Source organism: Aedes albopictus, chromosome 3 (genome assembly GCF_035046485.1).
Source record: "Aedes albopictus strain Foshan chromosome 3, AalbF5, whole genome shotgun sequence".
In the NCBI taxonomy this organism is placed as follows: Eukaryota; Metazoa; Arthropoda; class Insecta; order Diptera; family Culicidae; genus Aedes; species Aedes albopictus.
In genome coordinates this window covers 305,381,452-305,437,510 of record NC_085138.1, presented here as the reverse complement: position 1 = coordinate 305,437,510, position 56,059 = coordinate 305,381,452, and the positions used below count along the sequence as shown (strand labels likewise).

General features: G+C 39.1%; 3 protein-coding genes across 3 annotated transcripts; 2 read left to right on the top strand and 1 right to left on the bottom strand.

The window, feature by feature from the left end:
- Positions 1-10,476: 10,476 nt before the first annotated feature.
- Positions 10,477-32,177, top strand: LOC109413077 (cyclic nucleotide-gated cation channel beta-3). The gene is made up of 7 exons (XM_062842368.1): positions 10,477-10,599; positions 10,707-11,554; positions 18,750-18,922; positions 18,988-19,370; positions 19,433-19,582; positions 19,687-19,771; positions 30,615-32,177. The coding sequence occupies exons 2-7, from the start codon at positions 10,764-10,766 to the stop codon at positions 31,862-31,864; spliced, it is 2,832 nt and encodes a 943-aa protein (XP_062698352.1). The 5' UTR covers positions 10,477-10,599; positions 10,707-10,763; the 3' UTR covers positions 31,865-32,177.
- Positions 32,178-53,376: 21,199 nt separating this feature from the next.
- Positions 53,377-54,154, top strand: LOC109418506 (waprin-like protein). The gene is made up of 4 exons (XM_062842364.1): positions 53,377-53,494; positions 53,581-53,640; positions 53,720-53,896; positions 53,981-54,154. Exons 1-4 carry the CDS (start codon positions 53,491-53,493, stop codon positions 54,085-54,087), a joined length of 348 nt encoding a protein of 115 aa, XP_062698348.1. The 5' UTR covers positions 53,377-53,490; the 3' UTR covers positions 54,088-54,154.
- On the bottom strand, positions 54,075-55,544 carry LOC109413078 (uncharacterized). The gene has a single exon (XM_019686746.3). The coding sequence runs from the start codon at positions 55,126-55,128 to the stop codon at positions 54,595-54,597; it is 534 nt and encodes a 177-aa protein (XP_019542291.2). The 5' UTR covers positions 55,129-55,544; the 3' UTR covers positions 54,075-54,594.
- Between the last annotated feature and the right edge of the window lie 515 nt (positions 55,545-56,059).

Here is a 56,059-nt window from a genome sequence, read left to right as displayed (position 1 = left end):
TAAAATTATGCAAACACGCGAACTATGATGTTCGATGGTGGAAACCGATGCCATATTCAGGGGTAGATAATTGTTTGCTATAGTGAAGCTTTCCCAGTTAGGCTGAACAGAGTCTTCGAAGTGATATACTATTTTTTTTTGCTACGGGCGAAAGAAAAGTACCCATATCGTTTTTCACCATAGCAATTGATTAACAAATAAATAAAGGAAGTTGGCAAACATTTTATCTGGTCACAGGACAATGGGCCCCTAAGGAAACATCTGTATAGGCATTGGTGAAATTCAGCATGAATATGCTGAAAGTGATTGGATCGATTCCCGCTCTGTCCAGGAACTTTTCTTACCATTTAACGCCCAAGGTGTCTCACAATTTAAATCTTTGAATAAATTTGCTATCAAATTAAGAATTCAAATGAAAGAAGCATTATTTGACGGAAAAAAAGTGGAAGTCTATGGCACAGACAAATCTATGGTGTAGTTCCAAAAAAAAATCATCAATGTAGGTCCTCAATATCTGATCATTTTCTCAAGTTCTATCTCAGCACAACTTCTACGCTATCGTTATATTGTATTCCGTATAGATACAATACGCTCTAAACAAGTGGGAGACATGATAATGATAACCACTCAAAAGAATAGAAAAAGGACTTGTCAATAAGGGCACAAATCAAACCCGATAAACGCCTAAAAGTACGCATGGCTTTGTAATTTCATGTAGTTTCAACTGCAGATTTCAACATTTCTCAAAATTATATTTCAAAAACAAATCGAATAAAGAGTGCTCACTATGCTGCCGTTGGACGCATAAATGTCACATATTACTTTTCGACATGTTTGCGTTTTTTGTCAAAAGTCATATTTTGATAAGTATTTTTTAACTATTTTGTCAACATATGAATTTATTCATGTTTCGATAGTTGAATTGCGTTGAAGTCAATCAAATGCGACAATAGTAAAAGTTGATTTTGAAACTTCAACTGTGTTTTTCTCGGGTTTTTCTATTGAAACATCCCTGATAAAAAAGATCATAGAGATACAACAGAATGTATTGTTACAACACGCTGAAATGAATGGTAGTTACCATGATTTCAATTGTTTAAAACGATAGAGTAACAACAGACCCTATGGTTTTCCACCATAGCATGTATTGTAAATGTCACTTTTACAATAGAAAATGGGGGTTGTTATGTATCTTTACCATAAAAAAATCCAAATTTTCTGGAGCAAATTCAAGTCAACTACCATTCAATTTATGGTGTTTTTATTATTGAAATCTCTAGTGCCATTCATTTTATTGTGCACATATTGTAGTTCCAATACATAATTTTCAGCAGGAAAATACGTACACAATATGATTTGTTGTTGAACAATCAACTTTATCATTATTCAATGGAAGTTTATGGCGATTTTATTGTATATTTTTATCAGGGATGTGACATTCATGCGTCCGAGGGCAGTATGGGAGTAGGTCGGCTCCAGTCATCAAAGTCATTAATAACCCAAGGAACATTCACTCATTTAACCAACATTGCAATGACATTTTAATTCCACATTTGATTGAATTGGCTTCTTTAGCGGTGTTGAAATAATTCCATATTCTGAACCTACATGCGAAACTGAGCCGAAATCCAAATTTTCATTAATTTTGGTGCCCGGGAACCTATTTAAAAATCAATTTGAAGTTTGTATGGAGGCGTTTTTTCGAATCACCCCTCGTCGCATTTTGTACTGGGTGGAGCTGTCAAACAGTTACCCAGCTGTCAAAAGGTGATTTCAAAAAATCTCTTTGAAATTGATTTAAGGTACCAAAACAAAGTTCTAAAAATCTGAAAAAAATCATAGTGGCTCAGAAAAAGGTGCTCTTTCGTATAAAATCATACATTTTTCAAATCGATACATTTTTCTTGATTTAAAAACCCAATCACAGTTTAACATAATTTCATCACAGCTTGTAATCAGGCGTTGTTCAAACAAAAGTGGAGAAGTTATTCAGCAATCTTTTCTGCAAGCGCGATACAAGCTTTACAGTCGGAAGTAATCTGTGTGCCTCATATTAAACTTGTATTCAGCTATAATAACCTGCTGCGGAAACAATAACAAATTGAAGTGCGAGGTGCAATTATAGTCCAATCATATTTATTTGTCGCATCTCAACGCATTTATAACACACAAGCTCTTCTAAAAATTTCTCAACTTGGGATTTGAACTCATGATCCCCCAATCACCCTTCGCATGCCTTGCCGACTACGCCATCCTGGAATTGGTAAGTTGCTCGCTGAGAGTGTAACATCTTCGCAATGCTGTAAAAGATCAATATTCAGAATTATGGAAGGTTGTAAATATTTATTTAAAAAAAGTTGTGAAGATGACTACAACTTTGAAGTTGCTACGAAAATTAGAAAATTTTTCGAATATTTTGCATTGGTGTGCAACAAACATCAATACATATTTAATAATGAGGAACGTTTCAGTACTGCTCTATTATAACCACTTTGACCTGTTGTTCAATCGAAAAGTGATAATCTAACAAATAAATCATAACCCCGTTTATATAGCTTACTATTAAACCATAATTGAACGTTCCCACAATAGCTGAAGCATTATACCTCGAAAGCATTTGTTCAACTTATGTAGACCACAATATGAAGCGCGCTGTAGGCTTATCAATATTCAAACACTGAAACAGCGTCGTGAAACTGCAATGGTTTTATTTGTTAACGACATCGTTTCGCAGCGAATTGATTCAACTGAAATCTTATCAAAATTAAACTTTTACATACCCTCACGGCAATTGCGAAATCGACACTTGTTTAAAACTACCCATAGTCGCACAAACTATGCCAAAAATGAACCTTTGAATCAAATCATGAACATTTATAATCAACACTGTGAAACTATTGACTTAACTATGTCGCGGCATAATTTAAAGAAATATTTTAACACTATAAGAAATAACATCAGTAGTAGTACTTAAAATATTTAAAAAGCACAAATTATACACACATCCACCAGCATACACTATTTATATATTTTCTTATATGTATTTTACACACGAACAAACAAAAATTGATGACGTTTGCTAAGCTTATAATTAAATTGCTGTTCACATACGTGCCAAATGTTGCATTTTAGCTTATTTACAATGTAAATAGCATCATTTCAGCTTATTATTCAGCATTTGGTTTTGTTCAGTTGCGGATGTTACAAACCAGCAATAGTTCGACATGCATGCTTATTAATGACTTTGAATTGTTTCTTGGGAGCACCAAAAGCCTATTTCTCCCTGTTTCTCTATTTTTCTTTTAAGGGCTGTTTGCAGTTCTGAAGGAATTTCTCGGCCTATCTTGATGCATGGGAAATTCCTTGCCTTGATCGGCCAAGAAACCGTTTTTCTTACATCGTAGTACGCAGTTGCGAAGAAATGACAATTCAAATGGCAGTCGCCGTAGAAAGTTTCTGCCAGGAATCGCTAAAGAAGTTTCTTGAGCGATTCCTTTTGAACTCGAAACTGCGCTTTACACTCCAACTCTCATTAGCTGTAATTCACGCTCGGAAGGAATACCTCAAAGTCACAAAAGAAATTACGTACAGAATCCTCGATAGAATTTTTAAAGAAATCGCAGAAGGAATCCCGGCTGGAAGCTCGGCAGGACTCTCTGAAAGAATAATTGATGAAATCCCGGGTATGGTTTTTGGCCTTTGCAGTCGAAAGACCAGCTAAAACGTTATTTTTCACTCTGATCCGACGTTTCGCGCCTCTATTGGTCCTTTTTCTGAGTATTAAAATAGGCTGTTGATTTTGAATTTTGAAGTGTCGGAAATTACCCAAGAGTTCCTCCAGGTGTTCCTCTTAAATTCCTTCAGCAGTCCCTCAGAAATTCCACAATTCCAAGGGAGTTTCCCGAGGATTCTTCGGTAGTCACGTAAGGATTTCTCCAGGAATTCTTTAAAAAATAACTCGTCCAGGTAATTTTCCAAAGATTATTGATTTCAGTGGATTGGCTCTTTTCGGCGACGTAATAAAAACAGCATAATCCGCGTTACGCGTTTCGGCTTACTTCTCTTCAGCCCTCTTCAGACACCTAGAACATTTATTACAACGATTACAATTTACTTAGTCAAGATTACATATAAAAAATACAATACACTTACAACGTGCTGAATGTGACCATAAGCTTGGTCTAGGCGTCTGAAGAGGGCTGAAGAGAAGTAAGCCGAAACGCGTACCGTAAACCGGGGTCAAATTGATCAGCGGGGTGAAATTGATCATTCGGGCACTACATTGTTATTCCATACTAGGAACTCTTAAGCGTCGTAATGATCTTAAACTTTTTACGTCATCTGATTCGTAGATGTCCAGAGATGAGTATAGACTTTTATTTTTTTAGAAAAAAGTTAGTTTTGGCTTATTTTTTAAGAAATTTGCAATGTACTTCTCATTTAACTTAAATCATTAAACAATCGATTGCCAATAGGACTTCCCGTAAATTCTCTGTTTTAACATTTTAGTGGAGCCTTGGTTGGTAAGTCATGTAGCTAATCAGAACATGAAATAGTTATAAAAAAGTTCATTTTATGATAAAATAGTCCATTATTGTGATAGAAATAACTTATTTCAAATGAAATTGCCTACCTTTAGGCGTTTAAGGGGAAATTTCAAAATTTATTTTTGCATTTAAAGTATTAAATTCACTAGTTGTAACATTTTAAACGCGTTAAGCGGAGAAGGAAATGTTCCTTTCCAACCGATGCTTAATTGTATACTGATCAATTTCGCCCCAAAGTGGCATTTACATTTTTTGGATGTTTGAACTTGAAGTTTAAATTTGTGGAACAAAATTCTATAACACGGTTACATGGAGATCCACTGGGTATTGGTTTTACAGAAATTCTTTTGGCAATATTTGAATCGGCACTGATGTTATCCGCAAAAGTTGTTTTAATGTGATCAATTTGACCCCGGATTACGGTAACGCTAATTATGCTGTTTTTATTACGTCACCGAAAAGAGCCAATCCACTGAAATCAATAAGATTCCGCGATGATTAATCCTAATCAGTAATTTTCCAAAGAGTTCCTCCAGAAATTTCTCCTGGGATTCTTCCAGGAAAATCCTTCAGGAATTTTCCATGAATTTATCCAGGAATTCCTCCAACGATTCCTCTAGAAATTCTTTCAGGGATTCCTCTATAGACTCATCCAGGAATTCCTCCAGAGTTCCTTCAGGAATTCATCTAGGATTTCCCCCAAGAACTAATCAAGGGGTTTTTTCAGGAAATCCTTCAGGAATTCTTCCACAAATTCTTCCAAGGATTCCTTCAGAAATTCTTCCAGGGATTACTGCAAGAAGTTTCTCCGGGTAATTTCCCCTGGTAAATTATGCAGAAATTCCTCCAGGAATACCTCCAGGATTTTTTTCCAGGAATAACTGCTACTTCAACTAGGAATTCAGCAAGCGATTCCTCTACGGTGTCCTCCAGAAATTGTTCCAGGGGTTCCTCCAGGAATTCCTCTACAAAGTCATCCCACCTCCAGCGATTTCAACAAGGGCACTTACAGGAATTCCTTACAGGGATACCTCCTGAAATTCCTCTAGAAATTCCATTAGTCATTCATCAAGGAATTCCTGCAGAATATATTCCATAAATTCCTTCAGCAAATACTCTAGAAAATCCTTCAGGAATTACTCCAGGAATTCCTCCTGAAAAATCCCTGGAGGTATACCTAGAGGGATTTATAAAGAAATCCCTGGCCAAATTCTTTTTTTTTTACTTATTCGTTTATTTGGAAGGCTCGGGCGCCTCATGGTGGCCAAATTCTTGGAGGTAGGAATTTCGGATAAATTCTTATTAGAGTTCCTTGCAGGAATCCTTGGCAGAAGCTTTGGAGGAAAATCTGGAGAAATTCTCAGAGAAATTTCTGGAGAAATTTTTGAAGAAATTTTTGAAGGATTCCTTGGAGGAATTCCTTGAGAAATCAACGTGAATAAATTTCTTGAACAAAGTGAACACAAACGATGGTAGATGTTGCAGGTCTTAAGAAAATAACTAGAACACCTAATTCATGTAAAATGAATTTTCTAGTGGTGTTTTGGGCTTTTTGAGTATCGTAGACGATGTTCTGTAACACTAGTTTACAAAATAAAACGAAAGTCGTGAACTTCTGTCAACGACCAAAATTTTTGAAGCATAATTTAGCGCTGATTTCGAAACCGTGCTTCAAAAAATTTAAAGTAGAACAGTTTTTGAGTTTTAGCTCAATATCGAGTTTTACAACTTTTTAAAATATGGAATTTAATAAAATTCAAATATCTTGCGTTTTGTTCAACCAATTTTAAATCTTTTTCCATAAATTAAAAGCTGAATATAATACCATTCGATCATCTGAATACAGGTTTTGCGTCAGATTGCTGAAATTCAAGATATTGACGTGTTTTCGGGACGATCTCCTTAAATTTTAGCAAAATTTCCAAAATTATATGAAGAAATGTATTTTTTTCAATAAGAAAATAGTTATTTATGTAACGAGTTGCAAAAAGTTGATTTTTTCAGCACGAGTCGTACATTTATCCAACGAGGCTTGCCGAGTTGGATAAATACGAAGAGTGCTGAAAAAATCGAGTTTTGCAACGAGTTCCATACAAAATTTTATGCAATGATTTTTTCATAATGCAACCCATATGAGTTGCATAATGTTCATAATGCAACTCAAATGAGTTGCATTATGAACATTATACAACTATTTTTCATTATACAACTCATTTCAGTTGCATAATGAACCAGTGCGGAAAAATTGGCCATTATGTTACCAAAATAAGTTATATAAAATATAAATTATGATACTGAATTGCATAAAAATAATTTAAAAATCCTTTCTCAACGTTTATTTGACATATCATAGTGGGATTAGGGGCATAATGGACACCCGGGGCGAAATGGACACCCCTGTTTTTGCCGAAACCGTTGACTTTTATGTAAATCTTTGAATGCATAAGCGTAAAGGAACAAGTCATGGTCCTATTTTTCAAAAGTACCATTTATATTGCTCCAAAATAACCAAAATATCATTGAAATTGAAATATGTTTTGCATATGGTGAAATTCTTATAATTTCGAAGCAGTAGCAAATAAGGTATTGTGAGAGTTGGAGTGTGTCCGCCATAAAAACAAGTGATTTGTTACCTTATCTACATGTATGTGTAGATTTAGCAATGGATGAAGTATTTTATTTTTGATCAGAATTTACTAAAAATAGCAATTTTAATGTTTGTAGTAATCAATCCGATTATTTTTGCCTAAAATTTATTTTATTAACTTTGATGTTGTGTAAACTCGTCTAAGATGGAGTATTATATCTGTGGCATTGATCTCCGTAGGCAAATTACTTAACTGATCGATGCAATCAAATAAATAGCATAAAATATGTAGGGGTGTCCATTATGCCCCGATGGGTGTCCATTTCGCCCCGTACCTTTCCTGCCAGCCCTAAAAAACACACGATTTTAAATTCGATATTTCTTCACAATAAAGACACTTTATCTACTGTAAATGATTGAAATACGTAGGAAACAAGCTAAAGTTGTAAGCCAACTGATAATATGTTAAGTTTTTCATCGTTATGCAAGTCTAACGTACTCACTTGCTTAGGGTGTCCATTATGCCCCTAATCCCCCTATGTAGGCGAGTTACAGTAAAAAATTCAGCTCAATCGGAGCATTGATTACGGAGAATGAGATGTGTGAAGTGAGCGACTTTGCTTAAAAATAGAACAAAAATCGATTTCAAATCATCAACCTTGTATGGAAAGTCGAAAAAATTTCCGCTCTACTGTAATTTTTTTCCTTCGCATTTTCGAACTCAGGGCATGATTCTACACCAAAAACAATCATCAGCTTACCGAGTTCAAAAATGCTGTAAACTAGTGTAATCATTCATCGTGTTAAAATTTGGTTTAGAATGTTAGATTTGTGACACAAACTTCGGAGTACTTCTACTTAGAATATAGCTCTGGGATCAAAACATCAATATACTGTGAGAGGTAGTAATAGATTGCATGTCAAGGATCAGTGAAAACTATTGGTGATTAGCAAAACGATGAAATTTGAGCAAAAACATGTAGAATTTATAATAATTACAAAAAAAATCCACGTATAATCGGTTACCAGGAAGAGGGGAAAGGGTGCACAGGGGGAAGAACCATGCATTTCTTAGCACAACTATTTCCCTTGACTATAAAAAAAACTCCAGGGTAAAATGTTTAGAAACACAGAAGATATTGTATTTCTGGCAAAAAAAGATTGTCGCGGGTGTTTGACATCTACATAATCCCACCTTCATTCAGCCTCAAGATTGAGAATAAAGAAGGGCAGCTGATTGTCTCGTCGAAACATAAGGTCCACCGCGCTCTTGCTCCGGTTAGCACAGTAAGGGCAAAATACTGTGGAGGGTGCCCTAGTACTCCACAGGAACCGTTTGCGATTAGGTTCTTATTAGACCCCCCTAACCAATCATTCCTAGGCACGGTAAGCATTAAGCCGCATAACACCATGAATTAGGAGTCACCTCATTAATGGACTGCTACCACTGGAACAGGTGATGCGTAGTGCTATTCTTAGCCAGTCGAAATAACCGCTACCGACACAACACAGCTATCTAGGTTGATCGGAAAGAGAAGTTAATATTGATGATCAACTTCATACGGGCCCGAAAAGCCGGCGAGTGGGAACACTTACGTGACTTTCAATTACCATTCCACGATGTAGGAAAAATTGAGTATGAGCACCCTTCTTAGCCTTTGCCCCTATGGTCATCCTAATCCAAACACATACTTTTTAAGCACCAATTATTTCCTATCTTTTTGTTGCATGAGGGATGAAAATGGGAGCCCGATACTGCAGATGGGTCCCGTTCCCCCTATAACAATTTCAATAGCCCTCTTATCACTGTCACAGTTTTTGATCCGCAGGGTTCGTCGCCTGATGCGTTGCGGGTCTCTATGACTGTGCGCACTAGTAAACGGGGTATACCTAATGGAGGCGCATGGTTCTGGATATGAATATTGTAGAAAAGGTACTTTTTTCTGACATCACGTTGGTACCAGGTGCACTGGTTGGTAACCGAATTACACAGTAACACGTGCCCAGGTCCTGATCCTGGCCCTTGAAGCGTAGTTTTGTAGTGCGTTTAGCGACTGACCTATGTGACTCCAGTGCCATGTCGTTCTATTCTAATTTAATCCATTTCTAATAAAGCTTCCCTTCCATAAACAAGACTCAATCATTTTTTACCCGTTTGAAATATCCATGGTACTACTAGATGCATTACTCCACCAATAGTAGATGTTTGCTTTGCAAAGGATAAATTCTCCTATCTACTGCGGTATACCATGCCTATTAGTGTGGGTCATCGGAACCGTTTTCTCAGATCAAAGCTTTTTTGGTTCCGTTTCGGGTCCTGAGTATCTGTGCAAAATTTGAGCACGATCGGTTGCGTCTACACTTTGCGCATTGCAATTGAAATTTGTATGGGATTTTGTATGGGAAAACATACTTTTTTGCATTTTTGTCATAAGTTGAAAAAGTTTGTCTGAAACTTTTTAATCGATACTATAAAACGATAGCCTAGGATGTTCTGAAAAACTTTGTTGAAGACCGCAAAGCGATCCGATGCTTGTAAAAATAGTTATAACCAACGAACCGCATGCATGTGTTTATGTTTTAACATGTAAAGGAATAACAATAGCAACAAAATCATGATGTTTCGCCAAGCAATGCCAACGCTATAACTTTTTTCATAAGCATCAGATCACTTCGCGGTCTTCGACAAAGTTTTTCAGGACACTCTAGGCTATGTTTTCACTTCATCGGTTACATGGTTTTAGAAAAATTCGAGCTTGTTATGACAGAAATGCAAAAAAGTGTGTTTTCCCATGTAAAACCCCATACAAACTTCAAACGCGATGCGCAAAACCTAGGCATAACCGATCATGCCCAAATTTTGCACACTTATTTGGGTCCTGAAATGGGATCAAAAAAGCTTTGATCTGATGGGATACCATTGAATTTTTCATTTTTCCATATAAACGATGACCCACTCTAATGCCTATACTTAGTTCCAACAGAGTACCACGCCACCGCCACCACAACCAGTCAGTCAGTCAGTCAGCGGTCTGTCCGGCTGCGTGCAGTAATATTACAACCATAATTTATGGCCAAACACGCGATTAGTATTCAGCGTGGTGCTTCTCGTCGTGTCAAACCGATGAGGCAATGCAAACAAAATGTTATCTAGTTTTGTTTCTCCTCAACCACTTTTACCATGCATCGTTATAGCTATACGTAAAAAGTTTCACAGTGTCGACTACAGTTTTACACTTTTTGGACACTTCTCTTGACTAAAAAAAACATAAAAATGTTAGCTCAATAATGGAAGAATTTAATTAGATAAAGTTAAAAAATATGAATTATATTTTTTTGAAACAGTTTCGATAACATCATAGTCATCACATCTTATCGGGCATAGTGTACCCGTCCAAGTCCAAGTCCACGCCGCACACGACCAACAACATTGACGGTGCGGTGGATACCTACTAATCATGATAGGTACGACGATGATACTTGGTGTATCCAAATAGCGCTAAAGCATGTTTGAACTGCACATCGATTGCTGGTATTAACTCTTCAATTCTCGTTCTTTTCTATTTCTCCAGTTGCGAGTAGACTGTTGACTATTGCGCGTCGTCGTCATCGCGTGTGACCGCGTGAGAATGTCCTCGACAAGGTTATCGAGTGCCTGGGAGGACAACAAGTCCCGCTCGGAGACGGTACTGTACCCGGACAGGTACTCCAGTGTCTCACCGAAAAATCGTTTTTCGGCATACTCCGGTGGGATATCCCGAAATGGGAGCCGCGACGAGAGTAAGCTCCATAAAAGTTTGGAGGAAATTACCAAGGACATTAAAGAGCTAGAAGACTTCATATCCGTCACGGAGGAAATTTTGAAACGCGAGCGGGAATTCGACGAACAACTCTACAGAAGAGAACGCCAGCGGAAGGCTTTCGAGAAGAAAATGCAACAAATCAAGAACAAATGCAGCCCGACGAAAATTTGCTATGGAAAATCCGATAGTGCCAAAGTGAAGTCACCGACCTTCAAAGTGAACATCACACAGAAAAGACGCATAAAGTCTTTCAGTCCGAAAAGCTACAAGTCCAAATTGTATTTTCGAAATGGGAAAATCGGCTGTTTGGAAGCGGAAGAGGCAGTATCCAATCTGAAAAGCACGCACGAAATCGTCAAACGAATAATCAATGATGAGAACAATATGCTGGTAAAGCTAGAACACCAACATTTCACGATGGGTCCCAAGGAGGAGTCACCTACCTCGGTTGGGACTCCACTGGAGAGCCTGCAGATGTGCGTGACTGAGTCGGCCACGTCCCTGTGTGATGAACCGTTCAAAGAGACGATAAGTGATGACCCGGGAGATAATGCATCCGAACAAAAAATTGATCGCAGTGAGAGTAGTGAGAGGATAATCGAAGATATGGAAGTCACGTGAGTATCGAGCGGTGGGTCTGATAATCTGGGGAATGAAACTTGTGTATTTTGTTTTATTTTGGATTATACAGACAGAGGATAGACAAAATAACCGGGGAAGGTAAAATTTTTGCTTTGCAAAAATGGTCAAAAAGCTGTAACTTCTTGAAAAGTGCATCCAAAAATCTTATTTTTTTTCCTGTAAGTTTATCAACTAGTTATGTAGCAGTGGTCCACATTTGGAAAATATCGGGCTATTCTATACGAAATTAGAAAAATCCTAGAAAAAAAAATATACGATAGCCAAGTTTGAGCTGTTATATCTTCGGATTCAATTAACAGAATGCAATTAAATTTTGAGCATTTATGACTTGTACAGGGGATAGACAAAATGATCGGGACAGGCAAAATTTTCCCTTTTCAAAAAAATTTCAAATGGCTGTAACTTTTCGAAAAGTGCATCAAATATTCTCAAATTTTTACTGTAAGTTGATCAACTAGTTGTGTATCAGTGGACAAAATTTGGAGAAGATCGGGAACTTCTGCACGAAGCTATAAAGATTCTAGAAAAAGGTATAATTATCCGATAGCCAACTTTGAGCTGTTATATCTCCGGATTCAATGAACCGAATGCAATGAAATTTTGACCATTCATGACTTATATAATGAGCTTTGAAAAACTTTTAACTTACCTTAAAATTCTTAACACGGAAGAAAATTATAACGATAAGATTATTTTTTTAAATCAAACATCAAATTTTCTGAAATTTCAACAATGTTTCAAAATTCAAGATGCTTACTATAGTTCATTAAAATCCCTTCTAACTGTATTGAATATAAATGCGTTTTGAAGGAAAGTAACAACATAGTCGGCAATTATTTGAAAAAGTAATGGGATACATTTTAAAATTTGACCAATTTACTAAAAAATCTTAAAATAAATGAAATCGCTATAACTCTTTCTGTTGTTAATAATTTCAAGTTCAGTCAAACGTTTTTCAAAGCTCATTATAGAAGTCTTAAATGATCAAAATTTCATTACATTCGGTTCAATGAATCCGGAGATATAACAGCTCAAAGTTGGCTATCGGATAATTATACCTTTTTCTAGAATCTTTATAGCATCATGCAGAATAGCCCGATCTTTTCCAAATTCTGTCCACTGATACACAACTAGTTGATCAACTTACAGTGAAAATTTGAGAATATTTGATGCACTTTTCGAAAAGTTACAGGTAATTGAACATTTTTTGAAAAGAGAAAATTTTGCCTGTCCCGATCATTTTGTCTATCCCCTGTAGATACTCTATCTATCCATTTGAAGCCGGATTTTTTCCAAACGTTATCATAGAGTTGTTTCTACGAATTACTGTGGTTTTGCTGCTCAACAGTATAAAAAGGGTAGAATATGATGCAGAATATTTTTTTGGATATGCTAGGTCATCCAAATTGTGCTTGAGTTTAGATCTTAAAGTCTACGCGTGTAACGATAACTTCTTTCATTATACAAAACTATGATTTGAAATATATCATGTCCAGTAAGTCTTCTGAAAGCTCAATAGACAGTATCGAATCAGTCTGGATATCATAGGTCATCCAAACTGCTCTTGAGTTCAGATCCTGAAGTTTACGGGTGTAACGATATCTTCTTTTATTATACAAAGCTATGATTTGTATTATATCATGTTCAGTAAGTCTTCTGAATATACAAATTACAGTCGGGATATCATAGGTCATCCAAACAGTTCTTGAGTTTAGATCCTAAAGTCTACGCGTGTAACGATGACTTCTTTCATTATACAAAGCTACGATTTGTAATCAATCATGTCCAGTAAGTCTTCTGAAAGTTCAATAGACAGTATCAAATCAGTCTGGATATCTTAGGTCATCCAAACTATTCTTGAGTGCAGATCCAGAAGTCTACAGGTGTAACGGTACCGTAAAACGGGGTCAACTTGATCAGCGGGGTGAAATTGATCATTTGGGTACTACATTCATTCATTTATTTAGTTAACATCAAATTCATGATAATAAGTACTGCATCAACAATTTGCCGCCGTAATACTCGATTTGCAGCTGCAGCTCTCCAACGTCGGTCACGCCCAACACTCACCTGATCACGCTCCACCTGGTCCGCCCATCGTGCTCTCTGCGCTCCACGCCTTCTTGTACCAACCGGATGGTTAGCAAACACCAACTTTGCAGGGTTGTTGTCCGGCATTCTTGCAACATTCCCTGCCCACCGTATTCTTCTGGCTTTGGCCACTTTCTGGATGCTGGGTTCGCCGTAAAGTGCAGCGAGCTCCTGGTTCATCCTTCTCCGCCACACACCGTTCTCCTGCACGCCGCCGAAGATCGTCCTTAGCACCCGTCGCTCGAAAACTCCGAGTCTTTTTAGGTCTATTAGCGCCACGATAGGTCCTGACGTCGATAATGTTGGAGAAGTGCCGTCCATCAATCAGAACGTGGTCGATTTGCGATTCCGTTTGTTGTGGTGATCTCCAGGTATAACGATACGGGAGGCTGTGCTGGAAGAAGGTGCTACGAATGGTCATGTTCTTGGAGGCGGCGAAATCGATGAGGCGTAGGCCATTTCGGGTACTACATTGTAATTTACTTTTTAAGTTCTCTGGTTCGTAGATGTTTAGAGATGAGTGCAGACCTTAATTTTTTTATGAAAAAAGTCGGGTTTGCCTTATTTTTTTTAGGAATTTGCATTGTATTTCTCATTTAGCTGAAATCATGGCTACTAAACAATAGATTGCCAATAGGACTTCCCGAAAATGCTCTGTTTTAACATTTTTGAGGAGTGGAGCGGACCTGGTGTGATGGTTAGAACACTTGACTATCACGCCGAGGACCTGGGATCAAATCCCACTCCCGACAAACTCGCAAAAATGTGAGTTCTTCCTTCGGAAGGGAAGTAAAGCGTGGGTCCCGAGATGAACTAGCCTAGGGCTAAAAATCTCGTTAATACAGATAAAAAAAAAAAAAAAAAATTTTTGAGGAGCCTTGGTTGGAAAGTTATGTAGCTAATCAGAACATTAAATAGTTAAAAAAAAGTTCATTTTATGATGAAATAGTTATTTATTGTGATAGAAATCACTTATTTCAAATGAAATTGCCTACCTTTAGGCGTTTAAATTCACTAGTTGTAAGATTTTAAACGCGATATTCGGTTTAAGAAGAGCAAAATTAAGCGGAGAAGGAAATTTTCCTTTCCAACCGATGCTTAATTGTATACTGATCAATTTCACCCCAAAGTGGCATTTCCAATTTTTTGATATTTGGAGTTATTTAACTTAAAGTTTAAATTTGTGGAACGAATTTTTGTCACATGGTTCCATGGAGATCCACCAAGTACTGGTTTTACAGAAATTCGTTTGGCAATATTTGAATTGTCACTGCTAAAGTTGTTTGAAAGTGGTCAATTTGACCCCGGATTACGGTAACTGCTTTAATTATACAAAGCTACGATTTGTGATCTATCATGTTCAGTAAGTCTTCTGAAAGTTCAATGGACAGTATGAGAACAAACGGGATATCCTTGGTCATCCAAACTGTTCTTGAGTTTAGATCCTAAAATCTACGCGTAATGGTAACTTCTTCCATTATACAAAGCTACGATGTCCAGTAAGTCTTCTCAATGTTCAATGGACAATGTCCAACGTTACTATCTAATACTTATGATATGACATACATGCGATACAAGAATCACTGTACAATTGCCCTTGAAATGAGTTCCACAGTGATAATTCTCTTCGTTTAAGATAGGCTTGTTAGTATTTTCTTGACACTGTGTACCGTTGTACAGGAATCACACTCATATCACATGTCTGTCTGGGGTATAAAACGAAACCACTTCATGTTACAGTGGTTGTTTTTTTTATTAACTTAGTGCCATAACAATAACGATGGCCCATAATATCCCAAAAATATATAACAACGCCTATTGTCCCTCGAAATACTTTGGTAAATATAGTGGATGTAACACTACTTAACGTACTGGAAAAAACTATAATCACAAGTTTAGACCTGAAGTAGTTTAGTTGATCTGGAATACATATTTCAAAACTATCTTGGAATGACGCATGCAATGCCAGGGGGATTACACATTACAGTTTTAAATGTAATGTTACTGTTCATTTTGAGAATTACTACTGTTACTGTTAAGAACTAAACTTCAGTACAGTTTGGACGACCCTAAATGTTCCAAAGGTTCATAATAATATATAGTAGGCTTCAGGTTGATGGGGGTGGAAGCTCAGGTAAAATATTATCTCCTGGGCGCCCATTAAAAACACCACCCCCGGCGAAGACTGGCGCTCGAGCCTAGCTATTTAGCACTGTAGTTGGAGGAAATGCCAATGCAGAACCCGTAGCTTCCGGGAAGGTAAGCCCAGCTCCCTGGGTTAGTGGGTTGGTGTCAGGCCCTGCGAGCCAGCCGTAAAAAAGACTAGCACCGGAAAATCAACAAGAGAAGAATGCGAACCGATACCAATGGCGACGACCACAGCGACGAAAAGGGACTTGCGATTGGAAGCTCGGTACGTGGAACTGCAGATCTCTCAACTTCATCGGGAGCACCCGCTTCAGGTTGATGCAGTAACCACGATTGATTATGCAACGTTACTTATTATATCAGATATGGCTGCTGTTACGAGTGTAGACCTGAAGTTCTGAACTCCAAGATAGTTTGGCTGACCTGGAATATTCCTATAATGTCTCTAAATGATATTTGAGATTTCAAGAGCTTCTCGGATCTCAGCAGATTATGCAATGCTTTTTATGGTAAAAACACATCAAGTTATTCTTGCAGACTTGAAGGACCTCATTACAGGACAGTTCGGACGACCCTGAATGTCTCAAAGGTTCATAATAATATCAAGTAGACTTCATATTCAATACCCTCGGTTAAATATGCAACGTTACTCAGTATAGCAGATTTGGCTGCTGTTACGAATGTAGACCTGAAGTTCTTAACTCCAGGGTATTTGGCTGACCTGGAATGTACCTATAGTATCTCTAAATGACATTTGATATTTCAAGAGCTTTACGGATCTCAGTAGATTATGTTCAATTCAGCTTTTAGAATAGCTGGCATGTTAATTAGTTTGTTTCTCCAAACTTTATGATGTTCAGGCCGGATTCATCCGGATGTTCTAGGTTTTCCGTGAAATCTCAAATACAAAAATACCTACTTTCCTTAATAGAGGACTAAATTTGCAACAACTTTGCTGAAGACAGTACTCTGTTTTATTGAATGTGTGCATTTATACAGCCGTTTCTATGTTGGGGTCATATATGATCCCTCTATCTCCAAAGGGCTATAGAATTATAGAAATTGCGGGGCCCAGATGCAAAGGGGAGTAAGTGACCATTTTGTCGATTTTTAAGCTGAACATATAAAAAAAACTTCAGATTTCAAGCTTCCAGGAACTTTTAGGATTATTTTTACGATTATTAGAAAAATAACCAAAAATCGGAGAAAATTGAGTCAATTTTGAAACTTCATACATTTTGTATGAGATGAAAAATTCGATCGATCAAAACGATCAAATCTGACTATACACATCCCAGGTAACCACTAAGCATTTGAATAAGCCGTGTATCAGCCCGTATTACGCATTTAAACTGCTTGCTGCCCTACATAAGCAGTTCGAATGCATAGCTGCCTTGAGTTAGCATAAGCTGTGCTGCTCAAAAGCTTTCGGCTGTTAATTGGCATTTCAACTGCTTGAAGTGGTTTCACTTGGGAGCATACAGAATGCTTTTCAACTGCTCTTTAAATGCTAGAAGCAAAAAGGTTGGGAGATATGTTACGCATTTGGCAACATATTTTGTCTCTCTCTTACAGAGCCTATGCTTCTGTTTACAAATTTGTGCATCTTATTTGTTTCTTCATTTTCCCCTACTCATCCAAACGCACCAAAGAAAACATTACTGCAACTGGATTGCATTGGGAACTTATCCATAAAAAAATCACCAATTATTTATCATTTCGTCGGAAAATATGTGCCGAATAGGTGGATGCTTTGGTGGATCATAGGATTGTTTGAAAGAGGGAAGAAACAATCTTATTCCACAGATATTTAAAAGAAGGGATCGTAATGCTCTACCACAATGAAATATCTCTATGAAAACAGGTTTTGGATGTTGAATCTGAAGCTGTTATCGAATCATTCTTTATATTGGCGATTAAATCAACGCACGCCACCAGGACAGCTTTAGCATCGTGGATCAGGAGCAACAGAATCCGAAGCAGATATGATTAATCAATCTCCGGATCGTAAGTTCAAACCTACATCACTACAAAAATCAGCAAAAAAGTACCACCTAGCACCGGCTGGAATATGGAAGGACGATGAAGCGGGGAAGCAGGCTTAAGAGAACGAGAAGCAGACGTCAATCTATTTTTGTTTTTTTTTGCTCGACGAGGCGTTACGCTTCTTTGACATTTCGTCACGACGTTCCTGAAGGGATAGCACTAAGACAGCCCGTTATTTTGCCAAAACCTGCTGTGAGGTAGCACTATAGGTGCATATACGGCTAATTAGCATTTAACGCCTTGTCGTAAAGGCTACTATAATGCTGAAGGAATGCTATTTTAAATGCTTACTGGTTACTTGGGATGTCAATGGTTGCTCCTCTGTGATTGATTTGAGCTTGTACTAATTGCCCTGAGATTCAAATGATTAAGGGCTGGGGTACTTATTCTCAAAGTGAAATATTAAGCAGTTCATACATTTTTGACCAATAACGGCGCCGGCCAAATTCTTATAAGTCAGTAAGGAAGGGAAAGGAATGTTAAAGTGTGATGGTTGTTGCTACTAGAGACCGAGAGCACTCTGCGTCCCCACAACTAGCACGGATGGGGTATTGTTAGACGGAAAGGATGGGAGATCTGGGAGTCAGCGTTGGGTCGGTGATGCGATCCATAAACAGGGGATATTGAAAGTGTTCGTAGGGTAAAAGATTGTGTGGTGATAACTATGAAGGTCAAGCGGCACAGTTCGCTTTGGTTGTATAACTTGAAGGCGTTATTTTAACATATACATATACAACCTCCTTGGGAAATCCAAATAATAATTCGTATACACTGTTTAGGTTCCTGTGTTTAACAATATTCAGTCCGCAATCATCATTTCCTGTTAATTCTATAGGTTTGTCTTTCATAATGTTTTTTACTTATTGTTTATTATATACTTTTCAGGAGTCCTCCACCGGAAACCAATGATTTCGTAACTGGAAGGCTGAGGCATCTCGCCAACCGATTCTCCGAACGAACGAAGCGCATGAGAAGTAAACTGGAAATTCCACCCACACCTTCCAGCAGTGCCAGCGCCCCATCGACTGCACCTTCCACTCAGAAGCATAATGCAGAATGTAAGCTCTTTTTCTTATGGAGCTTCAATTGTACAATTGATTTAATCGATGTTTTTCCTTTTCAGTACGAGCCATACAAAATTCGGCTCTCACCTTACAATCTGCAACCGGTGCACGAACGTGCGATCATCAGTATTTCTGTCCCATCTTTTGCTCCGGAGCAACGAATGCCGTTCTCGATCCGCAGGGCAAATTTTACATTTCGTGGCTGTTCATCGTGTCATTGTCTTTCCTGTACAATGCGTGGGTGATTCCCCTGCGATCCTCGTTCCCGTACCAGACACCAGAAAACACCAAATACTGGATAGCCGTGGACATTTGCGCTGATGTTATCTACCTAATTGACATTCTGTTTGTGAAGCACAGAATCATGTACTTGTTCGAAGGCTTCTGGGTCAAGGACACGGACCTGACTCGAAAGAACTACATGAGGAAGCTGCAGTTTAAGGTGAGATAGTTGCATTGAGCACTAAATGACAACGAATGACATATTGAAAATATTACACACAGATGGATCTATTAGCATTGATGCCGCTGGATCTGCTTTATCTTAAATTCGGCACCGAGCACGTGGTGTTTCGCGCTCCTCGTCTTCTGAAGATTCAAAGCTTCTGGGAGTTTTTCAAATTGATCGATCGGGTAATATCATCACCGCATATGGTAGGTATCAAGCGACGCGACACGCGACCGATTGGCGACATTGACACGATCAGGTCAGATCAATTGTACATCCACCTTACGTGTTTCATTTGCATTCTCTGTAGATACGAGTCGTCAAGACGCTCACCTATATGCTGTATATGATTCACCTGACCGCTTGCTCGTACTATGCATACAGTGCCTATCAAGGTAAGTCAGTTAGTGAGTTTGTACTGTGGTTTTTGCGCCAGGAAGAGATTTATTACATTTTCAAAACTATATCCATATTATTTGTTTATTTGTATATAAACATCAACAGGCCATTTTTGCCCCAATGATGTATCTTAAAACTAAATACAAAGCAATCATACATATTTCGAACAACTGCAACTGCTGCCAAACATAAGACACACCAAAATAACAGTAATAAATATTTATCTACATCTTCTTATTTTTCTACTAGACATTTCAAATCACAAAAAAAACTAATTAAAACGAAATAGAGACACATCTTGCAAAAACTTTCTGACATTGGTTTACGAATTACATATACTTTTACGTTTTGCATCTTGGTGTCCACACGTCAGTACGGTTTTCAAACTCGCGGTATTTTGGTCCTACAGGCCATGCTAAATCCCTTAGTTTCGCATCGATCACAACTTTAAAAGAAATAAAATCTTACATATCAGCTTGTCTCCCCTTAGGCACTAACTTCCTAATCCTCACTGATTTCCGATCCATGATATTGTACGTGCATTTGAAACCTGGAATTTTCGACTAGCGAAGTTGAATTTTTCTCCAAATCCGTGCGTCGGACCTAACTTCGGAAGTGGTGCGCTGTATAGCGGACCAGGTTTGCTATACAGCGCACCACTTCCGAAGTTAGGTCCGACGCACGGATTTGGAGAAAAATCCAACTTCGCTAGTCGAAAACTCCGATTTTTAACTAAATTGAGAATATCGAGGCGGTCACACACTAGTCTTTTCACATCGTCCTCAGTAGCACGGCAATGAATGTTGGTGAGGAACAGAGAAAACGTATCATCATTATGTTTATACATATCAAGAAAAATACTGTCATCTAAAAGAAACTACCAAAATTGCACAAATTGGAATTCCAACAAACTATCGTTCAACAATTGTAACAATGTCAAAATTGTTTTATACTTAAAACACTTTTCAAAATACTACTAGAAGGTCACTCCGGACTATAGCGCTACTACGGGTTATAAAGGTTTTCGGATAATAATCTTGAAAGGCTTCTTATCTGCTTCATGCACTAGACTCGACTGAGCCTGTATTGTACATATTGCATACTTATTGAATTCTCAAACTGAGAGCTTGGTCCATTAGCTTAACTTAACTGTTATACAACAGAAATCTGCATATGTTATGATGATTTGATACATAGAATATGATCATGACCAACTTGTTTGGAGAGCATTAAGCAGTCGTTGCCAGTCTAATTTTATTTGCGGACCAAAACTGAGTTTTAAAAGTGGACCGTAAGTAATTCAAGAATTTATTTTGAACAGTTTGCTAGATTCGACGCAAAATCCATTTGATTGATATTTTTTTGAAATTTGTAAAAGATTAAAAAGTTAAAATAGGATTCAACTTCAGGTTTTCACTTGTAATTACCATTATCAGGAGATTTGATTTCACATAAAAACTCTGCAAACCTAAAAAATGCCTGTTTCAATCTAGGAACTGTTTTTATTCTGACAATCATGTTCATGTTATCCCTGGAGCCAATTTCGAAAAACTTCCGAAAGGATTTCCTACCGTAGCTATGAAGTTCATCGAAGGTTTTATTTTAAAAAACATAATATTGAAATTCTTTCGGGAGTTTTTTTTTGCGACTTGTGGTGGATGTTTCTGACAAGAGAAGGTTACGATGGTGTCCCCCGGGGATTTCAATCGGTCTATTTTTGTTAGATTCTACATGTTTGGATATGATTAAATCCAAAACTGTTCGGGTGATGGGCCAGTGGTGTAGCCAAGAGGAGTCCTCCTTTGTAAGGAGGCACAAATGTCATAACGCTGGAGGGGGTGGATGGGTGTCCTTTATGGTGTTACAGCCCGAAAAAATATTTTTTCCCCATATAAATCGTGTTACGAAGGGGCGGGTGAGTGTCAGCAAAGGCCAATTTTTGCGTTATGAAATTTGTGAATTAACCCTCTCGTGTTTATCAAGGAGAATGAGTGAGAAAAATTAGACGAAGGTGGGTACGCCAATGATGAAATGATTTATAATTTGAATAAATTGAAGATTTTTTAAAACTCTTTGAGTGACTCTGAAATTGACTAGGGTAACTCATCGCCAATTGTTGAATGGTTAGTACTGAAATTTTTGTTTTCATTTGTTTTACCGTGCGTAGTTCCTAGATCCGGTCATTACCCATACTTTGAATTGAATTCCTTTTTTTAATTAAGAAAGAACATTTGTGTCGGAAATCTGGAACCCAAATGTTGACTGATTTTCGCCATTCGTTGGACGGTTCATACCGGTAGTTGAAATTTTTGAAAATTTATCAGATTTCCAGTTAAGTTTCATGGAGTTTCAAAAGGGTTACGAAGGGGTTCACAATGTTCCTTAGAACACCAAGGGGGGTGGTTCAGGAATGTTTCAGAGAAGTTTCAAGGTATAATGAGGTTTTTCAGGGGCTTTAAGGAGGGTTCCGGAAGGATTCATGGGGGATCTCAAGCAAGTTCCAGAAGGATGTTCATAGGGGTTATAAGACGTTTCAAGATGTTTTCTCGTTTCAGTTGATATCAGGAATATATCCCCTCGAACACGGGAGCACCACCTCTGAAATCCTTTGGGATCTCCGGGAACACCACTGGAACGCTTCTGAAACCCTCTGAAGCCCCATGGAACGCTCATGAAACTCTGGGAACATCCCTGGAACGCCTCTGGGACCACTTGAAACTCCATTAAACACCCCTGAAACCCTTTGAGACCTTCTGGAACATGTATGGAACGCCTCTAGGACCCTCTGAAATCCCACAAAGCACCATGGTACGCTCCTTAAACGCCCCTGGAATTACTAGAAACCCCTTGAACACCCCTTAAACCCTTTGAGACCCTTTAGAGCATCCATAAAAAACCCCTGGAACCTCCTAAAAGTCCCTGAAGCTCCTTGAACAAACTCAGAACCCCCTGAAGCCCCTGGTACTGCTTGAATGCACCTGAACTGCTCCTGAAATCCTCTGGAACCCCTTCAAACGCTGCTGAAACCCCTTGAAACACCCCTGGAACGCCTTGAAAACTTCTGGAACGCTCCAGAAGCCCTCTGGTACACCCTTGATGCCCTAGAACATAAAAATGATCATCTGCTCACCGAATAGGACATATTGGTGAAGTACTAGATTTGTAGTAATGAGCTGAGTTTTAGTATGGTGAGAAGGTCAATTATCCGTTTCTGCAATGAAATGGTGCAAAAAGCGTGGGTATTATGATCCCTTGCCTAATTTGATGCTGTTTGAGCAAAACTTTGGACAACAGTGTTGTTGTTTTCTCCATTTCTTGCAATTTAAACAACATAGTTATCCAAAGTTTTGATCATACAGCATCAAATTAGGCAAGGAATCATAATACCCACGCTTTTTGCACCATTTCATTGCAGAAACGGATAATTGACCTTCTCACCATACTAAAATTCAACTCATTACTACGAATCTTGTACTACACCAAACGTGCCCCATTCAACAGTGCTGTTAAACAGGGCACTATACTGTTTTGATTTTGTATGGCATTTTTACGTTGGGACTGATTCATTATGCAACCTCGATGAGTTGTATATTGGAAAAATAAATCATTGCAAAACTCGAATTTATCAGCACTCTTCGTATTTGTTTCTCGGCAAGTCTCGTTGCATAAATGTACGACTTGTGCAGTAAAAATGATCATTTTGCAATTGGTAACATAAATAACTATTATAACAATCAATTTTTTGGGGTCTCAAGTTAGCGTAGTGGTTAAGGCTATGGATCGCCAAGTTCGATTCCCCCCAACTCCATCTCCAATTTTGGGCCGCCATCTTGTATTTTGGGCCACCATCTCTGATTCTGAGCCGCCATCTTGCATATTTTGATCGTCGTTTTTGGATCTCGGACATTTTCTCTATGCCAAATATTCTAATATTGCATGGTTTTAGAGCCCTAAACTCCTTAAAACAGCCGCCTCTTCTTGTAGTGGGTCGCCATCTTGGATTTTAGGTCATCATCTTGAATTTTTGGCCAATATCATGGTTTTGTGGTTTCCATTGTCGATTTTCGCATAAAATTCGGCAACCATGCTAAAGTTTACAAAGTTTGGCGCTATTTGATGTATCGCATGATTGAATTTGGTCATATATGTATGACCAGTTCATCGGTGCTGGTCAGGATCACTAAAATGGCCATTACTCCGGAACGCCTTGTCCGATCCGCACCATTTTCAAAAGAAAACTGCGGTAAAATTCCTATACGATTTGAGCTATAATTGACCAATGGGAAGTGCCTTAAAAGTGAGTGAACTTTTTTTGCGCACAAACATACATATACACATACACCCACATACATATACATATACAGATATCATGTCTTTTCGTCGAACTGAGCTGACTCGACTATCCAAGTCTTCTATCGAAAATTCGTATTTTGAGTGAACATATAGCCTTTCAGTACACTTTGGTGTATGAGAAAGGCAAAAAAGTTTTTATTTTACAAACGGGAAATCACTTTTTTCATGCAAAATCATAACACTGATTTTTTTTTTGTAAAATATAGATCGTTTAAGGACACGACACAAAAATGGCGAACATTCAAAAAAATTGATTGATTTGTCTTTATTAAAGAGACTTTCAGCCCTTGGCTGGTTCGTCTCTACTCAAAGAAAAGATTTGGTTCAAATCGGTTGAGAAGTGTTCCCGCCATCATAGCCACCGCATCGACGTGTTTGAAAAAAAAAATAAACATGATTCCGAGATAATCGAGTTTAACTATTCAAGTATATATAAACTACATGCCCGTAAGAGCGCGTGGCGCAGAACGCTTCTCTACTGCTTGGATATCTATGGAAATTTGATACAGCATTTTTAATAACCCTAATACTTTAAGATAAAACAATAAAAAAATAGAATTTTTGCCCAACCTCAACATAACCTCCTAATTAGGAATGGAATTGCTCATAGAACACTCAACTAAGAAGCAGGCTTTGCCCCAGTGAGGATATCACACCAAGAAGAGGAGAGAGAAGCTTCCCAAACATCGCAAAACGACATTTACCGCTTAGGCTTGTAATGAGAAACCTATGGCGCTATAAACTACGTAGGCTCAATTTTGGCAATCTCAGACCTCCCTTCTCCTCCGTAGGCCTTCATTCCTTTAAAAAAAATAAAATAAAATTTGTATGGACCATAGACTTTGGCCAGATCCTCCCTCTTCCGAGTTCTACGTAGCTTTTTGACAGGCCTTATCGAAGTATGTAGAGCAGCAACGGAAAGTTATAGAGGCACATGCTACACAGCCAAAAAAAATCTTGTGATAATTTTTCGTCTGATACCAATTATTCTCGGGCTTTACTGTCTCAATGTTTGATTTAATTTTTTTAAATTATGGCGTATTACATTAGGCTCCTATAATGGTTTATTACTCTCAGAGATCTGTTGTGTTCTAGACGTCCCATTCTTCATGAGTTTTAATCCATATTCCAGTAGACGTTTCTTAAATCTCACTGGATATGTATATCATATTATTTTAAAATCTATCAATTTTAATTATTTAGGTTTTTTTTCAAAAATATTAATAAATAGGATATTAATATGCATAGTGTTCCTGTGGTACTCTGTAAGTGTGACAAATGTTATACGTGTACGTTGGCTATCGGTAAATGTTAACACCATGTGTGTAGTTTAGATTTACAGTGTTGTTTTGGTTGTTGGAGTAAAGTGAGCCAACAGTGGAAGTCGGATTGACTAGTGTAGTACGAGTAGGTGACGCACCCAGATACTTACGAGGTAGTCAGGAAGTGTGGGATAATTCCGGGATCGGAAATAGTGATTCATATTAGGGAGGATACCACAATGGCGACAAAGATGGGACGCATTTATGAGCGGAGACTCTTTGGTTGTTTTTCTGTAAACAAAGGTCGATGGAAAAAAATGATGAAAATTTCGCGTTTTCGAAATTTGCAAACAAAAAAAAAGTGATGGAATGGTGTTTGTTGGGTAGTTGTTGTTTGGATCTACGTAAGTATGTCTAGGAGGTGCTCCAGGAGAGCGAAAAACGAAAGTGGATGTTGGTCCCTGAGACCGTAACCATATGAAGCGGCAGGTGCATGGCACAGCGCAGCTCCCGGAGAGCGTAAAGAGATGGTGGTCCCGGAGACTGTAACCAAGTAAAGCGGCCAGTGCACAGCATGGCGCAGCTCCCGGAGAGCGAGGAAAGAGGTCCCGGAGACTGATATAAAACTAAATGGATGCAGCAAAGCATACCTATTCGGGAGGAATGTAGAAAAGATAGTATAACAGAGGTCCCGGAGACTGTAATTGAACTAGATTGAGTTTTGCTTGGAAAGTTAACCTTAATTTTCCACCCGTGGGAGAAAAGAACGGCAACGAATGGCAATTAAAACAAATCTCTGGAAACTGTCAAATTTCGTGAGAGTGGGAAGAGGACGGAATGAAGGAGAATGAACCGAATGTCGTGACGTCATTCGAAACCTAGTTCGAAACGTAACGAATGGTGCATGAAAGGAGGAAATGGAGGAAGAGGAATATGCAAGAGGAATCGAATAATATTAAAAGGGTGTCTTGCTCGGCACAGTTTAAGCGAGATTACCGGAACGATTAGTCCTGGTCCTGGACACTGACAATTTGCAAAGCACTGATGATGCGATGAACTGTGAGGTTGAGAGAGTTGGAATGGCGAAGAACTGGGTACTCGATTAGACTAGTAAATAAGAGTTTGGTATCGCTAATCTATAAACTACTGCTTTTCTTGCTGGTTTACGCCGTTAAAGGGTGAAAAACAACGATGGCGAGTGAATGGTACTATAATCATAATTGGAACACTTACCCTAGTAGAGAAATTCTACGCATTTAGCAAAAAAAAAAAAAGAAGAAATCCGGATTGAAGTGTAATTTGATAAATCTGGTGGATAGTTACTGTCTAGAGAGTTAGAAGTCTCTGATGGAAAAATAAGTGTTTAAATAAATAATGTTATTTATACAACAAATTACTTATATAAATACTTTAGGAAAGTTAAAGGAGAGTGAGTGGGGATGAGCTGGCAACCGCAGTTGTGCTATGTCATTGCAGTCGAATGTTTCATTAAGATGGGATTTAACGTGTAAGCCGTGCAAAGGGAAAATGGAAAGTAACTGAAGATAATGAAAAACTAATGGGGAAACAACTGAAGGCATTGCTCGGAAAAAAAATATATAGAAAAAAATAAATAGAAAAAAAATAATGATAGTTGAAAGGGAGAGTTTTATAAATTAATAAATGATTGAGAATAGACTAGAACCATAGGAAAGGTCTTCGCCTATCGCAATTTTTGAGAGGCTTGGGCGAGGGATCTTCTTCGAATGGAGCAAATACTAATTCGCCACAGTCGTACAGAGCTATACGGAAATGAGACGCCGTTCCGAAGACTGGTATTTTTATCGGTCAAAAGAGGAAACGTACATTAAGCTTCTCGAAAAAGTTTTCAATACGATACTTGGCTCTATGGAATACACAAATGTTCAATAGTATGTATGCATCGACACAACATCTTCCAGAAAAGGAAAGGCACATGTATATAACAGATAAAAACAGTAGTGAATATAAGTAAAACACGAGAAGGGAAATTGTAAGTGACGAATCGACATTTATTAATGTCTCAGTCTGAATAGTCTGAAGCATAATATAAAACTAAACCTTTTCTGAAATAAACAAGATTGAAGCTGATAAATTTGTTTTGACCACACGATAGTTACATCAATCGTTTGGAGCAATACCAAGAGCAAGACACTGTGCAAACGGGATTTGCATTGAATGTATTTGTTTTCCTTCAGCACATGTAACATATTCAGATTTGAAACTGATTCCAGGTTACTCTTAGGTGCAAACGGAAGAAAACCTGAGGAATTGTGAGGAATTCTAAGCATCACTTTGAACGCAGATTTTCTCTTGTTATCTCTGTCTTGCCTCTAGATTAATCGTAAAAATATACTAGCACACAAATCGACTCATAGCTAGACTCTTAGTATATTTTACGAAACGACGAGTCAAAGTTTCATTCATGGAATGACCGTTCAGCTGATTCAAAACGTTTTGTAAAATGGATTATTCGACCAATCTGCAAATCTAGGGTAAACTGTCTGTAGTTGACAGTAGACTTTCCATTTCGTAGAAAAAGGAAGATGTGGTACTCTGTAAGTGTGACAAATGTTATACGTGTACGTTGGCTATCGGTAAATGTTAACACCATGTGTGTAGTTTAGATTTACAGTGTTGTTTTGGTTGTTGGAGTAAAGTGAGCCAACAGTGGAAGTCGGATTGACTAGTGTAGTACGAGTAGGTGACGCACCCAGATACTTACGAGGTAGTCAGGAAGTGTGGGATAATTCCGGGATCGGAAATAGTGATTCATATTAGGGAGGATACCACAGTTCCTAATTTGATCCTACTGAAAACAAAGGATTCAAGCGTTGTTTGTTTCGTTTGTTACTGTAGTTTTTTTTAGTGAGCACGCATAAAAAAATAAACAAATCAATCAGTGCCGTAAATCGAATAGGATGGATTTGGGAGCAACACTATTGCCACTCAAACCCTATCTCACATTGTACATGCATGCTTCAGAGATTGTACTTACTTGATACTTGATGGACTACAACTCAAAGCTGCGAGTCTACGCCGAATGAAGCATTCGCCTCCACTGGTCTCGGTCCTGGGGCAATCGCTTCCAGTCTCCCTGAACGTTTAGAGCCCTTAGGTTGCAAAAAGTCACCGTGTGCGCGATCTACCACGAAGCTGACGACCACTTCCTGGTTATGAATATGGTTTTAGCTTGTCGTTCCTCCAGCATACGAGCTACGTGCCCAGCCCACCGCAGCCTGCCGTGTTTTATTCGCTTCACTATATCAATCTCTTTATATACTTGGTACAATTCGTGGTTCATGCGACGCCGCCAGATGCCGTCCTCCAGTTTACCGCCGAGTGTTGTTCACAACACTTTACGTCCGAGGACTCCAAAGGCTCTCCGATCAGCTTCTCTCAACGTCCACGATTCATAGCCGTATAAAACGACCGGAAGAATCGGAGTCTTGCACAACGCGAGATTTGTCTTCGTTTGCAGCCTACGAAGCTTCAGCTGGTTTCGCAGACCGAAAAAGGCGCACGTTACTAGAGTACCAAGATAAACAAATTCGTCCACAACATCAAACTTTTCACCACCTAGCACCACTTCGTCACCACTACCACGGCCGGACCGACGTTGACCACCAGCAATCATGTACTTGGTCTTTGTGGTGTTAATCGTTAGTCCAATCCTCGCAGTCTCTCTTTTAAAAGTTATGAACGCCTCTTCCACGGCCCGACGGTCGATCCCGATGATGTCGATATCATCCGCGAAGCCCAGGAGCATATGGGACCTCGTGACAATGGTTCCGCTCCTTTGCACAACAGCTCTCCTTATTGCTCCTTCCAGCGCTATGTTGAACAGTAAGTTCGAAAGAGCATCGTCCTTTTTCAGCCCGTCTAAGGTTACGAACGATGATGAAATTTCATCCGCAACCCGTACACTTAATTTTGAACCGTCAAGCGTCGCACGAACCAGTCTAATCAGCTTGTATAGAGGGCAAATAAGACCATCCAACCCACTAGCAGGCAGTTCTTCCTCTTTTCAATATAATACGGTGTAAAAGTTAATACAGCTGCTCACTACCGAGCTCAACCGGGAGTTCGTCCTTCCAAGCAGCCTTATTGTTCTTCAGCCTTCTAATGGCTGTCTTGACCTCGTCTAGCGTTGGAGGTTCCACAGCTTGTTCAGAGATTGTACAAGGAATTAATGTAGTAATTTCTTCAAATTTTCAGCCTAAAACTTTTCGTAGATATAGTTGTAGATAGTTTTCCAAAAAAAAAAAATATCGGATATAATTTGAGGAAATCTTATAATTTTCATGGGATTTTTTGAAGGTACTATGCTAAAAATCCGTTTGAGATTTACAAGAAATAAATCAACCTTTTGTTTCTTTGGGAACTACACCAATTTTTTTTAATAAATGCATGAAATCTTGATGAACAAAACTGGTCCAAAGCCAAAGTTCATTCCGTACAAATATGGGATCTCATATTGCAACACATACTGAATATTGCAGCACTTTAATAGTTTGGAATCATCCTTCAAAGTGATTATTTCAGGAATACTTAATAATGCTTTTTAAAAATGGAACTCGTAGACACAACTTAAATAATTAATTCGGAGTTCACTCCATTTTTTCTCCCTAATTTGGATGATGATGAACTTTTGGGTGCTGCAAATACTGTGTATTGCAACGGTTTCACATTATTGGCGGGTAAAATATAATATTCTATCTTCTTCGTAAATTAATATGCCCCAATTTAAATACGTTTTGGAACTTTGATTCCAAACTCTGATAGGAAAACGATTAGAAGTTGTTTTTATCAACAATTTTATATTATAAAAGAGGTTACAAAAGCCCATATAGCCGAGGCGATAAACGCAAGGGTATTCAGCATGACCATGCTGAGGGTGACGGGTTCGATTCCCGGTCGGTCCAGGATCTTTTCGTAAAGGAAATTTCCTCGACTTCCTTGGGCATAGAGTATCTTCGTGCCTGCCACACGATATACGCATGCAAAATGGTCATTGGCAGAGGAAGCTCTCAGTTAATAATTGTGGAAGTGATCATAGAACACTAAGCTGAGAAGCAGGCTTTGTCCCAATGAGTACTTTACGCCACGAAGAGAGAGAGAGAGTTACAAAATATTCTGAATTTTCATCCGCATCTACCATTTCTCTCAGAATAATTACTTTAATCGTTTTTTCTACTTCCCTCAGGTCTCGGTTCCAACCGTTGGGTGTTCAACAACAAGGGCCATGCGTACGTCCGGTGTTTTGCTTTTGCCACCAAAACGGCAACCTCAATCGGAAAGAACCCCAAGCCAGAAAAGGAAGGCGAACTGCTCTTCATGACGGCAGCCTGGTTGATGGGAGTGTTCGTGTTTGCCTTGCTGATCGGTCAAATTAGGGACATCATCGCCACTGCAACGCGGTCTAAGTCCGAGTACAAACAACTGGTGGACGAAACGTTGGAGTACATGCGGCAGTTGAACCTTCCGACGGATCTGCAGCGTAGGGTCAAAATGTGGTTCACGTTCACCTGGGAGCAGCAACGCAGTCTGGACGAAACGCACATCATGGACGCCTTGCCGGCAAACTTGAAGACCGATATTGCGATTTCGGTGCATATTCAAACCTTGTCCAAGGTGCAGCTGTTTGCTGATTGCGAGGAGGCCCTGCTTCGGGAGTTGGTACTGAAGCTAAGGTCGGTTACATTCCTTCCTGGGGACTACGTTTGCCGTAAGGGGGAGGTGGGAAAAGAGATGTATATTGTGAAGACTGGTCAGGTGCAGGTCATGGGAGGTCCTAGAAATGATGTCGTGCTGGCAACGTTGTATGAGGGATCGGTCTTTGGCGAGATAAGTTTGTTGGCGATCAACGGAGCAGAAGGGAATCGCAGAACGGCTGACGTGCGATCCAAGGGCTTCTCAAATTTGTTTGTTTTGTCGAAGTCCGATTTGAACGAGGCGATTGTATACTATCCGAATGCGCAAGCTATCCTAAAGAAACGTGCCAAGAGTTTGATGCGCAAGAACGCAGCACGTGAGAAAGCTGAATCCCAGCAGAGTATTGATGCAAATGATGGTGATACCGATGTAGTGATTAGCAATCCTGATCATAACAAGTCTCCTAAACTGTTGAAAACAGTGATTCAAGCGTTACCAAGGGAGTCGGCTGCTGTGCAGCTGTTGACTCAAGGATTCAAGGGTGACCATGGGACGGTGGATGCCGATGAGCCTTCCAAAGCGAATGATGATACTGCTTCTATGCGTAGCGTAGAAATGCACACCACACAAGTGCAGATTGAGAACGAAAAGAACGTGGAGCTACCCTGTGATCTGGTTTACAGCATTAAAAAAGAATTGATGGATAATAACAGTTACATCAATCTGACCGATGCGGAAAAGTATAAGCTGTTGAATGAACTATCCAAAGATGAATATGAACATCAGAAGTCTCCAGTCTAAGCCAGCTTGTATCTATTTTTATCGCTACTATCTCAATCTTATTGACTGTTAATCGGTGTGAGTCGATTCTACTAATTGTCGTTTGAGATTCTAATTCTTCTCAGATTATCTCAGCAACGCGTGTCAGCGTTCGTGTTGTATTCTATCAACTGTATGTTAGACTATGTGATGTGATAAATGTATACTGGAACAGTGCATTAGCATCCAAATAGAGTGGCCTCATAAAAACGGACTACGAGTCATTGATTATATACTTAATTGATGCAAAGATGATTATTAAATGGCTAATAAATTATTCTAATGCTAGGTGTAACCCAGTTTTCTTCTTATGAACGGTTTTGAAGATACCTTATCTTGAATTTGCACTCCTATATATTCATTAGATTTCGTTTTGAGGTTCATTCCTTGCGACGGCGAGGTGCTGAAAGATCATACCGGAACAGTATTGATTAGACAAACATAATTTTAGTTGGGATCGATAATAACCAGCGCTAATGAGGTGAACTTTACCTATCTTTATCTTTTTGGTCGAACAGTACAGTACAGTATTTCGCAAATTTTGTTATTGGTACATCATGTCAGCGAAATATATACACAGCGAAAAAAAAGTGATACAACCACATCATTTAGGCTACACATCAGTTGCATCATAAAAGTGGTGAACTAATTGCATCTACGGGGTTAACCGGTAAACAGGGATGGGAACACTCACTTGGAAAGAGTTACACTCACTTGCTGTTTTCTCATCTCAGAAGCATGTTATCAAAAAACAATGTATGGGGCACTTTTACCTTGTGGTTTTATCTCAAATTTTCCCGAATAAAGTAAGGGTCGCACACGCATTCCAAAGTCGTGACAGAGCGTTGAAGGCAACTCTCCACGAGGTGAGTGTAATTTACATTCACCTCGTGGAGACTCGCTTTCATAGCCCTTTCACGACTTTGGTATGCGTGTGCGATCCTTAATGTATTCGGTAAAGTTTTAGATAAAACCACAAGGTAAAAGTGCTCCATACACTGTTTTTTGATAGCATGCTTCTGAGCTGAGAAAATACCAAGTGAATGTAACTCTTTCCAAGTGAGTGTTCCCATCCCTGCCGGTAAACACCCGGGACGATCTACTTTAGGTAGAAATGCAATATCTGCAATGTTTTAAAACAACATTTTACCCCGGATTTTTTTTTAGTCAAGGGGAATAGTTGTGCTAAGAAATGCATGGTACCTCCCCCCTTTGCACCCTCCCCCTTTTGCGGGGAGGCGAAAATACGTGGCTTTTTTTGTATTTTTTATAAATTCTACATGTTTTGCTGAAATTTCATAATTTTGCTAATCATCAATAGTTTTCACTGATCCTAGACATGCAATGTATTACTACCCATCATAGTCTGTTGAAGTTTTGATCCCAGAGCTATTCTAAGGCCTCAAAAGTACTCCGAACTTTGTGACACAAATCTAACATTCTCAATCAAATTTTATGCACGATGAATGATTACAGAACATTGTCTACGTTACTCAAAAAGCCTCAAAACACCCCTCGAAAATTCATGGTCCATGAATTGGGTGATCTAGGTCATCCAAACTACTCTGGAATTCATTTTCTAAAGATCTAAAAAATATACCATCGTTTGTGTTCACTCTGTCCAAGAAATTTAGACACGTTAATGTCCATTACACCTCACAATGCTATGAGCAACTTGATATTGTGGTAGTTGGACATTTAGTGAAAAACAAATGGCCTCCAATACACTTTGATGTTTGACTTACGATATCTACATACTGTCTCATGCTTTAGTTGTGAAAAATTTTCGTGGAATGTAATCTATAGTGCTGATGGAACCTCAGTGCACATCTATAATGCTTTTGGTACATTTATGGGATATTCCAGGCTTTCCGAACTATTATGGATTTGGGAACTTCAAGGTCTACATGCTCTACTCTTGTTTTTCTTCACTCTATCGGCATAATTCTTCCACGATTGTGTCTGAAGCACCTTATTATATTACAAGTATCTGTATTTGTTGCTAAATATTTGGGTGTCCACTGGCATACGAATGAACCCAATGTATTTTGAAGTATGGGTCGCAATATCTGTAAATCTTAGGATATTTTTATTGTAGCGAATGCTCGCTGAATATAATCTACGCTACTCTTAGAGCCTCAGGGTGAAATTCTGATAACTCCACGATTACCTCTGTTGTATCTCGTAATGTTTTGAATATTTCTTTGTGTTGCTTGTGCATCCACTGACATACAAATGATCTTTATGGTATTTGAAAGTGTCGGAAATTACCCAAGCATTCCTCTAGGCGTTCATCGGAAATTCCTCCAGGAGTCCCTCAGAAATTCATCGTGATGTTCTCCGAGAACTTCTACGAGTTCCTAGGGAATGCCTCAGGACTCAGGAGCTATGCTGGAATTCCTTCAGAAGTTCCTCAGGAATTACTTCAAGAACTTTTCGAAAAATCCTGCAGGAGTTCCTCGGGAATTCCTTCAGAAATTCCCCGAGGATTCCACGGGAGTCCTCCAAAGATTTCTCCAGGCATTCCCTCAAAACTCCCCAAGGAAATTTTCTCAAGAGTTCATCCAGAAATTTCTCCTGGGATTCCTCCAAGAAGTTTTCCAGGGATTCCTCCAGGAATTTTCTTAGGAATTTCTCCAGGGATTCCTCCAGCGATTTCTCTACAAATTCTTCCAGGGATTCCTTAAGAGATTCCTTCAGGGATTCCTTCAGGAATACCCCCAGGGATTCCTTCGTGAATTCCTCCATGAACTCATCAAGGAATTCAGTCAGATATTCCTCCAGGAATTCCTCTAGAGTTCCTTCAGCAATTCATCCAAGATTCTTCCAGGAATTTCTTCATGAATAACTGCTAATTTATGTATGAATTCATCAAGGGATTCCTTCAGAAATTCCTCCACGGTGTCCTCCAGAAATTCTTCCAGGAGTTCCTCCAGGAATACTTCCAGCAATTCCAACAGGGGTTCTTCCCGGAATTTCTCACAGGGATTCCTCCTTTAATTATTTCAGGGATTCCATCAGTCATTCCTCCAGGGATTCCTCCAGGAGTTCTTCCTGGATATACTCCAGGATATATTCCAGAAATTCCTTCAGCAAATTTTCCAGGAGTTCTTTCAGAAATTACTCCAGGAATTTCTCCAGGAATGACTCTACGAACTCCTTCTGAAATTACTTGTTCCGGGAAACACCCCAGAAATTCCTTCAAGAAATATTCTAGGAATTCCTCCAGGAATAATTACAGGAATTTCAACAGGGATTGCTGTAGGAATTACTACAGGAATTTCTCCAGAAATTCCTTAAATTCCAGTTCTTGTGGGAAATACCTCACGTGAATTCGGAATAACTTGCATGAATTACTCCATGAATTCTTACAGGAGATAATTCATGAAATCCTCCAGAAATTCCTCCAGAAAAAAAATTGAAAAAAATAAATTCTAAATTTCCACGCAGTTCAAGGAAATCCTTAAGGAATTCCTCTTCACAAATTACTACATGAATTCTTGCAGAAAATACTCCAGGAATTCCTCCAGGGTATTCTCCAGAAATTTCTTCAAGAAATTCTTGAAGAAATTCATGGAAGGCTTCTTGTAGGAATTCTTGGAGGAATTCCTGGAGAAATTTCTAGAGAGATTCTTGGAGGATTACCTGAAGGAATTCTTGGAGGGATTTATAAAGGAATTTTGACATAAATATTGGAGCAGGTCTAGGAGAGATTCTTATTAGAATTCATGTTGGACTTCTTGAAAGAATTTCTGAAAAAAAATCCTTGAAGGAATTTTCGGTGGAATCCCTGGAGTTGTTCCGGGAGTATTTTCTTGAGGAATTTCTGGGGGTTTCCTGAAGAATCTAGGAGGTATTCATAAAGGAATTTCTAGAGGTTTTTTTAAATGAATTTCTAAAGGAATTTCTTGAAAAATCCCTGGAGGAATTTCTAGCGAAATTCCTGAAGGGATTATTGGCAGATATCTTAGAGGGTTCTCTGGTAAGTTTCTTGGGAAAGGTACAGTAGGAATTTTTGGAATTCCTGGAGGGATTCTTGGAAGAATTCTAGACAGATGTCTTGGAGGAATTTTCGGATGAATTCTGAAAGAATTTCCAGATCAATTTCTGGGGAAATTGCTGGAGGAAACTCTGGAGAAACCGCTGGCGAAATTTCTGGAAGAATCCCTCGAATCCTGAAGAAATCCCTGGGTTAGTTGCTGGAGGAAATCTTGGAAGAACTTCTGAGGGAGCTCTGGAGGAATTCCTGGAAAAATACATGAGTGAACTCCAGGATGAATCCATGGAGGAATCCATGCAGGAATCCCTGGGGGTATTCCTGAGGGAATCCCTGGAAGAACTTCTAGAGAAACCGCTGGAGGAATCCCTGGAGAAATTCTTAGGAAAAATATTGGAGGAATCCCTGGAAAATTTCCTGGAGGAATTCCTGGAGGAACTCTTGGGGAAACTTCCTTGATGAGTTTTTAAGGAATGCATGAAGAAATCCTTGGGGCCTCCCGTGGAATCCTCGGGGAATTTCTGAAGGAATTCCTGAAAAACTCCTGCAGGATTTTTCGAAAAGTTTTTGAAGTAATTCCTGAGGAACTCCTGAAGGAATTCCAGCATAGCTCCTGAATAAATTTTCGAGAAACTGCTGGGAAACTCTTGAAGAATTTCACGGGAAGTCTTGAGACATTCCCTAGGAACTCGTAGAGATGTTCTTGGAGAATATAACGATGAATTTCTGAAGGACTCCTGGAGGAATTTCCGAGGAACGCCTAGAGGAATGCTTGGGTACTTTCCGACACTTCCAAATACCATTTACAGAACATTTGTATGTCAGTGGATGCATAAGTAACAAAAATACTCAACAAATTATGAGATACAACAGAGGTAAACGTGGAAGAAGTACATCAATAAAATAAAGATATACAAGAGTAGAGCTTGTAGAGTTTGAAGGTCTTAATTTCCCACTGCGCAGTGGGGTAAACTGAACCCGACACACGACTAAATTCATTTTCTCAGCTGAGTTTCTGCCAACGGCTGAGACCATTTTCGCTTGGAAAAAGTTTGCTGAATCGATTGGTGGGGGTCTCATTGGCCGGAGGCCTCACCCTGGCCAGCTAGAGGGCCGGAATCAACCCGAGTTCCTTACGGAAAGCAAAATCTGTGTCATCCAAGAATACTTTCGCACCCGATATTTATTCTGAAGCCGCAAATCAGAAGTCAACCGCACTCCGGATAATATCAGTTGCATATTATGGTCCAATTGTGGTTCCGGAACAATCCGGGACAACTCGGAACATTAGGGTGGGGCTAATTTAAAAAAAATCTCGCAGTACAAAAATGAGCGATTTTGGTTGATCTTTAGGGGTTGCGGAAAGGGTTTGAGTGAAATTTTTGCTAGAGCAAACTTTAAAAAACATTTCAAATTAAATTTTCAAACATAATTTTTCCAGACTAAGTCGGTGATTCTAGAACCCAGTTGAGCCAAATTTGTGTTCAAAATTGTTATATTGGTTTCCGAGATGTTTGAAAAAAAAAAAAATGTCATATTTTGGTATATAACCTAAAATACGACATTTTTTTTTCAAATATCTCAGAAACCAGTAGAGATATCGCAATTTTGAGCACAAATTTGGCCCAATTGGGTTCTAGAATCTAGCCTGCTGTTCAGTCTGGCGCCATCCGGCAATCATCTGCCGGAAATCAAATCCTGTCAAGTCGTTTGTTTAGCCATTATGCACCCTCGGACTCTGATCCTGTGTATTTGTTGGTGGTTTCCTCTGCGGTGTCTGATGAGTCTGCCGGCCGTCTTCCTGGCAGATTATGGAGGATCACAGCATAATTTCATAGAGTCCAGGAAATTGGCTTTCTCAGTCTTCCCCTAAGCTAACGATTCTGGATAAAACAAAAAGGAAAATCGTCAAAATTGGCACAGTTGATTTTATGTCATCCGCATAGTTTCAATCGAGCAGGAGACTTGTCAAAACGACAAGGTTTTGTCACTTTGGTATACTCAAAACACTTTACCTCAGGCAAAATGAAGCGAAACAAAGAAAATCCAATATTGATGTTATTTGTTAACATGCACAGACGTCACACACGCAGATGTCGAATCACTTGCGGTCTTTTAACAGATAAATAACTACTGGAATACCAAAGATGGTATTAATTGAAAGCTCTCAGCGCCACCTAGCGACAAAAGTCTAAAACTTTCCTTTTTTGGATACGTTTGGCCAAGCTTTGCCATACTAATTCCAAGCTCGTTGAGCGCTCCTTTTACTTAATTGATTTTTACCATAATCTCTGGGAATCTCAAAACAGCCAAATGAGGAAGAAAAGATTTGAATTTTGAACTTTTTTTTTATATGAGTGTGGGTCACTGTACTGGTACAGTCTTGTGCCACGCACCGTTGACAGTTGCATAAGGCCTCCGCATATCATTCCAATCCACGCCTTCTTGCGCTTTAGCAATCACACTATCTTCGTGCTGCTATTTCTTGTTGTGATGGGTTCGTTTCTCTTCTGCTCGTGCCACCCTGAACCATTTTCCGTACAGGATGGGTACCGGCCATTCGACTGCTTGCCGGAATCAACTGCTGGTGTCACTCTTTTTGTTCATCACTTGTCAATGGATCAAGACGCCATCGTTATTGCCCAGTCCGACCGTTAGCTTCATCGAAGCATAAGGTTTCCACTTTCTGTCAGGACTCCAGAGCTATGTTGAACGCTTCTTTCAGGTTGTCGATCGACATACGCCTTTGCATCCCATTAGATACGAAATGCATTTATTTGAAACTGTTTAGGAAATACGATTGAGAACCACTTTAACACGTGTAAGCAATATGGCCTATGTACAAGCGAGAATTTATCAAACTTGAATTGAAAAGGATAATAATAGCCCTATCAGCACGCTTTATTGAACAGTGAAGTTACCCTTCCGATCCGACCATGCCACCACTTGCAGCTTTGCGGGGAAACGACAGTCACTGTATACACCTACCAGCACAGTAGATTCGATTTTGTTGATGCGTTGATTGATCTAGGAAGGTAGGTCAGAATCGACTTGCCGGAATACGGTGAAGCACGTGGAGCAAGTAGATTAGTCGGAAGCGATGTGCTCTGGGAAGTTTATTGTTTTTCATCAAAACCTAGTAGCGTGCTATTTTCCCATCTCTACCGCACTTTCATAGTGTGCAAAAGTTCGTTCTCTTGCCCAACTTAATCGCTAGAGAGCAATTTGCTGCTTTCTTTTGACGAACTGAGGTAATTCAGGCTTTCTGCGGAACGATTTGCCGCACAAGAATATACCTACTATTGCACGGAACTTGTGTTTCACTGGATAACAATCATGAAATCGATTCTCGAAGTTTAACCAATATTTTCATGCTTTCACCTTCAGCAACCCTTAGTTTATTGTTAATTCAGATGGTTTAATATCGGCTGGTCGTGTATATACCCAGGTAACCACTAAGCATTTGAATAAGCCGTGTATCAGCCCGTATTACGCATTTAAACTGCTTGCTGCCCTACATAAGCAGTTCGAATGCATAGCTGCCTTGAGTTAGCATAAGCTGTGCTGCTCAAAAGCTTTCGGCTGTTAATTGGCATTTCAACTGCTTGAAGTGGTTTCACTTGGGAGCATACAGAATGCTTTTCAACTGCTCTTTAAATGCTAGAAGCAAAAAGGTTGGGAGATATGTTACGCATTTGGCAACATATTTTGTCTCTCTCTTACAGAGCCTATGCTTCTGTTTACAAATTTGTGCATCTTATTTGTTTCTTCATTTTCCCCTACTCATCCAAACGCACCAAAGAAAACATTACTGCAACTGGATTGCATTGGGAACTTATCCATAAAAAAATCACCAATTATTTATCATTTCGTCGGAAAATATGTGCCGAATAGGTGGATGCTTTGGTGGATCATAGGATTGTTTGAAAGAGGGAAGAAACAATCTTATTCCACAGATATTTAAAAGAAGGGATCGTAATGCTCTACCACAATGAAATATCTCTATGAAAACAGGTTTTGGATGTTGAATCTGAAGCTGTTATCGAATCATTCTTTATATTGGCGATTAAATCAACGCACGCCACCAGGACAGCTTTAGCATCGTGGATCAGGAGCAACAGAATCCGAAGCAGATATGATTAATCAATCTCCGGATCGTAAGTTCAAACCTACATCACTACAAAAATCAGCAAAAAAGTACCACCTAGCACCGGCTGGAATATGGAAGGACGATGAAGCGGGGAAGCAGGCTTAAGAGAACGAGAAGCAGACGTCAATCTATTTTTGTTTTTTTTGCTCGACGAGAAGTTACGCTTCTTTGACATTTCGTCACGACGTTCCTGAAGGGATAGCACTAAGACAGCCCGTTATTTTGCCAAAACCTGCTGTGAGGTAGCACTATAGGTGCATATACGGCTAATTAGCATTTAACGCCTTGTCGTAAAGGCTACTATAATGCTGAAGGAATGCTATTTTAAATGCTTACTGGTTACTTGGGGAGCAGCGTTAGCGTGTTGTATTTTGTACAACACGTTGAATAAATCTCGCTTATTGTACTCAGCATTAACGTGGTGCTGCCGCAGGTAGTCAACCGCGCGAGTTACGGAAGGATAACAAAGCCAACGGAAACCTTATGAGTAAGCAAAAAAAAAAAGCCGGAAGATGTCAATTAACATCGAGAAATCAAAAGAAATTCCATGAGTTCGGCAGGTTTGGCAGGCTTCTAGAAATTCTCATACAAACAAGTAGGGAGATTATTCTATCTGTTCGGCAGTATGCTCCATATATCATGCCACTCAAAACGAACGAGTGAAGCTCTTTTTCTTTGTTTCTCATTTTTGTATTTTTTCTAAGAAAAGAGTGAGTAGTCTGGAACCATTTGGGCAGGTGGGCCTATTTTGGGCACTTGCTGCTATAACTCAGTCAATGTAAAACCGATTGACTTGAATTTTTGAGCATGGCTAGATACCGTACGTATCTGATCCTGTCCTAAAATCAAGTCAATCGGTTCAAAACTGATAAAGTTATATCGGCAGCAAGTGCCTACACCACAATCGGTGCTTTTCAAACGATGTCCTATACCTACACACAGCTAATACAGTCGGATCTCCTATTTTTTTTTGTATTAACGAGATTTTTAACCCTAGGCTAGTTCATCTCGGGACCCACGTTTTACTTCCCTTCACATTTTGTGAGTATGTCGGGAGTGGGATTCGATCCCAGGTCCTCGGGCGTGATAGTCAAGTGTTCTAACCACCACACCAGGTCCGCTCCGGATCTCCTATTAGACGCTGCCACCCACTTTACCCCCACCGCGTTTTCCAGGCTGTTTTCTAACCAATTTAGTTCATTTTTGTATGTGATGAGTCTATAATAAGCACTAACAGCTGGATTGGATGCAAGACAGCTGAGAAATTGTGGTGGGCGTGAAGTAGGTGTCAGCGTCTAATAGGAGACCCGGCTGTGCGAAACGATAATGAAACGATAATAAATGTTTACATTCAAATGCATTGTTTGAGTTTGCTGTGCAAACAAGTTTGAGCTCTTAATCTACATTGTGCCAACTTTGGCGAGATAGCTTTTCGTTCTACATTGGTCTTAAAGTTCAGTCAAGCTTGCTGTTGAAGGCATTTTTTTTGTTGGACTTGAATCAACAGACAGACAAATATTCGACATTCTGGAACCAGACCCAATGCAAATATTTTTTTATTAACTGATAGACCACAGTGGTGGAGAACAAACGTTTTGTATTTGAAGATGGCTGAATGAAGTAGAGCGAAACGTTATGCCAAAACGATTTGGAAAGTCTTTTTTCACCGAAAAAAATCAACAAGTTTCGAAACGTAAACCTTATGCAAATAGTTTGTAAACTTGGCAAACCATGATCTGAGTTCTTTAGAAGACTATATCGACAAGCAAAAAAATGGACAATAGTATTGAGTGATCACACTAGTTTACAGCATTTTTGAAATCGGTAAGCTGATGATCATGTTTGGTGTAGAATCATGCCCTAAGCTCGAAAACGCGAATGAAAAAAAAAAAAATACAATAGAGCGGAAATTTTGTCGACTTTCCATACAAGCTTGATGTTTGAAAACGATTTTTGTTCTATGTATTTTTAAGCAAAGTCGCTCACTTCGTTCATCTCATTTTCCGTAAGCAATGATTCGATTGAGCTGAATTTTTTACTGTAACTCGGCTACATATAATGTATCAAATGAACATTGAGAAAAAAATTTTCAATTGTTTTTTTCTTATTAAAAATTCATTTCTTCATATATTTTTGGAAATTTTGCTAAAATTTAAGGAGATCGTTCCTTGAACTAGTCAATATATTGAATTTCATCAATCTGACGCATTTAGAAGCGAAAGGTATTATATTCAGCTTTTAATTTATGGAAAAAGATTTAAACTTAGGGTAAGTAATCATGAGTTGAACCAAATTGCAGCTTTCGGAAGCATTGGGAATTTTGACTGATGTTTTCACCCTCATGGAAACAATTTAATACGGTAAAGTCTCAGATATATGAAAGCCACGGGTATTAGCTTTTCGTGAAGTGGTAAAAAGTTTATATTTGCACCAATTCCATCGAAAAATTTAATTATTTGTCAATAATGATTTTAATCTTAATTAGAACCATCGTAATCATGATTTGAACCAATTTTAAGGACAATCGTCTTGACATCCCGCTTTAACAGTGCATCAAAACTTCAAACACACAAATCTCAAGAAGCAAGTTTAACACAACAATGCACAATGTGAAAAAATAGGTATAAAACGCGAATAAATTCAATACCTCTGCTCGGAGTGGATGGATTCGAATGAATTTTTGATACAAACTGCAGAAATCCCTACAGTTTCAGATAAGGAGGTTGTCATTCGCAGCACGTTGCTGGAAATCTATATTTCGGGCCCGTTTTACCCCATTTTCTCTCTTTTTTACCTCTTTAGGAAAATCCTGGAGTGCAAAATAAATAGTTTATTTAATTTGTGTTTGTGTAAAAACTTCCGTAGTAACGAATGGAGCTGGTTTAGTTCACCGCATGACCTTGAAAATTGTAATATTTTCAAATTACCCCGACATCCCCTTTTCTTTATAATTTCAAATGCATCTTCACCCGAAGTGGAATGCAAACCATAAAAGCAGGACCAATCCTATGTCAAATTTCCGATACTGTGGAAGTTTTTACACAAATACGAGTTAAACAAGGCATTAATTTTGAACGCCAGGTGGGAATAGATGAGGATTTCCTCAAAAATGTGTGAGAAAGAGAGAGAGAGGTAAAACGAGCTCAATACACTGATTTCCAGCATCGTGCGGTGAACAACACCCTCCTTATCTGAAACTATAGAGATTTTTACAGTTTGTGTCAACAATTCATTCGAATCCATCCACTCCGAGCTGAGAAACTGAATTTATTCGCGTTTCATATATATTTTTTCCCACTGTGCAATGGGTTGATGGGTGAAATCGCAGTGATTTTTCAATTACTTTTTTTCAATTATCAAAACGCTTCATCCAATGCTTTTGAAGTCAATGCTACCAGATGATATTACGGAAAGCCATTTACCAACATTTTGGGGCAATATTTGTCCAAAAAGTGTGTCAGTTTAATGAATTTCGAAATGGTTTAAGTTAAGATTATAATTTGACTTGTTCAAAGCTAGATTTCTTACCCTAGTTGAACGAAACACAAGATATTTGAATTTAAGTAAATTTCATGTTTTAAAAAAATTGGACAGATCGGTGAAGTACTAGATTTGTAGTAATGAGCTGAATTTTAGTATGGTGAGAAGGTCAATTCTCCATTTCTGCAATGAAATGGTCCAAGAAGCGTGGGTATTATGATTCCTTGCCCAAATTGATGCTGTTTGAGCAAAAATTTGGATAACTATGTTGTTTATGTTGCAAGGAATGGAAAAAACAGCAGTCGGTCATGGCTATGTGCTCAGCTTCCCGAAAAAACAGGGTGCTGAAGCCTTATTGCATGCAGATATTCGGTGTATTTAGAGCAATCATTACTTTACGCAAATTAAGGTTGATACCAGTATAATCTTAATTTGATTCTATAATTGCCTATTTCTACTTTAAAACAACTTTCAGTTTGCATGTAATGTAATGTTTGCTCTAAATACACTGTATATCTGCATGCAATAAGGCTTCAGCACCGTGGTTACTTGGTCTGTACTACTGAATGTTACGTTATCTTGCTTTCTTGCATTTCATCCGACCATTCTTCCTCTGGCATAACGAAACAGGAAACCAGATGTAGATTTACGGTCCCTGGAATCTTATGTCCAATCAGCATCAACGAACACTTCCAGTTGAGAAGATTCCGCACCTAGTACCAGTGTGTGATTGATGGTTCCGTTCTGGTAATGACTCGCATCGCTTCATTCCAGTCAACATGAGTTGGATTACTGGTCCTACGTCCGAGGATCGATACTGCAAAAGCCATAACCGGTCTGATGTTCACACCAGACATCAATCCCCCGAAAAAGCTGAACTACCAGTTCAGTTGTTTGGTAATGCTTCCCCTGAAATACCACTGATACTCTCTGAAACGTCTTTGACACTCCCTGAATTGCCATAGAGAACCGCCTCTGAGACCTCCTGAAAAGCGCCTGAGATATTCATGTACCACCTTGATAATTATTTCAAGCATCCGAGGCTCTTTGTAACTCCTTTGCAACACCCTAAGTTACCCTGAGACCCTCTGGAGCTCCCCTGAAGCCCCCTGGGACATCCTAATACCCCCTGAGTCCTCCTGAAACGTCCTTGAGACCTCCACATATCCCTTGAAATGCCTCCGAAACGTGCATGGTTTCCTCGGAGGCCCCTTTTTTTTTTCTTTATTTATTGAACATTGTCTTTCGAAAAAACGTTATAATACATACTTCTTACAACTACTTACAGTACTATTTACTAACAAATATTTTGTAAGTAACCTTATTGATTTCCATTTGTTTTCTCTCCATACAAACATTTTTTTAAAACGATTTGAAAGCAGAACCGAACTGTTTTTTTCCAAAAATATTCTGTTATTCCACCGAATATTTCGTAATCTCCTAAGGAAATCAAACAAACTGCCGTTTTTATAGTGTTTTATGTTGTAACAAATTGCTTCGCTGACTATGAACAGAGTCACTTTTTTAATATTGCTTTTATCTACTGTTTCATCAACGAACACTTGTTCAGGAATCCTGTAGTTCAATTTGCATCTTGAAATACCCCTGAGACCACCAAGAACACCCTTAAATCGCGACCGGACCCACTAAAACGCCCCTGAGACCTCCTATAACACTCCAGAGACCATCTGAATGGCTCCTGAGGTACTCAGATGCTCCCCAGAAACACCTGAAATGCCCTTGAGACTCTCTGAAACGCCCCTGGGACCTCCTGTTAGAGATACTCCCTGAGAAAACCTGAAACGCCCCTGAGATCCCTGGTATCCCCTGAAACCCCCTGGAATCTCCTGTAATGCCCCTGAAACTCATTTAAACTTCCCTGAGATGCACTGAAACCGTCTGATATCCCGAGGCTTCTATGGGACCTCATGGTACACCTGAAACTTTCTGGGATCCCTTGAAAACCCCCTGGGACCCCAGGAAACACCCCTGAAACCTCCCTTTGCTCTCCTCTATAAACGCTCCCTGGCCGCCGTTGTCATAGTTACCGTCATTTATGATGTAGCCGATAAGGTATCAAGGCATTGTGCTAGGATGCATTTATCAGACAATTTGGTCGACATGGTCGTTCACTTGAACTTTTTCACAATATAGGAAGGTCGTCAAGTTCTGTAATGGTTGAAACCGTAAGATGAAATAGTTTCAAAACCTTCTATTCAAACCACCTAACATTTCAGATTTCTTCTACCATTGTTGAGTTTTGCCTATACAAACTTTAATCAGACATTCCCCCGCTTTTCATAGAGCAATCAAAGCGTGCCTGCAAGCAGTTGGGAGGTCGCGAAACGATGGTTGGGAAGCTATGCTCTTGTGACTTTATCTTACTATTATCCGAGCCGAAACGAATAACTGACATATAACTGCAGCATACCAAAATCTGGTATCATACCAAAACAAGGCGTTGGTCGGTTAGCCTGGTACAGAAAATAGCTAAGGTTATGTCCATAAACTACGTAGATTCTAAGATTCAAAGGCTACACTCCGTATAAAAATCAATCATTTTGTATGGTTGATTGATTGATTTGTCTTTATTATAGAGACTTTCAGCCCTTGGATTTTGTATAGACAAAAGTCCATGAGGGAGAGTGGGAGGGGTTTGGTTTGTTTTCTAACATAGCCAAAAACGAATCTATGTAGTTTATGGACAGCGCCCAATTTTGCTATTTTGCAGCATTTTTTTTAGATTTTTTAGATTAGAAATTAATTATTAGAAATAATTATTTCATGTATTTAACCTCTTATGCTGTGCTTCCTAATAATTCATCCAGGATTTCTGGATGAATCAGGATGCTTGTATTGAATTATTTTCACACCTGAATTAGGTATTCTGTAGCTATTTTCTCCTGCTGGAGTAAGAAACCATAGGCTTGAGATATTGTGAACCGGAAGTACCCTACTATAGCTGTATGATCCTTTCGCATTATGTATGTGCACTTGTAAAGCGTTCAACAATTTTTAGCAGAGCAAATTTATTACCTTCCTTCCCAGTTCTATACGTACCTCCCTAGCCTATTTATTCAAATGACCTAAGCCTCCGGCAAGGTTCAAGACGGTTTATTTGCTTGCGTTGCGAGCGACCGGCGGTGTTAGCGATAGTGTGTATCATACGAGTCGTCGTGTGACGAAGACAACGGAAGGTACTTATGACTCGATCCGATCATCTAAACAGGTTTGTTTCTCTTTAGCTCGATCTTTTTGCCATTCTCAGTTTGTCGATCGTACGGAACGCAGCTCTCTTATGTACACAAATATGTACCTATCAGTAGGAACCACGTGCGCGCACTCATGCTTGTCGGCGTAGTTTCTGTTTGATCAGGTAGGCTCTGGTGTAGTAGGCGTCACCAATGATCGAGCTCCCGTTGTCAAACAGTTGTGTGCAGGCAAACGCAAAAGCAGATTCAGCAGCTGCCTCTAATTGATTTGTAGTTCGAATCCGAATTGAAATTGTCCTGATTCGGATTCGAGCTGCTCAGTAGATGTAGAGGCAGAGGTTGATTCTACGGAAGGCATGGTGGTAAGTAAAAAGTGTGTATGAGGAAAAGTGCCGAAAAGTGTTACTTTTCAGCACTCTTAAGAGTGCCGAAAAGTAGTACTTTTCGGCACACTTGCATTAGGGGTGAAAAGTAGGCCATTTCAGCATACTTCAGCCAACTGAAATGTTCTACTTTTCACAACGTAATTACAAAAAAATATATTTAAGGTTGAAGAATTCGTCATTAATATGGTCGTCATCATTGAAAATGCAAAAGCAGTTTTCTCGTTCAAAAATGAATCGGTTGCAGTGAAAATGTATTCACTGTGCTCTATTCACCACCCGCAACACAGTGAATACATTTTCACTGCGTAAATTTCAGTTTTGAACGAGAAAACTGCTTTTGCATTTTCAATGATGCCGATTGTATCAATGACAAATCCTTCAACCTCAACCATACCACAAAATCAAACAAGGAGACAAACACAAACCGTGTGACCTTAACACTACATAGGCAAATCCTGACTGACTGACCAATTGAAAACCTTCCAATCTTCTACCGTATCTTTCTGAGTCAGTTGCAACAGTGTCTTAATGGATATCATTTTCCGCGTACGGCTGGCAAACTGCTTCTGAAAGATTACGTACTCTTTTCTATCTACGAGTCTAGTGTAGAGGTTTCAACTCTATTCAGAGTGCAGCTAGAAACCTAGCAAAAAAATATTGAACAAGGCAGATTTATTAGAATTTCAACGCGAGGTTGATGTTTTTCATAATTGGTGTCTAAAAAGTCTGCTTGATATAAAAGTGTTACATAATATCCTTTACAAGGAAGCGCGAGCTATACAATTACAACTGCTTTCTGGGCAATGAACAAGTGGTAAGACAAACCAAAGTAAGAGATTTAGGAGTATTACTGGACTCTTATCTTTCTTAACTCAGTTATTCATAAATCTCAAAGTAGGGTATGTGTGCCATCAGTAATCTCACGCTCCCATATTCATCCTATTCGAAAACAAGCGATTATGGCACCGATTTATTCCGTTCTTTTTGTTTTCATGGGTGCTCACTTCTAACAAAAAATACAAAAATAAGAAACAAAACAAACATCGCTTCAATCCTTTGTTTTTCGTAGGATGAAAATGGGAGCCACATACTTAATAAGGGAACCAATACCCTATGCTTGGCTTTATAAAAGATTCAGCTATCATTTCAAAGATCCTTACACAATAAAGACTTCATATGTGTCATATGTGAGATCAATACTAAAATATTGTAGCATTGTTTGATGTCCATATCAAGATGTTCATTCAAATCGTATTGAATCTGTACAAAAACAATTTTACTCTTTGCTCTAAGAAAACTAGGATGCGCATCCTATCCTCTTCCGTCGTATGAGTCCCGGTGCTTGCTTATCAATTTAGAGACTCTTAAGAAAAGAAGGGAAATTGCATGTATAGCTTTTATAAACGATCTCATCTCACAACGCACTCAATCGGAAGATTTATTGACGAGTCTAAATTTTTATGCTCCATTTCGCTCTTTAAGATCACGTAACACATTTCAGCTCAAATCGCTACGAACTTCATATGCAATAAACGGACCAATGAGCTCATTAATGAATATCTATAACAAGTAATGCGAAATTATCGATTTAACTATGTCAAGACCACTGCTAAGGAAAGTCCTAAGTGGTAGATCTAATGACACATAAAATTCATTATCAACACAACAGTGAAAATTGTTAGTTCGGGCTCGCTGGTCGAAAAAAAAAACGGGCGCCGACAAGTGAGTCGCGTTCAATGTAGGTATTTCTGTGTGGAATAGACTAAAGGTTTCTGCTCCCTACACGGAGAGACGAAGGGCCCATATAGCCGAGGCGGTAAACGCACGGGTATTCAGCATGACCATGCTGAGGGTGACGGGTTCGATTCCCGGTCGGTCCAGGATCTTTTCGGAAATTTCCTTGACTTCCTTGGGCATAGAGTATCTTCGTGCCTGCCACACGATATACACATGCAAAAAGGTCATTGGCAGAGGAAGCTCTCAGTTAATAACTGTGGAAGTGCTCATCGAACACTAAGCTGAGAAGCAGGCTTTGTCCCAGTGAGGACGGCGTAACGTAAAAGAAGAGGAGAGGACGGAGAGACGAAACTACCCAAAAGTGAGTTCTTTCCTCCCAACTTCGGGGTTGCGTGCGTCAAGCCAATTTTGAGTTGATGGAATCGATGTTTTTGTTGGGTTGTTCCCGCTTGCTTCCATGTGAAAAAAATACCTAATTTTAAGTTTTTTCCACCCAACCGAAATTTTGACTAGGTTGTATTCACTCAAATTTGAGTACTGTGCTAGAAACTCAATTTTGGCTTGACGCACGGAACTGCAAAAGTTGGGCTGTTTCTCTCTTCACTCTCTGACAACAACAGAAAGAGCGCATGAAAAGGGAGATGAAAAAGAACTCAAAATTGAGTTTAAAAGTACCTAATTTTGAGTTTTTCAGTTTCTCCGTGTAGTGGAGTGGAGACGCGCGATAGAATTTTCTAGTTTTTGCGTCGAAAAGTGGTCGGTTGTTAACGGCGGTTTGTGTATATTGATCCATTGTCAAATCATATCACCAACCATAGGTGACTCCCGGACTGACAATGTACCTTACCCTACTAACAAAAAATTCCTTCCCGAGACAAACGTGGAGATGCAGCGATTCGCGGTCTTTATAACAACATTTGTCTTACTAACATTCCCTCCCATGCTCGATGACCGAAAGGACGTGGCCGGCGCCGTTATTGACCTTACTAAAGTTGAGAGCTCTCGAACTATACATTGAGAATAGTAAGCTAGTCCCAAGCCCTATTCTTTGATTCCTTGTGCAATTTCGATTGCTCTGGTCAATCACGGAGTAGCAACTACGAATTGTGCGGTCATGCTCATGCTCATGCTCTGGTAAAGGTACCGAAAAGTAGGATTTTTCGGCACTTTTGTAGGGGAAAATGCAACGCAATAACAAAAAATAACTATTTTTCCACTAGATCCTTTTATAACATGATGATTATAGCTGTGACAATCATAGATTTTCATTGAAGATGCAAGAAAAAAATAATTTACCCTAAAACAGATATTCACGTGTTATCATCGGCTTGTAAAATGGGCTAACCACAAACAATCACATAAAACTCACTATGTGGCGAACATGGCGAACATCAGTGAGAAAGCGACAAACAAGAATGAGAATGAAGCAAGTGCCATGAGTGGAGCGATTGACGAACCATGAAAATGTATTGAAAGTGTGGAATTCTAAAATGAGTTCCCTAAGTAATCTCACCCTCACAAATTCATCCTATTCGATAACGAGCGATTGCGGCACCGATTGATTCCGGTTTTTGTTTTTTTCATGTGTGCTCACTTCTAACAAAAAAAAAGAAAAATACAAAAATAAGAAACAAAACAAACAGCGCTTCAATCCAATCCTTTGTTTTTTTGTAGGATGCAAATGGGAGCCACTTGCTTTTTAAGGGATAAGGGTACCAATACCCTATATTTTATTTTAAGTTTCGCCGAAAAAAATAGTTATTTATGTAACGAGTTGCAAAAAGTTGATTTTTTCAGCACGAGTCGTACATGTATCCAACGAGGCTTGCCGAGTTGGATAAATACGAAGAGTGCTGAAAAAGTCGAGTTTTGCAACGAGTTCCATACAACATTTTATGCAATGATTTTTTCATAATGCAATCCATTTGAGTTGCATTATGTTCAAATGAGTTGCATTATGAACATTATACAACTATTTTTCATTATGCAACTCATTTCAGTTGCATAATGAGCCAGTTCGGAAAAATTGTCCGCTATGATACCAAAATGAGTTATATAAAATGTAAATTATGATACTGAATTGCATAAAATCATTTACGCTCCGTTACGGTTAACCCTTTATAAGGCAGTGGCAACTATATTGCCACCTACTGTTTGTATTTTTTTCTGTTTTATAACAATTTATTTCGAACTTTTTTTTTTGGTTTACGTAAAATTGGGATTACTAACAACGTCTGGTATTTTTTTGGTACTAAACAAAGCTTTAACAACAGTTTGGGAGCCATTTGTAGTCTCAAAAATGGCTAAATTTGACCACATGAAGAAAATTAGCTCAAACTTATTGAAAAATTATAGATTTGGTAGATAATTTAAGAAATAATCAAATTATGGGTTGGCATGAGCTGAACTACACAGTTTATATTATGGGTTAAGCCCTAATCCACTCTAGTCTCTTTTCCGGCTTTTTGTCGAAGTCAAAAGAAGAAAAGTACCCTAAACGGGCAGTGGCAAGAATATTGCCACCAGTGCTGGTGGCCTAAACGGGCAGTGGCAACTATATTGCCACCTCAAAAGCTCGCTTTTGGGGTGAACGGGCAGTGGCAACTATATTGCCACCAGCGTTTTTGGGCTTAACGGGCAGTGGCAACTATATTGCCACCTAGATTTTTGAGAGTTTCTTTTAAACAAAAATTCTAGATTGAGTTTAAATAAGGGCGAAAGTAACATGAGAGAGTTCTCTTCATCGACTCTCTCTTCTGCAAATTAACATTTACGATAATGTATTTTTGTTCATCACACCTTCAACTTATATTACGCGTTGACATTCGCGGATAATAAATATGTACAACGGTTTTATTATTCGCAATCTTATTAACACGGGAACGCGAAAAAAAAGTAATACAAGAACATAGGTGAAACTCAAAAGCAACGATTCTAGTTGTTTAGTTGTCCAGTTTTCTCGTAAAGCTACGGCGCGGGTTTCGTTTTTTTTTCATCATTGGCAGTAACACTAAACGGAATTGCATACAGTTTATTTTCTGACTGAGAAACGATAAGCTTGCGTTATTACGAGTTGATCCGACATAAGCGTGGCTTAAAAAATATTCATACCCGGTATACAGGGTGTTAGGTTCATGAGTGCAAACTTTTTAAAGGGTGATAGAGGACCATAAATGGTGAAAAAAATTGTTCTACGCATATGGTCAAATCTCAACCGTTACGTAGTTATTGAACTCCCCATGTTTTTGACTCTTATTGCCTTAACTGGCTATAACTTTAAAATGGTCAAACTTATCGCAGTTGTTTTTACTCTTATTCGAAAGATTATTGAATTTTCTATCAAATGGCATCTTTGAACCGATTGGTTTAGCTAAATAACTAAGTTTTCCAGAGCAAAATAGCTAAAAATAGCGTGTTTTTATGTGTTTATGTCCATTATCTTTAAAACATACGTAATAAATAAAAATTCTTTCTTTGGGAAAGTTGTGGCCCCTGTTCCACTCTACAATTTGTTCTTTGACGCCAAACTTCTAACTCTTATCGTTTTCTTGCAATTTTGATTTTAATGTGCAGCACAGTGCGCAAAAAAGTGCTTACCATGACGATTGCAAATTTCTGATCTGAAATGCGACGTTAAAATCGAAATTGCCAGAAAATGATAAGAGATAGAAGTTTGATCTCAAAGAACAAATTGTAGAGTGGAACAGGGGCCACAACTTTGCCAAAGAAATAATTTTAAATTATTACGCATTTTTCAAAGATAATTGACAAAAACAAATTGAAACACACAACTTTTAGGCTATTTGATCTAAAAAACTTAGTTATTTAACTAAACCGATCGGTTCAAAGATGCCACTTGATAGAAAATTTAATAATCTTTCGAATAAGAGTAAAAACAACTGCGATAAGTTTGACCATTTTAAAGTTATAGCCAGTTAAGGCAATAAGAGTCAAAAACATGGGGAGTTCAATAACTACGAAACGGTTGAGATTTGACCATATGCGTAGAACAATTTTTTTCACCATTTATGGTCCTCTATCATCCTTTAAAAAGTTTGCACTCAGGAACCTAACACCCTGTATAATTAAATTTAATACACAAACATACAATAAAATTATTGTATTCTTCCGACAGCCGGCTGGCGGAAGACTAAATCATATAAAGGGTTGCATAGCTCACACCACTTACCAATGTGAATCCAGATCTATGCAACTTTCTATCCCTTCCCTTCCCACTAACAAACTTCCTTCCTGTGACAACCGTGGGGATGCGGAGGTACACACGGTCTCTAGTAGCAACGGATGTCACACCAACATTCCTTCCCTTCCCCGATGACCGTAAGGACGTGGCCGGCGCCGGTACTGACAATATAAAGTTTTGAACCTTCAAAATTGCACATTGAGGATGGAAAGCTACACCCAGGCCCCATCCATTTGGTTCCCTGTGCAATGTTGACTGTTCTGGTCAGTAACGGAGTAGCAACTATGAATTGTACGGTCATCTCATGCTCATGCTCATGCTCATGCGTACGGAACGCAGCTCTCTTATAAACCAGCGTGTCATCATATCATCGTTGCTGTTTGTAGCTAGCTCAAGTGGATCATTGATTGCAGAGAACGGAAAAAAGTGGTTCAACTTTATCAAAATGGGTTGGTTCTAAAGTTCACATCGGACGTGTCATCACTGGTATGCAGTCGTCGAACAATCGATTAATTATGTCTTTTAAATGTTGCAGCGAAATTTCTGGTTCTGGGACTAGTTGCTTTGGCAGCGATTGCCGCAATCGATGCTGCCTGTAAGTATAGTAGTTCTGCAATCAAGTATGAGTGGTACTGAATAAAAGGTTATGATGGTGATTGGGTTTGTTTTTGCAGCATTCGGTCAGTGTCCAGTGTCTTCCAAGGTGCAAACCTGTACCCCAAAGTGCTTGAGCGATGTCGATTGCAGCACTAGTGGAGGAAAGTGTTGCCCAAACACGTGCAACTATCGATCGTGCGTCAGTCCCAACCAGCTAACGCAGAGCGGATCGGGTGGATCAAGTGGAAACAAGTGTAAGTATACTTAATTAGGGGATTTTTTTTGCAATGCTGATCGTTCGACAAACTGGTTTCTGATTGCGTATTATATTTCCATAGATCAATCAGGAGGTGCCGGAACATATTGCGGAAATGTGAAGTGCAGTGCTCACGAGAAGTGTGACTTGGACAAGAGTACCAAACGCCAGAAGTGTGTACGAGCTTAAGCTTTATTTGATCGAGAACGAATTTTACAAACTTTTTACAAATAAATAGACACTAAACCACAGAAAACAGACTTTCAAGAACAACTAGAACAGCTTTTTTAACGAGTGAAAAGGCATAAAAACACTAGTGCTACCTAACAGCATGTTACTTCAGTCGATGATAAATATGACTATGCAAATAAGTTTCATATTCATTGCTTGAAAAATATCAAAAATGAGCAGGATGTGACTTCAAATAACAGTCAAGTCTTTCAAAAGCCAATGCTTCTAAAACAAACGATTATCATGTTTGTTTTCTTTTAAAAAATCAATATTTTCTACAAACTTCTAACTAAATTTATACTTAATTTTGAATTGTTACTGTTCTTGTTTGATAATATATTAAGTCCTGCTCTATTTTGGGTTACTTTTTCAAGCTTTTTATATTGTTACTTCTTGTTTTACAAACTTTTTTGCGCATGTTTAAAATTGAGCTTGAAAATTAGTTATCTGTAGCTTGACTAGCATTTACACCTTTTTCGGATGCTTCTTATAAGCGGGTCGCGCAATATCATCGGCCGTGATCGAGTACGATCCGGACAGCGAAGATGACACGTCAGCCTTTCCATTGGGATCCTCCTGTGGTCCATCTCCAATGGGGGTGGAGATCTCCTTAACCACTCGGTAGCCTTTGTCGTCCGCCACGTAATGCACTTCACGCTTGTAGAACCCATCACTGTACGCGTACATTCCCTTCAGCGCTAGCCCTTCGCGCGTTTCCTGCCGTTGAACGGTTTGATCACTGATCGTGTCCGTGATCGATGAATCGTACGAATAGTGTGCCGATTTGGCTTGAATCTCCTCCAAGGACTCGTCGTCATCTTTTCGCAGATTCCTTTCGTTCTTCCTCACAGACTCCTGAGCAACGACTTCATACTTGTCACGATCACTTTTCACAGGAAGTACGTCCGATTTGACGCCACCAGAGAAATTGTTCTGGGGAGCAGCTAAGCTCAGCGTGACTAACGCGCCCAATAGTACGACTGTGCACCTGAACGACATTGCTCTTAATAGTACTCTAGAAACAACACTAGTTCCTTTTCCTTGCCAGCCTGATCTATATATTGAATTTTTCGTCCAAGGTCATAGACGAAGACTTCACGCCACACATAACCGGCCCGCCGCGTATAAAGGAGCGCTACTAGGTTGCTCCTCTTGTCGCCTTTTAACAAGTTGCTGTACCCATCTGAAATTATTTACCGCTTCTGCCTTGCATCGAAGAGGCCCATCATCGGTAAGTGCCGTTGGCACTCCGTCGTTCATATAAACGGTTAGTACAACACACGTCTAGAAGTATGGAAGAACAAGTTTCACTTTCTTCTTCGCTCAGGCGCCGTTCAGTGGCAATGATCTTGCTCCGTCTTAAGTTCAGCATAGGTACTAATAACCGCGAAAGTTCGATAAACTCCGCCAGATAACGAACGAATGATGACATGAGCGAGGATGCGCTTCAATGCCACTTGGTTGTAATGAATTGGAACGTTTTTGTACGGCGCAGTGATTGCATGCTGCTCTTCACTGTACCAAGTGAGAAGGATATAGGAATGCAAACCTGTTGAGTGAGCGGAAATGTTGTGATGTTGTATGTAGTTACATGTCATTTGGAATATTTAGCGTGTGAACTTACTTGCAGGCGATTATTCAGATGAACATATCCATAAAATATTACCATTCAATTTACATACACGTTTTTAATGATTTATCTCTCTACTCGTTGAAATTTGTATGCATTGAAGTCAATTCAATCGATACACCGATTGAATTGACTGGAATGCATAGTAGGGTAACCCGGGGTAATACGCACCCCCGGGCCCGGGGCAAAACGCCCTCACGCTATTTCATTATACAGGGTGTTAGCACTGACAAACAGACGTCATCTTCATATCACTTGGAAGAAAATTCTATAAAAATCATCGTCACGAAAACATAATTG

Coding starts and splice junctions, on each gene's coding strand:
- LOC109413077 (XM_062842368.1), top strand. CDS start 10,764: ATGTCCTCGACAAGGTTATCGAGTGCCTGGGAGGACAACAAGTCCCGC. Junction 18,923..18,987: donor TCAGAAGCATAATGCAGAAT/GTAAGCTCTTTT, acceptor TTTCCTTTTCAG/TACGAGCCATACAAAATTCG. Junction 19,583..19,686: donor TAATATCATCACCGCATATG/GTAGGTATCAAG, acceptor CATTCTCTGTAG/ATACGAGTCGTCAAGACGCT.
- LOC109418506 (XM_062842364.1), top strand. Junction 53,641..53,719: donor TGCCGCAATCGATGCTGCCT/GTAAGTATAGTA, acceptor TTGTTTTTGCAG/CATTCGGTCAGTGTCCAGTG. Junction 53,897..53,980: donor TGGATCAAGTGGAAACAAGT/GTAAGTATACTT, acceptor ATATTTCCATAG/ATCAATCAGGAGGTGCCGGA.
- LOC109413078 (XM_019686746.3), bottom strand. CDS start 55,128: ATGTCGTTCAGGTGCACAGTCGTACTATTGGGCGCGTTAGTCACGCTG.